General features: G+C 31.7%; 7 protein-coding genes across 7 annotated transcripts; 2 read left to right on the top strand and 5 right to left on the bottom strand.

Annotated features, from left to right (window-relative positions):
• LOC109359357 (ATP-dependent Clp protease adapter protein CLPS1, chloroplastic-like) lies at window positions 2,126-4,923 on the bottom strand. The gene is made up of 3 exons (XM_019603989.1): window positions 4,784-4,923; window positions 2,761-2,911; window positions 2,126-2,643 (listed from the first exon to the last, which is right to left on the bottom strand). Exons 1-3 carry the CDS (start codon window positions 4,845-4,847, stop codon window positions 2,382-2,384), a joined length of 477 nt encoding a protein of 158 aa, XP_019459534.1. The 5' UTR covers window positions 4,848-4,923; the 3' UTR covers window positions 2,126-2,381.
• LOC109359002 (protein mak16-like) lies at window positions 6,091-11,422 on the top strand. The gene is made up of 9 exons (XM_019603489.1): window positions 6,091-6,332; window positions 6,447-6,556; window positions 7,017-7,135; window positions 7,237-7,334; window positions 9,027-9,114; window positions 9,201-9,338; window positions 9,449-9,566; window positions 10,275-10,405; window positions 11,031-11,422. Exons 1-9 carry the CDS (start codon window positions 6,271-6,273, stop codon window positions 11,073-11,075), a joined length of 909 nt encoding a protein of 302 aa, XP_019459034.1. The 5' UTR covers window positions 6,091-6,270; the 3' UTR covers window positions 11,076-11,422.
• LOC109360937 (splicing factor 3A subunit 2-like) lies at window positions 14,194-18,277 on the bottom strand. Its single transcript, XM_019606164.1, has 7 exons — window positions 18,097-18,277; window positions 17,848-18,017; window positions 15,693-15,769; window positions 15,488-15,553; window positions 15,269-15,343; window positions 15,084-15,158; window positions 14,194-14,822 (listed from the first exon to the last, which is right to left on the bottom strand). Exons 1-7 carry the CDS (start codon window positions 18,246-18,248, stop codon window positions 14,403-14,405), a joined length of 1,035 nt encoding a protein of 344 aa, XP_019461709.1. The 5' UTR covers window positions 18,249-18,277; the 3' UTR covers window positions 14,194-14,402.
• LOC109360936 (lysine histidine transporter-like 6) lies at window positions 19,006-22,143 on the bottom strand. Its single transcript, XM_019606163.1, has 8 exons — window positions 22,056-22,143; window positions 21,789-21,928; window positions 21,269-21,652; window positions 20,019-20,412; window positions 19,834-19,939; window positions 19,643-19,734; window positions 19,487-19,555; window positions 19,006-19,211 (listed from the first exon to the last, which is right to left on the bottom strand). Exons 1-8 carry the CDS (start codon window positions 22,083-22,085, stop codon window positions 19,113-19,115), a joined length of 1,314 nt encoding a protein of 437 aa, XP_019461708.1. The 5' UTR covers window positions 22,086-22,143; the 3' UTR covers window positions 19,006-19,112.
• On the bottom strand, window positions 25,557-34,824 carry LOC109360935 (mediator of RNA polymerase II transcription subunit 25-like). Its single transcript, XM_019606162.1, has 15 exons — window positions 34,692-34,824; window positions 34,434-34,464; window positions 33,605-33,668; window positions 32,860-32,990; window positions 31,173-31,382; window positions 30,995-31,060; window positions 30,190-30,397; window positions 29,564-29,631; window positions 28,605-29,444; window positions 28,020-28,073; window positions 27,792-27,820; window positions 27,209-27,277; window positions 27,009-27,093; window positions 26,734-26,820; window positions 25,557-26,647 (listed from the first exon to the last, which is right to left on the bottom strand). Exons 1-15 carry the CDS (start codon window positions 34,787-34,789, stop codon window positions 26,198-26,200), a joined length of 2,490 nt encoding a protein of 829 aa, XP_019461707.1. The 5' UTR covers window positions 34,790-34,824; the 3' UTR covers window positions 25,557-26,197.
• Window positions 38,790-42,051, top strand: LOC109359466 (pH-response regulator protein palA/RIM20). Its single transcript, XM_019604140.1, has 6 exons — window positions 38,790-39,228; window positions 39,968-40,135; window positions 40,483-40,744; window positions 40,824-40,990; window positions 41,173-41,322; window positions 41,552-42,051. Exons 1-6 carry the CDS (start codon window positions 39,184-39,186, stop codon window positions 41,897-41,899), a joined length of 1,140 nt encoding a protein of 379 aa, XP_019459685.1. The 5' UTR covers window positions 38,790-39,183; the 3' UTR covers window positions 41,900-42,051.
• On the bottom strand, window positions 44,594-47,178 carry LOC109359106 (myb family transcription factor EFM-like). Its single transcript, XM_019603630.1, has 5 exons — window positions 46,736-47,178; window positions 46,290-46,561; window positions 45,728-46,019; window positions 45,555-45,631; window positions 44,594-45,300 (listed from the first exon to the last, which is right to left on the bottom strand). Exons 1-5 carry the CDS (start codon window positions 46,869-46,871, stop codon window positions 44,926-44,928), a joined length of 1,152 nt encoding a protein of 383 aa, XP_019459175.1. The 5' UTR covers window positions 46,872-47,178; the 3' UTR covers window positions 44,594-44,925.

Here is a 60,107-nt window from a genome sequence, read left to right as displayed (position 1 = left end):
GTATTTTTATCCAGAATTTGGTCTTAACTTATAAGGTTGTTTAGCATGAATGTTTATGTTGGTATGAAAAATTTATTGATGAATAATCATTAAATATATTTGTAAACATTCTGATAGGGCTCAAGTAAATGGAAAAGCTAAAAGATATCCCAACTTGTTTAAATGATTATGTTTAATGAATTGAGTTGTTAGGATTTAGGATAGTTGTCTCTTACTATTTTGATCTACCCTGTTGGAACACAAAACCGAAAAACAGAGAAGATAGAAGTTGGCTTTGATAGAAAGAAAAGAATGATAGTGAAAACGGAAAGAAAATGTTCAGAATCAAGGTGTGAGAATTAGAGAGGAGATTATGCAAGAAAAGAGAATTCAATCTTCTTCATTATTGATCAAGTTATGCAAGTTGCTATTTATAGTAAGCTAGTATCCAACTAACATAACAGATTTTTGAAATATTACTATTTTTAACATACCCAAATATATGATGTAGATCAATATTATCTTAGATATTTTCAATATTCCTTCTTTATATTGTAAGGAGATGGTATGTGCAAAACAAAATTCTTATAGTTTATGTACAAAATATTTTGTTTAACAAATGTCTTTGGACTTTTATATAATTAGCGGATTATCATCAATTGAAAATGAAAATACAAAATATTATTTCAAAACATTAAATATCTCATGTTTTTTCAGCATACAAACTCTGAAAGGAGAAGGAAATTAATTGGACTGGCTAGGCAGGGAAGGTTAATTAAAGCTAAATGCTTTGCTTGAAAGAAACCTAATTGATATTTTATTTTCTGTCTCGAACCAATCAAATATTAACACATGAATAAAATAAAATTTTAAAAAGCAAAAAGAAAATATTCTTATTAGTCTAGGAGAGAGAATGAAACACTTTTTAAGGTGAAGTGATTTTCGTCCTTTGTATTGGATACATGCCAGAAACTGAGGAGTGTGGTAAATAGTAATGTTTACTTATGTGTTCTCTTTGAATAACAGAATCGAGTGTCAGAAATAGTGTATGCTTGTTTTACGCTAACGTTAGCTAAGCTGGGGAGGCCCAATTTGTAGAGTTATGACACATTTTGTAAGGCATTCCTACATTTGATGGTGTGTCAATGTCTCTCTTAGACAATTGTGTGGTACTTGTTTTGGCATTATTGCATGCTGAATATTACACATTCCCTTTTCTTAGCAGCACACCCTTCTTGATGTTATTAACAATTATTAAATTACTATTATGTTGTATATTCAAACTTTGTCTTTCTTTTATGAAATGGTATATACCAACCTTAATGGCTATCATTCGAAGCCAACAACCACCCTTACTCTGATTTTTTTGGGTGTAATTTTGGACAATGGACCTTGAATCCATCACAATCAACCCATAAACCCATTATAATTATGTATGGTGGCTTAAACAGTAAAACCACTAATGCAATGTTAAAGGCTATATCTAGAGGGCGTGCACTTCTGCTAGATGCAGATGTGAAATGGAGGATGGTATTGTATTGTCCACTTTTATTATTATTATTATTACCATAGGAAACAACAAAAGGATGCTCCCAGTGGACTATTACTGAGTGTTTTAAACTACATTAGTTATGAGTTAAAATGTTCCGAATGAAGGTAATAAAGGCAACAACGTTTCATTGAAATTTCTAGCTGGTTAAAGTTGAAGAAAATGTATTATGAATTTCCGTATGAGATGTAATCTTAATGGGTTTAAACTAGCACTATAAAAGCTAATTTGTACTGTTTAGCTTAGCTTGTGGTTGCTTTTAATTACAATATTTAATTTTCATAACATCACGTTGGTTTTAGTATAATATAAATAGAGTTTAATATTTATCTTATCAAAGTTTTTACACCTCGTCAATGCATCATCTACTTAACTATCATGGTATTAATAGAATTAATACACATAAATGATAGATGATAAACCCACAATGTAAAATAGACCACCAATACTATTCAAAAAGTAGATGAAAATGCACTATACATTATTGTCTTTATTTATAAGACATTATATTTCTCATACAATATTCAATAAAATTATTAAATAAGAAATAATATTAAATAAAAGATAACATTATAAGCTTATGATATTTAAAAATTAAGAAAAAAAATGACTCATAGATTTAGCTAGAAACTCGTGGACAACTCAAACTCATACATAATAATGTAATCTGACAGTGCCATACTTATATGTACCAACTACTAACATTCAGCCTCTAAAATTTTCAACAAATCAAACTGTTTTCATCTTTTTCTTATCTTTCATATTTTATTTCTACACTCATCTCAAAAAACTCATCTATAAATCAAAGGACAACAGAAAGTTATCACAGATTGTAAAAAAAACTCATCTGTCATCAGCAACCTCCACTAGCAGGTTCAATTGAACTGAGTAACCCATTGCCTCTAAGTTGCATACAATGATCTTCAGCATCAGCTTGGGCACATATGAGCACCACTGATAATCCATTGTAGTGTGCTTCTTGCATTATGTTAACTGCATTATCAACTGTCATTCCAGGAATAACCTTCATCAATACTTGTACAACATATTCTCGTTTATTGTAGTTGTCATTGTGTAACATTACTCGGTATGGTGGTGCTGTTTTCCTAGATTTCCTGCACATCTTAGAAAAGCCAGAATAAATATTTTCTTTCTTTCAATTTGTTCTAATAGGATTTTTGTCCTATTATAAAATGTTAATTTGAAGATCAATAGTTAAAAGCTTAGCTTACTTCAAATCAAATTCAGATTCACGGCCCGGGGTAACTTTTTCAATAACTGGCTTTTCCAGCAGCCCTCCCCCTTTACCAGATCCTGTGGATACTAAAGCCATGGGAATACAAAGATTAGAGCATGGTCCTTTACAAAGAGGATATCTGTCCCCTGCAATGAAAATTTTCAATAAGTATAAATGAAGTCAACAAGGTCTTACGGACCCGAAAAATAGCATAATAAAAAAGGGAAACAGATGAGATATACTATCATTCTAATGCCTCCTACCACACATTCAGAACAATAATTAGGAACGAAAATATAAAGGCATCATGAAATGTGCATAAATAAGAACTGATACATGGATTTCTCCACACACATAAAAGTAGAATTGAAGTGATCAAAAGGGAATGAAACCAATGACATAAGGAAAATGTGTAATTCACTATGCTCTCAAATAACCTCAATGAACCTTCGCATTTTTAAACTACACTAATTTTGAGAAATGAATAGTTCCTATCATCCAGATCTAACAATCTGTCCTTTTTCTCAGTCACAAAAGAATGACAGGAGGTGCAAGAACTTGCATGTGGGGGCGGGGGGATGCGGCTTGGTAAATGAAAAACCTTCGACTTTAACATTACACCCAAATCAAAGATATGAGCCAGTGCCTATTGATACAAGCTCATTGGCAGATCTACAACTTTTAATCACTTCATCACTAATATGCATGTCATGAGATGATGTGTCATGAGAGATTAGTATTTTTTAGCTAATTTTAATATTTATACTTACAAAATGAAAACTTCGAATACTATTAAATTTTTATTTTTAAGTAAATTATTGGATCAATATGAACAAATGAGACGGTTACAAGAGTATCAGCATAAACAAAATTTGTTAGAATAACAAACTAAATGACCTAGTATAGCATTTCTCAGATTGAGGGTTCAGTTAGCAACATGAAAGTTCATGTGATAGTAGCTACTTGCAATAGTCACAGACCTCCGAGTTTAGTGGATGAGTATATGTTTTTCCCTAAGATGATCAAATCAAATACACATGAAAGAGCAAGCAGAAAAATAGACAAAAAAAGCTAGATACATTCAGGCTGCAACATGTTAACAATTGAGTAGAATACAGGTTAAGAAAATAAAAGGCAGTATATAAGTCATTTAAGGGTCTCATTTAGTATATAACTCATTCTATATAAAAATAACTTGCAAACTTAAAAATCAAGATCAAAGAAAATTATAATCAACAAGATCTAACATAAAAATGAGTGTGAGCTTCGGCATATGAGGTTGTCTCTTAGTGACCAAGAGGTGACGAATTCAAATCCTAGAAATAGTTTTACCGTTTGTGGGGTAAAGTTGCATACATCTACTCTCTACATACTTCATTAGGTGAGAGCCTCATACATTGGACCGCCCTTATATGATTTAGCATAAAAATTGCATTAAGGAATTCTTCCTTACAAATTTATTAAAAAAAACCACATTACAAACATTAACTAACCCCCTTCGTCCATCGATTTGGATAAGCCACTAACACTACTCTTTTGGTAGGCAAATGATTCATGTGATCGATCCAAGTGAAACCTACTCATAACCATCATCACACAACTCTTGTTTTTCCAATAAGAAATTGGTGACTCTAGACAATCATATTTAATATAAGCTTGATGCAAATATATCACAAAATCATCAGAAACTTGTTTTTATTCCCTGGAATTCCAGAAAGACTGAGTGAACACAATTTTATTCTCAATCAATTATACCACTAAGGTTTTATTCACATGACAAAATTACATAAAAGACGACTAATGAGAAAAAGGCTTAAACCCTTATAATACTAATAATACAGACTTCAACTTCTGAACTACTACCGTTTTGCCAAAAAAACTCATAATAGTCAACTAATTCACCAACATAAAATAAAATATTAAATAATAAATCATAACAGAGGCAATTTATGTAATAAACATGAAATATTATGAAGAACGAAATGAATTAATGGAGAGTGGAAGAAGAATTGAAAAACCTTGGTTGGGGTTGAAGAATTGGCTGGGAGATAGAGCAATTCTCCCACAAATCGCACTCTTCATCTTTCTTCTTCTGTAGTCTGTACTAATATGTTATTATGCGAAGAACAATGAGCAAAACGAAAATGGAAAATTAGGATTGAAAGTGGTGGAATGTGAAAATGACACGTGTTGGTTTCAAACGACTCGTTTGCATTTCTGATAATTAGCCATTTGTCTCTCTCCAACTTCATTTCATTAGTATTTTTGTCTCTTCATCAACCGGTGCAATTATGTTTTCCAATAAGTTATGTCACTCCATGCTATGAGTTTGTAATTGGTCCGAAAAAATATATTTAAGTTAAATTTAATTATTAAGTATTTTTCTGACTAATCACAAATGCATGACATGATACAAACTATATGACACCCAATATGCTCCCGGTATCCACTTGAAATGGATGGATGATTTCGAGGTAGTTTTTCACATCATAATCTTAAAGGAGTCCAGTTCCTCTCCATTATATGGAGAGGACAATCCATATGTATGATTATTAAGACAATAATGATTCATATTTTTACTATTTTATAAATTAATAATTTTGAAAATTTGTCTTCTCTCACATTCCTAGTATTAAAGAATTGGAGATGAATCCATTTCATTTCAAAGATAATAGATATATTTTATTATGTGGAGACAAGTGACAAAAATATATGAGATTTTTCATATAAAATTATTCTATTATTGGATTGTATCTTTTCATTTATATTTTTATTATATAATCTTATCATCTATTTTTTGGTACTGTCAAAAATATCTTATAACTTTTTTGATAAAGAATTAATTCACTTTATGGTGTATGATTGTTTTTCCAATAGGGTAAGAACTAAGCTCTTAACTTTTTGCAGTTTTGCTCATCTTAAAAATCTAATAAAACATTGCACTGTTTGTCTTAGACCAATGCCATGTAATAAGTTGCATAAGATAAAATATATTACTCTGAATAAAATGGTTACACTAACCTCAAATTTAAACATACAGACTGAAATGTTGTAGCTAAGTCATCATATCTTTTGGGAGGAACTCTTTCAAAATATATCGAAATGGATGATGAATAATATAATCGCCTTATATAAAAACCGTATGAAACTCTTTGAATTATTATTAGGTAAACAAATAAGATTGTCCAATGCTCCAAGCACTTGATAAGTCATATCCAATACATGTATTATACTAATTTATTAAGAATTAAAAAATATTGAAAAACAAGAAAGATAGCGGGTGAGCCCAAGAAAACCCTAACCCGAATTCAGGCTCATATTGTTCTCATTATTCAGCCCAATCTCAACACTTTCAACCTCACTCTCTCCCCTCAACGGTTCTTCCTTTCTTCCTTGCTGCAACCTCATACGGTGACGGCTGTGGTGGTTCGATCGAACTTAATTGTCGTGAATTTGTGGCAGTTGCATAAGAAAGAGAAGAAGAACCCATAAACCTTATTCAAAGATGCAGCATGATGAGGTTATATGGCAAGTTATCAGGCACAACCATTGCAGTTTCATGGCCAAGTAAAACGCCACCGTTTCGTTTTTCCCATTCCTATCTTCAACGCAATCACTTTTTATTTCTTTTGATTCCAAGTTTAATGTTTTTAACTCATGTTTTTTTACTTGTTGTTGTAGAATCACGACGGGGAATTTTTGTAGAAACCCTTATAACGTCACTGGAATATGCAACCGGAGTTCGTGCCCTTTGGCTAATAGTCGATATGCTACCATTCGAGAAGACAATGGTACTTTTCATTGAGAAAAACTATTTCAAGGTTTTTTCTGCATTTGGGTCTCTAGTTTCTGTTAAAGTTGGTGACTTTTAGCTAGGAATTTATGTATTATAGTGAAAACTCTTGTGGGGCGTGAATAAAATTGCTTGCCTTAGTTGAGTTGAGGTTAAAGATTGTTTCTTTGAAGTGCCCACAAGAAGTAAATGGTTAATTGAGGCCCTGCTAGTCCATGTGGAAGATGACTTTAAACTGTGGTTGCGGTTACTTTATGTTTACATTATGATTGTGATGTAGTTGTAGAGACTATTAAAATCACAATATTGTGATCACAACTGTGGTTATGGACCGCAATAGAAAATAATGATTTGGAGTAATTTGGTCCTGTTGTGGGTAACATGCCAATGATTAAATGTCATCCTTATGACTTGTAAATGAAATGCGAATAACAACATTATTGCCTTGGGTACTGCAGGAGTGTTCTACCTTTACATGAAAACTATAGAAAGAGCTCATATGCCAAATAAGTTGTGGGAAAGAGTTAAGCTGCCTAGGAATTACGAAAAGGCACTTGAACTCATTGACAAACATCTGGTACTGCCGATCTATGTAAACTTTGTAATATGTAAATACCGGATATTTAACTGTACTTATCAAGACTGGTTGTTTCTCTGCCTGACTTTCTGCATTGACAGTTGTATTGGCCTAAGCTTCTTGTACACAAGACAAAGCAGCGTCTAACCAAAATGACCCAGATGCGGATACGTATGAGGAAACTTGCTTTGAAGACAAGGTTTGAAATTGAAATCTTATTTGCTTGTTGCCATGTATGTCAAATTGTCAAGGAATGCCTAGTTTATCTCTATTAAAGCTTGCACTTCAGATGCTCTAACTTTAAAATTGCTGATTTATGCATTTTAATTCAGAACATTTGAATTGCCAATCTGATAAATGCAGCTGAGAGTACAAATTACAAAACAATATATAATTTGCTTTGGAACAAATAAGGTCTGTGGCTGCTAACATGATGCTTAATGTGGTGCTAAAACATCGATAACAAGGGTATTAACACTTTGTTACTGGAAAGTGTTATTTATCCCGGCTTTTTAAATGCCTAGTTAGCATGAATTACCATTTTTTAGAATAAGTTTTTCATTTCTTTTTATTTCACTAAGAAAACTTAAAAGACATTTATAGAAACTAATAAGGCTCTACCATGCCTCGACAGCCAGGATGCTTAGCATGCCCCTTTTGTTACTTAAATTAGGGATGATTTAGCTCTCCCTTTTCTTAGATGTGATCTACAATCTTGTCCTCACTTTTGAATATTTATCCAATGTTTTAAAATCAATGTATACTGTTTTTTAAGACACCTAAGTAAATTCCTAAACACAGAACGAATACTTCCAAATATGCATCAAAATGCATACTCTTAGACATGTTTTTTAATGGCGTGGGTGATAAGTTGGAAAGGGCGTGCATATGTACCTTTAGGGATATTCTTCTTATGTGTGTTATTTTTACTTGTTTATTTATATTTTAAATATGATTGTATATTTGAGGTAGGATCTTACAGTTTGTGTTGCAATCTCACATTTTATGTGTGTCAATGCAAGTCTGGCATCTTCGTTCGTTGTAAATATAGATTTATATATAATATGTTTTGCTGGTAATATTTCTTTTAAATTTTGGAATTTTCAACATCATGTCATAAGGATATATTATATCTTATGTTTTCCCTGACAATATTGGCTTATTATTTTTGGGACTCATAAATTTTCTGCTTACTGATCTTTTTTCAATACTATTTTTAAATTTTCATTTATACCACAATACCTGTTATCTTCTATGTCTATATTTTCTGCTGTTGTCTTGGGCTCTGTTTGACACAACTAGCTGATAACCTTGTTGAAGGATTATAAGCTAGCTAGAACCTTATAAGTTCAGAGCTGATAAGCAATCTAATTGAAGTGGAACTCTTTGGTGAGATTAGCTACCATGCAAGAAGAGAAAAGATAGAAACTGTAAAATCTTAGAGAGAATATCTGAATTTGAAACTGTGATTTCTATTATTAAATTCTCAAATGATTACAGAAGAGGAGCTAGATATATACAGCTTAAGAGTTCAGCTGTCCTTTAACTTAATCATTAGCTGGCACCCCTGACTATCTCTAACCAAACATCTCAAGACTCAACAGATAAAAGATTACTCACTAGACCACTGGCTACTTAAGTTTATTCTCTAATAATAAGTTAGTCGATAGGTGTAAATTGATTGAAGTCCCTAGCATATAAGGCTATAAGCTACCTCAAGTAGCTTATCAAATACGGGCTATTAAAGTAAGCCTCTTTGCCAAACACCAATAGATAGCTTATTTTCTGTTACATAAATTAGTTGATGGTGTTACCATACACACTCTTAAATGGAAGTTCTTAACAGTATCTCCATAATATTAGTTTGATATACCATGTTGTCACTTTACAGGGAGAAAATAATGACAACTCCAAGAAAAGAGAAAAAGAGAGAGGCTAGAAGAGAAGAGAAAGCCGAGAAAGCAGCTTTGCTTGAAAAGGTTGTTGATAATCCTAATCTTACCTAAGAACATTGAATTGTATGTTGTCTTATGTTTCCTCACTGGTTCTTTTGAATTTTACTTAGTCCATTGAGAAAGAGCTATTGGAACGCCTTCAAAAAGGAGTTTATCCAGACAGTGACATCTATAATTATCCTTTCGAAGCATACAATAATGTTATTGACAAGGAGGGTGTGCAAGCCGCTGATGAAGAGGATGAAGAGGTTTGTATTTACTAATCTATTTTGTCTTGTGTATGTTTTATTCAAAATTGTTGAATTTTACTTATATTTCTACTATGATAATTTCTTAAATTAGTTTTTGATGTCAACAGGAAGCAGAGGTAGAGTATGTTGAAGGTTATGATGATCTTGAAGAGGAAGATGATATAGAAGATTTTGGTGCTTTTGGAATTGATGAGTCTCAGGGTGATTTCGAAGATGATGACAATGGTAACACTTAGTTCAGAAGTTCTGCAATATGCATATAATATTTTCACATGCTAGTAGTGTAGATTTCAAAGAACATTTTGCATAATTTTAAACCCAGATACGAAGATTTTGTTGAAAACATGCATGGTAGTTTAGTTTGGTGGGTCATGTGTCATCATGTCTTGCACTGAGCTGGATAGACATAACAAATAAGACAATGGTATTATCTTCAGTTTAGTTTCAACTTCCAACTTCAAAATGAGTGCCAAAAAAGTTTAGATGAATTAGTGGCTGCATAATTTCTCGTAGGTCTTCATTCCTCTACATTTGACCCTGCTGCAGTCAGATCTTCCATGCCTTGTACCTTCAATCATGAGATCACTGTTTTTCTTAGCTTTTGATGACAAAGGAAAAACATCTAAAACAACATTCACATATTTACAATCATCTGCATTCTGATAACTTTCAAGTTAGGATGATGCATTCTTGCATTACATACAAACAACTTCACAGATGAATACAAGTGCTACCCAAAAAAATTGCATTTCCAGTCACGCACAATGCTGATTGTTGTATGACTAGTAATTCAAATGCACAGTTGTGCATCATTTCATTATTTGTTGGAGGTGAAAGTCTGTCATACAAAGGAGCTAGGTGTTTGAGTTTGTAAAAAAAGTATGAAACTTAAATATTGGAAAAGCAAAAGCATAATCGAGCTTACAAATGCAGATGGAAACTCCGACGATGAAGAGGCAGAAGCAGTTGCCAATAGAGTGAAGAGGAAAACAGACTCAATTGCAAAGAGACTTGATAAGGATGCCAGTGATTCTAAATTGAAGAAGGCCAAAGTCCTTGTTGAGGTAATTAAACACTTCTGTTCTGTTAAGAAAATATTAGTTCTTTAAAATGCCATTGGATCTGTACACTTCTATTAATTAGTTTATGTGAAAATGAACTTCACTGGTTCTTTGGGGAACTTTAGCATTTCATTGTTCCAATATTTATTATCATTGATATCTAGTTATAATTTGAAGGCCTTATCTCTACTGATTTCTAATAAATGATTCCCTGGACTAGAATTTCATTTCTCCGAACTCAAAAGATGGATGATATTGATAGAATGCAGAAATGTTTAATGTTGTCCTCATTGAAAATAAAGCTGATGTTTCGAACTTTTTGGAAGTTATTGACTTAGACAATCATTTGTTGCTTTCAATAATGAGAGGGCATCTTTTGGCCCATGAGTATGACGATTGGAGAAGTTGGACCCGAACTCAGATACCAATTAATTGGCAATGAGATTGGTTCAACACATATTTAAACCATACGAAGGGTAATGAGATGGGCGATGTGAGACTTCCCAACAGGAATCTGTGCCCATTTAAATGTGTTCCTTATTGAAGTAATGTTGAGATTTCCGAGATGCTTGAAATTTCTTTTAGATTCCAAACCTGATATGGCAACCTTGATTTTCATCATTTTCAGGTGGAGCGTGAAGATGCTGATGAAAAACAAAGGGTGGTACAGTAGTTGCTGCATTTTCTTCTATAAAAGCTTCTACTGGAGAAACTGAATTTTGATTGTTGAGTTTTCTAAATTAGTTTGTATCCTAGAAGAAAAAAGAAATTTAGATTTTTCTATTATTTTCAGTATTTTAGATCAATCTACTTTTTATTTATTTTTCTTTTCAATTTATTTCCTGTTTGTTTTGAGGAGGGGCACTTTTGGGAAATGCCATAATATATGGTCTAGGTTGGTTTGATGGAGTCTGAGCATCTCTCTCCAACATTAAGCAATGTGACTGATAGATTTGTAATTTTCATGTTTTATTTTACATTTATGTTGAGTTATATATAATATCGCTTATTTTTATAAGATAAACTGATACTTAGGCACGTAGTAAAAATCAAGGCGTGATTTTACTGAAGTTAATGACTTAATTTGAATGAGGCAAGGCTTTGAATCTGGGCATAAAAGTTCTGTATCTAACAAGTGACAAACCCTTATTACATTTATAATCTAATGCTTTATGTTTACTACTTATAAATATTGACAATTTTGATTTTAGTCCTCAAAATGTTTTTTAGTTTTTGTTTTACTTTTGTTAATTGCTTGGTTTTACTCTCTATTAAGTACTAACTATTGATGATGCGCCAAGATCATAATTGGTTATATAATCAGTAGTGTGCTCCTTACCTTACACGGTTTTGATGAATACACTAACATCACCAAAAAGAACAAAATGAAAAAATACTTATAAAGACAATGAAGATTCAAGTTTCAAGGTATTCAAGACTAAATATGTACTTCTATCTTATAATGCTCAAAATATTTTTTACGAAAATTGAAACACCTTAAAATACTGTGTAACAAGTTACTTTATCTAAGTAACAGATTACTAAGTGTGAGAAAATAATTATCCAACTTAAAACTGATTAGAGTAATCCCTTACTGTCCTTGAGTAACAGATTACTAGTGTTATTAAAGTTGAGTAACCGATTACTCAACTTGCTGTAATCGATTACTTTAATTTGAAAATAAATAATCAATGGACAGAATACTTGAGTAATCGATTACTTAATGCTGTAATCGATTACTGAGAGCTGTTGCATCAAATTTTCAAAATCAAAGTGAATGAGTTTCATTCCAAAAGACATGTTTTCATTCCAATCAATTCCTAGCCTTTCAAAGAGACGTTTTGGCTGATTGAAAAGCCTATATAAAGTCATTAAAACTCACAATTACAACACACAACATATACACAACTCTTATACAAATTTCAAAAACTCTTACGCATATTCTGAAATTATTTTATGTACATTTTTGCAACAAGTTCTTAAACTTTCAAAGTTGGTTTTTCTGAAGTTGCTAAAGTGAAAGTGTTTCAAGTTTACAAACTTATAAAGAGCATTATTACTAAGTATACTAAATAGTTGTTTGGATTACAAGTTACACCACTTTCATACTTGTAAAGACAATTCCGTCATAGTTGAACATTCTTCATTATTATTGCAGAATGCTTTCTTTCCCGGGTGTGATAAGAAAAGGGATTAGAATCACTTGGAAATATGTTTTCCAAAAGTGAATAAAGATTAATGAGTGTGTAAGGTATAGAGAAATCTCGGGGTGAGATATTGTAATTGCAACTCATAATCTTTAGTGGAAAAATCTCTTGTGTAGCAAGAGTACTGGACGTAGCCTTCGCTGGACAAGAAAGTGAACCAGTATAAAATCCTTGTGTACTCTCTTCTCCCTTATCTCTTCGATTTTACTTATTAATTTTCTGCATATATTTTCCGTTGCACTTTAACTCTTTAATTTGCAGAAAAAAGTGGTCATTATTTTAAGTCAACTAATTCACTCACTCTTAGTTGCAATCTCAATCTTACATGTATTTCATAGTCTTGCTATGAGAAATGTTTTATTGTATCTCTTGTTGATCTCCATGCTGCAACATCATGAATACATGATCGAGGAGAGATTGACCACAATCACCACATTTTTGCTTCCACATCTAGGGGGTAAGGAAAACTTCAAAGATGATATTAAAAATAACAGTGTCATAGTCTATCGAGAAAGTTTGTTAATTAGTATGTACTTGACTAGTATTGACACAAATATGTTGTTTTAAACTAATGAAAACATATTATGTTAATTAAAAAATTAAATATTTTTTATTTTTTATTTTTCCTTTATTATTATTGGTTTGTGACCTACCTTGAAATAACAAATTTTTGTCCTTACCATATGACTATCTTTGTCCTTACCATATGACATTGATGGCATGAAAACCCAGTTTGCAGAGTACCATCAGAGAATTTATACAGCTACAGTAACAATACTAAGGATGAAGCTTAGTGCAATAATAAAGATCTATCCTCTAAAGACAATCTCGTGCATGGAGCAGCCTTTTTCCAGTCAAAAATTGGCAACTGTAATTAACTCAGCAAGTAACTAACTCAGTAAACTTGCACAGCAGTGATGAAGCTGTGATGGACTGATCTGTAGTAGTATCCATATACCCATTAAGTGCTAGTATTAAATTGAGCCAAGAAGGAAATCTTCCATCCATTATCTTTTTCAGGAAAGTTTGTGTGCTGCTTGTGAGAAACTGGATGATAACACGTCTATTATCATTACCACATGAAAGATGGTGAACTTGGATTGCTGCTATCATTTTATCAACTTACGGCAAGACAATACATTAATGACTTTTGATGCATCAATAATTAAGTATTCATTTGTTCTTAATTATTCAGTTCAAACTCAGTGCTCTAGTAGTTGCAATTACTCAGGATACTCTTGCTTCTTTTCTAAAATCATTTCCTTTTCAAAATAGTTGTTTTTTGCACAATGACTACAAGAACTATTATATACCCAGCTTTAAAAATATATATTTATGATTTTTAAATTATCCTTTAAAATAAAATACTACAAAATATTATTATTCCATTCAAAACAATAGATATACTCTTAAAGCACAAATAATTCAAAACACTATTTATGTCTCCAGTGATAGTACAAGAAAGTGACCTGATCAAGCAGAAACGGCACTCTCACAAATTAAAATAAAATTTTCCAATGATGTAAAAAGATTTGAAACACTCATTATGAGGAACATGGTCAACACTCGAAAGGCACAGATAATAAAATCAAATGGCCTAATATTGAAGCATCTTAATTTGTAATTTAAAAAGAGGCACAATGAAAAGTGCACATATAATTTGATGTATTGCTTAAGAAACATAGCCCTCTTTAACATAACAAAGCTGGTGGTCCTTAACGTCAATGGACACCCTGCTACAATTGTTTACCGCTTTTAATGATGGTCAGCATACATCCCCAAGGCCTGAGGACCTATTGACCCATGTTAGGGGGTGGTGGAGGCGGGCGAACACCGTGACCCTGCATTTGTTGGCCCGGAAAACCTTGTGGAGGAGGAGGCATTGATGGAGGCCTGTTACCCATGTTGAAACTGGCTGCTGAGGGGGGTGGGGGTGGGATAGATGGCATTCCACCAGGAGGTGCTGGTCTAGGACCATTTGCTGCCATTGGAGGCGGAGGTGGAAATGATCCCGACATCGGAGGTGGAGGAGCTCTGGGAGGATTTCCCATAGGTGCACCAGGAGGAAGCCCTTGTGGAGGTGGTGGTGGTGGAGCTTGGGGTGGTGGGGCCAAAGGCCTTGGCGGAACACCAGGTGCTTCTGTGCCATTGGCTATGGTGGGAGGCTGTGGTTTGTTTGCCTCTGGTGGCTTGGTTTTAAAATACAACTGAAGCTGCACACAAGTAGAAGGTGTATCATCAGTGACGGGGGAAATTAAATATCAATAGTGCACACTATGCAAACAAAATGAGGCACATTAATTTATATTTCATAGTTCTCTGATCATATTTGTTTCTCTTTTGAAAGAACCTTTTTTGTTTTTACTTGGATTAAGCACATATCAACTTATTCCCAATCACAAAAAACATGTACTTGCATTGATCAGCTTTTACATCACACACATGAAAGATTAAAGGGGAGTAAATGTACTAACTGTGAACATCTTTGAGTCTGGGTCCCAGTGCGAGAAGAATTTTGGAGTGGACTTATCAATCTCTGTGCTAGGAACCTAAAAATATAGATTAATCAGCACAGACAGTAAATTTCTACAAATCAAAACATAAGGAATCAAGATAAAAACCATAAAAACTAGAAGAATATACAAAAGCAATAATTTACCTTGAAAGCAACAATTTCATATGGTTCAGCTGCAAATAAAAGATACTGGTAACTTTTATCAAATGGTTGCACCCTCTGTCCGGAAAAAAAATGTGACCAGAAAGAAAAACAGAAATATTAAAATATGGCTATAATGATTAACGACAACAAATATATGTGGTGCAACTTTGACTTCATAACAAAGAGAGGGAGAGGTAAGCCAGTAAAATCAGAGTTCACCTGCTCATAAGAAGACATAAATCGGTGCCTTGGCTTTGAGAGGTCTTCAATCTCAGGATATTCAATCTATATTAATAGAAAATGAAACAAAAATGAAATATCATATATAATGCTATATTATCATATAATGTTAAAAGAATACAAATTGACAGTGTCATGGGGGAAGGAAAACTGAGCAAGCGAAGAAGACAACGCAAAAGAAAACCTGGAATAGAAGAGATCTTTGCTTTGTCTCTGGATCATATTGCTTAGTCACACGATACCCAGGCCGACCAATTTTGACTGGCAACACAGAATATTTATGAATTAAATTTTTTATTTTTATTTATGCTTAAAGCAACAAAAAAGTAAAATAATCATTTGCATCTTATATTTGTTTGGGGTACAAAACCAGCATCTTATTCGGAGTACAATAGAGCAAAAAAAATTGATCACCAGAATTCATGAATCATGACTAAGACATTGTTAATGGATTCAGGTGATTAAACTCAATGAAGTAGAAAATAGAGACGCATTCTACTATTTTGGACATAGAATGTAAATTATTCAGCATTTCATATTTCAGATACGTCATCCAAGGTTTTTGGGTCTTCCTGGGTTCAAATTTGAGGTTCTTTTCCTCCTTGAGGTTTCCACATGTTGTTTATGATGAATTTGGATAAGTCAAAGCCTTTTTGTGTATGATTACATGCCCCATATAATATACAGCCAAAACTTTTTTATTAGAAAAATAAAACTTTAGTAAAGAGGAAGAGAAGTTAAGTAGATAATGTATCCTGATAAGAAGACAACAAAAGAAACACCTAGAAGCTAATAGATCTAAAAAGGCATGCCAATATCTTTGTATGTCTAACAAAGTAATGCCTCTAAATAGACAAATGGCAGAACACCACAAACAAGCTTAAAAATAACCCTATTCCAAACATTATCTAAAGACATATAAGTTCTCCTAAAGATTCTAGCATTCCTTCTAGCCAATAGCACCACATAACAGCAAAATAAGCACACTGCCACAGAATTTTAGCATCTTTACAAAAGCCATAAACTCTTAATTAATAACGAGAAAGTGTCAAAGTGATGCAGATCCTAAGGGCAGAACCATTTCTCCAAGGACCCAACATACCGAGGAGGCGAGGACACTTGAGATTGTCCATCCTTCTAACCATCGTACTTGCCAATGTTAGTTTTCATCTTTCCAAGCACTGCCCATTTTTCTGTATCGTCTCTCCAGCAGTGTTTAAGATGTCTTTTAGAACAGTTTATAGATCACATTATATCTTCAAGTTATTTTCTTTGTCAAGTGTAATGGCTGGACTGGAAGATTAGTAAGAATTAATTTGGGGGAATGTTAAAATATTAATATCCTTTTTTAAACTCCAATTGAGTTAGGAGTCCTATTGTAGGAGTGTTAATAAACTGAGCATAGCTTGTATTCTATTACTATACTAGTAGTCTAGTACAGCATGTAGAACACTGGTAATAAAAAATAAGTATTTTAGGTTGATGTTTTTATATCATTTCTCATACACTGTTAAAATCACACAATTATTTTGAGCCATATTATCTGTTCCTTATATCTTTTGCCTATAATTTCAAACACATCTTATTCAAAACTTGAAGTTAAAGTCGAATTAGTAGTAACCTCTTCTTTTTCATAGACAATTGTTATAATATGAAGAGGCTTCCACATTAATTAACACAAAACAATACCATCAAGCAAGCAGAGCTATAAAGAAAATCCTAATTCATCAAGCAATTCATTATCAAGTAATCCAAGCACCCAACATCAAAAATAAATAAATAAATCATTTGTTTGAAATGCAATATGAACAAATAACCTGCATCACTTTCACATCACAATTGTCATTAGTGTTTCCCATGAGAGATAAAACTGTTGGGCTCATTTAATATTTTAATTAAAATTTTACAATGCAGATAAACAATATGACTGACTGAGATGATGCTACACGCCATTTGAAAATTAATATTTCACATGAGAGCCTACACCTCTCTCAACTTAGACATTTGCAAGAGCTTCTTATAAGGAGCTTTTTAGGCTTACAACTTATGAAAACAGCTTATAATCTTCTTAAAATCACTGTTTAATTTATTTCAAACATGCTTATGAAAATAAGATCTTAAAGAATTTTTCTTAAAATAAAATATTAAACACACCATTTAGTTAAGTTGATTACCGAAAAAGCCCTAAATACGAAAAGATACAAACCTCTTTATGTCCAAATTATTGTTATAATCGATATAGAATGGTTCATATATCATTCCAAATTTCAAAGGTTTAACCAAACAACTTCCAATTAACACAAAACCAGTTACAAAACTATTGAAAGAGAGAAACAAACCTGTCCTGCGAACAGATACATTGCGCTTGTGAGGTTGAGGATTAGCTGGTGCATCTTTGGCCTCACGAGCAGCACGCTTCGCCAAATTAGTCTGATGACGCTTTCCCTGAGTGTGAGCCAAGTAGTTTCCCTCATTGTTATGCAGTGTCAGACAAAGCTTGCATTCATAGCTATATGCAATTGAATTAAACAGTGATTAATCGATGGAAGCAGAAAGATTAAGAGAAGATAGAAAGAGTAAATAGCTACCTTCCAAGATGATTGCGCATGAAATAGGGATCTTTCGCGAGATCAATGGTCTCCAGGGCTAGACGCCGGAGACGCTCTCGACGGTCGATGGCTTCGTTCTGGGCGGTGGCGGCGCCACCGCTCCCAGGCTTTGAACCCCATTCTCGATCCATTATTACTCACACTACTCTTCCTTGCTTGGGTTGGGTTTGGACTGCTTTACTTTCTCCATTTTATTTGGTTCCCCTTTAAAAATAAAAGAAAATAATTGATTTAGTCATCTAACAAAATATAAAAAATATATCAATTTAGTTTTCAATATTTATAATGTTTGTGGACTATATTCTTCCATTATAATAATGTTAATTCCATTGAAATATATCAAAATCTTCTTAGAGATTTTTTAGTAGTAGAAATCTAGGTTTTTGTTGATGGAATTTTCCTTTATGTTGTTTTTCCCTTTTGTCTCTTAAATTATCTCAATCTATTTTGATTTGAATATTCTGTCAGATTAGATAAAATTCGATTAAACTAAGTGAATGCTAATCACATATTTTTAAATATAAGTAAAAGAGTAAAACTTAAAATGATAGAAGTGAAGAAAAATATAGATGAAATTTATAATTTTAAATGTGAATCACAATGAACTTGTTTAAATTTTTTGTTAGACTTTATAAAAAATATAATAATTTATTATGTTGAGTTTGTGTGTTAATCCTCAATTAGGGTTGTGATTAATAAAAAATATGATGATTATTTATTTAATTATTATTGTATCAGGCTTTAATCTTTTTTTGGTTTTGTTAGGATATGTTTATCCACTCCATCTCTGTTACATAAATTATAAACCACTAGGAATAGAATTACAAAAGCAGTTTTTTCTAGCAATAGGATAGCCTTGGCAATCAGATAAAACAAACTAGAAAAATGGTTGTTGTTCAAAGGAACAAGGACATTATTAACTTTATCATAAGTAGTCAAGTCTAATTAACAGGATTAATTACAATTGTCATATTCTTGCAATATTATCACATGGTTTATGTATAGAAACTATAAGTAGAGGCATCAGTCACAATATTCCTCAAGCCACCAACTGTGGATGCCAACATAATGCACACTCCAATGGATATTGAAGCCTGAAAAACAACCATATTGAGGGTCAGTTCCAAGATATACAAGAGTGAAATATTTATGCACTGATATTGTAAAGATTTATACACACTCTGTTTCATCTTTTCTTTGGATTTTTTTCAAGAATATTGAAAATGAATGATGGATGATGTAACAACAGTGTATAAAAACTTATACACTATCAATGTATTCATCTTTTCTCAATAAATAATTACAAAAAGACTGTTCAATTGATGCATTTCAAAGGAAAAAGTTGCTAATGTAAATTATTGATCATTACCCAATTGATGAACCAATTGATGCTGAATCTCTTTGGCTTCTTGATTATTAGCCACATTACACTAGGAAGCTGAAAACAATTGACAAACTTGATTATTGATTTTCTAGGCTTTTGAGACAATTCAATATAAGCATGAAGAAACTGTTAGAGGCTTACAAAATATGAAGTGGGGGCAAAGCCAAATCCACCAAAGAACCCAAGAAGATCACCAAAGAAAGGGAACGTAACTCCAACAAATAATGTAAAAGCTGTTACATTTTAACAAGCTCAGGTAACTTCAAAGTTTTCAAGGAAAGAAAAATATCATACCCCTTTACTCTATTATAAGTAAAATGTTTCGCACTCACCTACATAAGAAGTTCTAGCAACAAGTCTTAGTGCTAGTCCTGTTGGGAAATTCAATCTTTTGATCATCATCTTCTCAATCAAGTCAAAAACAGGCATAGCATAAACCTGAATTTCATATTTTCCCCATTAATGAAGTCAAAAAATTATATTTAAGGGTAGCATTTCTTATGTTTTATGGTCATACCTGGTAGCTACCAACAACATGAACAAAAACCATTAAGTTAGCTGAGGCAATGAGCCATGCAGGTTTCTCAAGTGCAAGAAGCACATTATCTGGAACATCTCTTCCAAAGGTCCAATATCCAATAAGTGCAACAGGGAAATAGCATATAGCATTGATGAAATAGGCACCAACAGCACCTTTCCACATAGATACCTTAGAAGGTTTCTGAGGGGTTGATGGAATAGTTGCTTGAATTTCAAGGACCACTGCATGGCCAGCAAATGCAAATGAAATGTCACCTAATGCATTGAATACTCTGAACATTAAGTCACTTGTTGTGGTTTTCTTGTATGCATAGCTAACATTGTCAACCCTGCCTCTAGCCAAACATGCACCCCATGAGATTGTTGAATAGCTGCAATCAGAACATCATGAGAGTAAGGCAATGTTTCTGAAACAATTAATCACTTTTTACCATTTTCTTTTTACTCCATGTTCTTGTTTGTACTTATATCAAAAATCCAGAATGGTAAAAAAAAAAGACAGATTATCTGTAGTTAATGCTAGGGAAGTGGTGGGTGATTGGGTTGTCTATGTAACACTGATACTTCAAGATAGTTATTGTATTGATATCAAATATGTTCCATGCTTCCACATTTTTAGATACTTTTTAGTCTATATATGTTTTTAATTACTTTAAGAATTTTTCATGTTAATATAATTGCTTACTAGAAATAGTACAATTTGGAACTATATATAATCAGGAAATATATAATGTCACTAGCCTGATTAAACTATGGTAGGAGGGCTTGTGAGTGTTGAATTCCAACTTAAATGGGTGCAACTGGATTCACAGAAAACAATGAGCACAATATAATTCTATAATCTATTTTAGTACTTTAATTAATTCAGTTCATGTTCAAGCACAAAATGTTTTCCAAAAGTAGGCTATTGTCTACATGCTGAGTTTTAAAGGTAACATGACTCTGCTCCTCCACCAATATAATCAAAATGGTAAAATAATTGATATTTGTCTACCTAAATTTAGCCTTTTCATCAAATCCTGAGTTTCTGAGTAAGGTCTTTATGCTTTTCTAATGGTAAATTATTTAGATAAGAGTCCAAATTATATCTTTCCCCAAGGTCTTCTTTTTAGTGATAATAAAATTGCAGGCTAGCTCAGCAAGCACTAGGACCTTATATAAAATATTAACCAAAGTTCAAAAGCAAGTGTTGAAGAAAAGTTTACACATGTGGGGATCAAGAAGTACCATAATGACATAACAGCTGCAGCTAAAGAAACACCAGCAACAGAATTGAAATTAGGAAGCTGAGACAAAAAGAAATGGATTGCACCAAACATTAGAATCCAGTAAGATTGCTTGATTGGTGTGCAATTGGTGCATGCAATCTCCATGAACTTCTTTAGGCATTTCCCTCCAGTGACCATATACACAATATCACACCCAACTTGGACAATTAGTTGCTGAGGCAGCACTATCCATGGTCCTAGTTTTGGTCCAAAAGCATGTCTACCAAGATCGATATATCGATCGAATCGAGTTCCAGGAACACACTCATGGAGTTGGATCATTTGCCACATTGTGTTTAAGGTCAGGCACCAAGATAATAACAACATCAAAGTCCCTGGACCCCTTAATAAAATAACAAAAGAGAGTTAGTTAACTTTCAGTTACATATTGCTCAAGTTGCCAATTGTGGAGGGTTAAAAGTTAAAACTTAAAAAGCCTTATAGTTATGCACTAAATACACATGTTGTGTAGTATTTACCATCCTAGATATGCCATTGCATAGGGAAGGCTTAGAACACCTGCACCTATCATGGCTGTGACAGTGTGGAAAGTTGAGTACCACCATTTCGCATTCCGGGGGAGGCCATTGTCCACCCATTTTTGGTCTGATTGAACTTCCTGCTAGTGTAGAAGATCCAATAAGAGTAAGAAATGTTATGTAATAGAATTTTGGAAGAGACATGCTAGTCCAGGAGTATGTAGATATATAGATTATATTTCTAGTAGACTACATGGAAATTGTTACCTTAGAAGGGGGAGAAGAAGCTGAGACCATTTTGGTTAACTTGCTTAGCAGAGAAAATAGTAAAGACCCCTAGATTTTGGGAGTTATATGTGACTGTTGGTGTATATAAAATGTCACATATTACATCTATACCCTAGGCCTATAAAGCCACTCCAAAAAATGGGAAAGCATGAGTGTGTAGTTTATCCCAATACATGTTTGATACTTATTGATACACTTCCAAGAATAATAATCTTGTGTTATTTTTTGTTAATTTTATTTAATTGATATATTTTAATAATGGTTTAGATATTGCTCAAAATGTCGAGCATTGTCGCAATGGTAAAATTATTTGTGTTATAATATGAAGGTTATATGTTTATATCCTATAAATAGTTTATTAACTCTCAACTAGGTTAGAGCATTATCTATGATGAAATGTTGGACCTTTTCTTTAACTTATTTTTCATCCCTATACATAGTACCCTAAATATTATAGAGTAATTTTAATAAAGATGTTTGTGAACAATAAAGTTTTTCTATAATCAAAACTTCTTTTTAATTGTGATAAAACTTGACAGTACTTATATTCCTTACTAGTAATATTTTTGCTGCTCAATAAGAGCCAGACTAAGTAAGTTGGTGAGCTTATGAACTAGTTTGGTTGACACAGCAAAGCCCTCAAGACATATATGGCAAAGTGAGGTAAACCCACTAACATCCAAGGTTGCAAGGAGCCATTGATCTAAGGTTTTTTCTAATCATATATATACTAATATTTTTCATATGTACCTAGTTCAGATTCTGACCACCTTCAACGAAGAAAACTTGAAGAGTAACCATTTTCTTCACAGATTTCTTTTGCTAAAAGATAACTTAGACAAACAATTTTTATAAAGGAGCATCATTTGATTTGATCAGTGCTGTTAGGACGCACCATAGACACTTCCCACTTTATAAGTGGGGACTGTAATGTGAAATTTGAAGTTTTCCACTGAGTTAAGGATTCCATGCTTAAAAAAATGTTTATTTTTAGAAGTTGACCAATGATGGAACGTTTTTCAGGTGAGTGAAAGGGATCTAAAACTTTTATCATTACACTTTTGGACTATGGCCTAGTAAAAGAAGCCATTTGTTTCTGGGTTAATCATCAAAGTTTATGGCAGGATGTTTATTCGTTTTTTAGATTAATGTGACCCTATTAAATAAGAGTTTTGTGCATTGTTAAAAGAAAGTTAATGTTATTAGAAACCTGAAAATTTTGATAAGAAAACCTGAAAAAATTGGTAAGAAAACATTCTACCAGGGAAACAGGCTTGGAGTTGGTGACACGTGCATGATGCATGCATCTGAATATAGACAAGTTAGATTTATATTGATGCCATGTACTTTGATACAGTCATAACCTTTTATTAGAAAATTTAAAGATAATAGGCTTTTTTGAAGTGAGACTATTATTGGTTCAATGAGGGTCACATTGTGCCTCATAAGTCATAACTAACAAGGAGTGGGAGAACAAGATAAATGCGTTGTGGGGGACTAAACTTGCATGCTAATAATTCATATGCGTGAAATTGATAAATAATTCAATGTAATGTAGTATGACTGGGCTAACAGAAAAAAGTAGTATGAGTAGAATTTTTCAATGACTAATCAGTAATCATCATATCAATAAAACTCCAATTTTCTTTTCAAAGCGCACTTTAATTACCACTCGTCTAATCCTGAATAGGAATAGGCATAAGATTATGAGGAAAAAAATCTCACTTAATTATCCACCATTCTAATTTAATCATTTTTTATTCTTAAAAAAAAATTCAAATAAATAATGGATGATGTAATGATTATGTAAAAATATTTATACTAACAGTATATAAATATTTCGTTCTAAGATTATTGTTTAAACACTTGAGCCTTACAGGGTCTGGTACCGGTAGAAGTCTATCATGGTTATTATTACTACACTTTTTATTGTTAAAAGATGGAGGCTATTCAATTAATCTTTGAAGAATAAAAAGCTTTTGTTCGAAAATAAATGACGGAGACTTCTACTTGAAGAGAATTGGAATAACATGTAAAGTCATATTCACATAAACTATGACAAAGGATATGTGATTATTAATTGATTGATTATGTCTTTTTATATGGAATAAGATCCTTTAAATATTTTATCATCATGTTAGAATATTGCAAGGTGTATTATATATAATAGAAAATATAGTACTTAATTAAATTTTATAACAAAATGTAATACTAATTTATGGACTTCAGAACTTACAAGTTTGTGGGGTCTTCACTTTTCAGTTAAAATACTAATTCACAGCCCTTCATAAATTAAACAAGTTGCACATTCTCCTGCAAATGAAATCCGTCAGAAAAAACGAATTGTTGCAAAGTCTTCCAACAAGCTTAAGCTGTCAATCAGTAGTGCAAAGCCTCGTTATTACATGACCATCGATTAATGGATTTCCAACTAACGTTGCTCTTTTTAGGTAGGTAACTTCAAACGGTTATTAGGGTTGTACCCGTGTCCAATTGACTGGCTAGATAAATGGTCTCCGGTAAGGTTTAGGTTTAGCCCAAGCATAGAAAACCCATTCGACCCGCTTGATATTAAGGTTGTAAATGAATTGAGTCAAACTAGAGCTCATCTCAATAAGATTTTAATTGGCTCGAAACTTAAATAGAGTTTGAAATGAGTTATGTTAAAGTTCGAATTCGGCTCAATCGAAGTTCATGAAATGTTCAATCAACTTATTAGCTCAAATTTATTTGGTTTATCAAGAGTTGACGAACTATTTAGTTTAACTCATTAGCTTGAATGATGATTATTTATTCAATATATAAAATTATTGAACACATGTATATATATATATATATAATTACATCAACCCATAAACATAGCGAGTCGTACTTGACTCAAGATCAACTTTATTTAACGAAGTTAATTTTTGGTTGAAGTTCGTCTCGTTTAGTTTATAAACTAATTTTATCGAGCTAAATATCAAATCGAGTTTTAAATAAATTTTGAGTTGATTCAATTCATTATCATCCCTACTTGACACAACCCATCTATGCACAAATTATAGCTAAGTATATGATGTGAGTGTTATTAATCTTATGGCAGTCATCAACTCGCTCATGATCCTGATTTAATTTGTAACTAATTAGACTGATAAGCAACTAGCTCGACTGATTGACTCAGATTACATTAAAAAATTATTTAATAAATTTTAACTACAAGTTTAAAACATTATCATTACAAAAGTATCCAATTAAACAAACAACAATAAATATTTTATTACAACAAAATGTTATAAATAAGTTAAAAGCATCATCAAACAATACTTATCTTAAAGCTTTAATCTGAACAAAAGCACACAAATATGTTTAAAACTTATTTAAATAAATGAGGTTTTGTTACTTAATAAGCTAACAAATAAGAATCATAATTACATACATTTCCATTTCATAATGACATAGTTTTAGTAAAAAAATTAAAATCCATTGACTCGGTTGGTTAAGGAGTCAAATTAGGTCATCCTAGCTTCAACACAGTAATGATCAGAATAGGCGCATGGATAGGAAGGAGGATGACACATGAGGCATGTCTCAAGGCATATAAAGGGACCTTTCTCATGAAAGAAGGCTTGCTATTCTTTCTAAACACATAACTCATTTGATTTTCTCTAACCCTACACTCGCATGGAAACCTTCAGCACCCAGACGATTGACTATCCTCGCCGGATCACACCCATATCCAAGTCCAATAGCAAGATGGAAATAGATCTCTCTTCTGTAACCATCATTACCACTAGGATTTCCCAGGGGTTTGGCAGAGCACATGTACACATTTTCAACATGACTTAATTAGTACATATCGTACTTCAGTAAAACATTTAGGTACTCTAAATGTATATAACCTCAGTTTATAATGGCTAAAGAAATCGGTACCAGACTACTATTTATATGGACCTATCACGGGTATAAATAGTTGCAATTGGATTCTAAGTGTACTATGACCCATGTTCACAATGATACCAAAGCATTATGAAAAATGTACCAAGAGATGAGCATTATGAAAACTGTACTAAAAGATGAGCATTATAAATAGCTTTTCCAAAATATAACCTAAGTTGTGGGGAAATCACATGAAAATTGAGCTAACTCGTGAAGCTCCCTTCACCAATGTCATTTGCCCCTTGTGATGAAATTTGGCCCTGCGAAACCAATTGTGACCATCCAGGCCCTTGGACATATCCTTCACCAATTCCGAATCCAACCATATGTTGTTGCTGAGACAGTTGCTGAAGTTGCTGTAATTGTGGAAGCTGTGAGAATTGTTGATGTTGTTGAAGTTGCTGATGTTGTTGCATTTGCGGAAGCTGCTGATGTTGCAGCTGAGAAAGCAGTTGTTGTTGAATATGAGGAAACTGTTCCCATTGCGAAAGTTGATGTTGCTGTTGGAGTTGCAGATGTTGCTGCAGCTGTGAGAGTTGTTGTTGCTGCAAATGAGGAACACACTGTTGTTGCAATTGTGGAAGATGCTGCTGTTGTGATTGCATCTGCTGGTGTTGCTGACTCGATAATTGTTGCTTAAATACAACCACGTCCTGTTTGCATTCAAAGCATCTGAGTGAGTGGGCAAGATATAATCAATCCACAACATTATAGTGAAGCATGCAAGCAAATGTATTACCCCGGGTAAAAGCATTCCAATCAAGCGACACTCTTTGTCAGAAACAGATAGTAGCAACGTCTGTGATGGTAATTGGATAACTGCACACTGAAAATACAATTTAAATTTAAGGCCAGATAAAAATGAAATCATCGGACCCCAAGTATGCAGATTGCAGACTTGAAAGTGTGCATGAGTATGATATGAATATCATTAGAACAAGATGAGATGGTCATAGTATCACACCAAAATTTATACATTCTTTCAGGGGAAGAAGCCTGAACTAGATAACTTACTAGCTTCTTTTCATGCAGCTGACTAAGAAAACCATGTGGATTCATAGCCCGAAAAACTAGGAAATCTGCCTTTTCAACATATTGTCTGTTGTCACAATTTTATAAAATTAGCATATCTACTAAAGAAAATGTCACAACCTATATACACAGAAACGGAAATATATAAGCATGATAAAATGAAACACAAAATAAGGTCTGACCTATTATTCATGTGGTCTTGTGGTATAAGTCGAACTATTTGCATGACAGGGGGCCAGTTTGCTGCAAGTCTGAAAACAATGAAATTGTATGTTAGATCCTCTAAAGTGACGGGTGCACTTGGATTGTAACCATTGACGAGAAAACCAAAGGTTAGTAATTTTTAAGACAAAATGACACAACACCTGCACCACCAATACATGTGTGATAATTTAGACAATCTAGACGTTTGATTTTCTCATAAACAGCTACAATCCCTCACTTTACTCTCTAAAATCCACTCCTTATCTAAATCCAAAACCTCACAAAAGAAATATCAAAGCAAAGTTATTTCTTAAAAGTAACCACTTCTAAAAGAATGGTCCTGTGAAAATTCACCAACGAAAGCTTTTGGAGAAAATAAAAAATATGGGTCGAGTCACTAACTTGTTTCAAACTTAAGTATAACGATCAAAATAAGCAAAACACGAAAAAGAAAATAACTCCAGGACAAAAGTGTTATAAACTTCAACCACTTATAGTATTCTCTATACATTCTGAGAAGAGATTCAGTTAACAAAAGTTGACACAATTTCCTGAACTTACGACTCAGAGGCAGAATAATTCCTGTAACCCTGCCACAAAGAAATTATGGATCAGGTTTACACATAAAAGAGCTTGCAAGTTTCTAAAGAAGTACAAATATTGCCATTGTTAAGAATGACACTAGAAAGTCCATATAGAGATACAACTGAGAACTGGTCCAGTGAAAAGCATAACGGGAATCAATTAAAAACAGTAAAAAATATTTTCATCATGCATTTGAGAACGTACTTCTATTTTAGTGATGAATACAGGTTGTCCTTGTCTTAGCCCAGATAAACTTCCCTGCATTAATTTCAAATATTGAACATAATTTCAATTATTGATGTATAGAATTGACACACAAGCTTGCTAGACAAATCGAAGAAATTGCCATCGTTTTACATGCTATCTAGCACCTCCAATTTTATTTGACAATTCAAAGTAATTTATGTATAGTTACAAACCAACAGACAGCATAAATATAACTATTCTGACCGAAAGCAAAAACAGAAATTGCAATCTATGAAATGAATTCAACCTTTCCAAATTGAAAAGCAAACAAATTTAAGTTAAAATTGATGAAAAGTGGTAAGTGGCAGTGATGCTTACTACATCTAATGTGAATGCTAAGAAAATGACTCATGTCCTGTTGATGCCAAACAAAATGCAATACTAGTAAAAATGGTGAAATGGTTTTTTTATCTCAATGAAATGAAATCCAATTATTCCACATGAAAAAAAGTTGAAACACTCTAGAAAAGAAAAGGACAAGGCAATAAAACCAAATTTTGAGGTGTGAAATTCTGTATAGACTAAATAAGGAGATGGACATACCTCCCAAACCTTCACATATTTGGATTGTTGTGTAGATTGCATACTACCTGGTCCTTGCTGTGGCAAAGTCATATTAGCTGTGTTGTTCACAAGTGGCTGCAAGCCTAATTGTGCTTGTTGAGACACTCCTGGAGTAGGAATCATTGTGCCATTTCTAGAAGAGGCATCTGATGGACCGAGACCATTCATTACATTTTGGTTCATGTTAACTCCATTTTTCACTGTTCGGGCTCCCGAAAGGTTTCCCTGGCTCATACCTTGCACATGTTGTCCCATACTAACATCCCCTTGCAGATTATACAATGGTTGTGAAATCCCAATGTTTGAACTTCCAGACAAATTAGAACTAGCTGGAGTTAATGAACCAATATCTGTGTTTTGTCCAGCCTGCAAAGGACCAGTAAGAGTCCGAGAACTAGTTATTGATGTTATTCCTGACTGTCCGGATGAAAACACATTTTGAGTCACAGGTACAGAAGATGTCATCCTGCTAGATATCATGTTTGACATGTGCATAGCAACAGGAGACTGTCCCATTGACTGGAATCCCATGGAGGTTCCACCACTTAAGGCAGCATAGTTCATTACCTGCCGCACTTGAGACAGATTGTTCAAAATGTTCACATTTGCAAGAGCAGGATTCACTGGGCGTATGGGCTGCACAATTGACACTATAGGCTCCTGCACATTTTCATTACTCGTAAAATTATCTTGGGAAGCAGAAGATGGAGAAGATGTCTGCAAGCTTGGAACTCCTTGATTAGTACTGGTAGCACATGAAACTGACGAACTATGAGGAAAAGCAGGTCCAGCTATCATGGAACTTACGGGAAGTGGCTCCTGAAGAATAAATGTATGTAAATCCAGGATGATTTGAAGAATTGAATCATAAAAAGTGAAACCATCCCCTATAACTTTGATGGAAGTTAATATTGTAGTCTGAAGGGTCTTGAGTTTACCACTTTTACAGTAGCAGGGGCCACATTCCCAGCAGAAATAGGTTGCCAGTTTGCAATAGATACATTACCTAAAAGTCCATATAAATAAATCATGTTGATTTAATGTATCTTCAAGCACAAGGTCAAAAGAATAAGTAAGCCACTTAAACTTGTTATCAACTGATAACATGATCCCTGAGAGTGACACTTTTTTAGATGGTCGGACATGCACTCCAAAAAAGGTTAGTTCCTTACCCATAGAGCGAGGAAATACCCTTGATCAACACCAAAAAACTGATGACAAACTAATGCTCTAATGCAACTACCTGACAATGATTTTTTTGAACTTTTTTCACTCAAACAGACAAGGCAGTACTTTCCATAGAGGCAGAAGAATGAATCCTATTTTTTTCCGTTAAGAAGTACAACGAAAGAAGTCTTTCCAGATCAATTACTTATAAACAATTCAGTTCTGCAACATATATGCTACCATGAAAATAGTTATAATAATATAAGTGCATACATGAAGTGAGAACAAACATGAAATATAAATAAAGCATGAAAATTAGTTTACTGCAGTACCATTACATGAAAATGATTAAACAATCATCTTTGATAAGGCATTCAATACTGAATCCATAAACAACCTGATGACATGGAAGTTGGTGGTGCTCCTATAACTGATGTAGCTGAAACAGAATCCACTTTAACAGGACTCTGGTTCGAAGGCAAGCTTGCGATCCCAGAACGACTTAAAGCAGCACGGGCTTCCTTGAAACTTTCTGATATTAAAATAAGGAAAGTACTGTTTTTAGCATCAACTGCTGGATCAGCTGCTCCACTGTTACATTTTCCCTACAATGCCAAAGTGATACAACCAATATAATGAAAAATTCAATAGCAGAAAAAAAATTAATTACTTTCAGTAGACTTACTCAATTCAAAAAAAGGAAGGGAAAAATAGACAAAACAATTCAAAACTCAGGCAATCTGTGAAGTGCAAAACATCTACTATTTTTACAACTCCTAATTCAGCAATTAATATCCAAAGCTAAAATTTGAAAGTTTATCAAACACATCATTAGTTGATTTCACATTGCTGCTCTGAACAGGTTTCGAATGCCACCTTTAAAAAAAATTTAAAAAATAAGAGTAAATACTCATTTCAATACCTTATATTTTTCAATTTTATCAGTTTGGTCCTTCAAAAATTAAAAAGCTTAAAATGGTCCATAAAAATGCCAAATTTGGATCAAATTAGTCATTTTTAGCATGTTTTATAATATTTGGTAGAGACTAATTTGACCATAAAAAATCTAATTTGATCCATATTTAAAATTTTTGAAGGATAAAACTGATAGCGTTAAAAAATATGAGTGACTATAATTGTTATTTACTCTAGAAATAAAAAGAGATTAACATTTTAGTAGAAGAATGATATGCCATCCATACCGCATCGTAGATGGCTTTAACTTTGGGAAGTTGTTTTGGACAGATGACTGATAGAGAGACAGAAAGCTGCACTCAGAAGATCAATTCCATTAACCATATAAACCAACAAAGACTTCGAAAAAACATACCAAGTTCAAAAAAATCATATGCAATTATAAATAAATAAAAGAAAGAGTACCAAAGGATATGCTTTAGCAACAGCTTCAGCATCATATAAACAGCTATTTGGATCAGAGTCAATGCTTTCAATCTGCTTTAGGTTCTGAAGTAGAGGTATATAAAATGGTGTCTGCAACGGATAAGGATTACTTGCAGAAACAAGAATACAATGGCTTTGCATGTCCAGATTCTGCTGATTTGGGTCTCCACATTGAGAATTTTGAAACATCTATGCATTTTGACATTGGGGTAGAATTAAAATCAATATTGGGGCCAAAGAGATGCCCATATAGTTTCTAAATAAAACTTACAATCACATACTTTAATATAGAAAAATCTATTATAACGTATGAAGGAGGCTTGACACTGGGATTGGTGAACTGCATAGTGTACGAGTAGTAGTACACGTTACTCTATCAAACACCGGTTACATTTCGGGTATATTCAGTAGAGTTTCTATAGTTCTCTACATAGTCGATTCTAGTACTGTTTTTTGTAGGTTTGAATCAATTTTTGTTTCATCATAAGAGAAATACAAACGATAAAATTCTTTCTTATTTGTTGTAACTCATTCATGTAAGTAAGTGTACATTACCAGTTCAGGAAAGAACCATGAATCGAGATAACCAATTCCCAATTTTCTACCGTAATGAGAGAATTGTGATTGAATCGTGGGGAAGAATATATGCATAAAAAAATCCATTGATGGCATCAAAAGATGTGGTCCAAAACAAGTGTTTAGATCTGGGTATTACTCAGATGAGTAGCAACACAAAGGAAGGCATATGGAATGATAAAAAGTGTAACTTGTTCAACAAAATAGCATCAAAGAATGAAATTTGAGCCCAAAGGTAAACTATTAATCAAGGCTGTTATACATTTGTTATAATTCATAAAGGCAATTTCATTATCTAATATGCCAAGAAATTGGGCACCACCAATGCATTTTTACCCTCATGAACTCACAATTTTCTTTAGTTTCTCAATTTTAGATGGATATCAAATAACTTAGTTAAATTGTGCAGTTTAAGGGAGGGAGAGTGCAATAGGGAAAGAAGATAGTTTGAAGAAAGTAGCATACTAATAAAAGAGACTGATTTCTTATTTCAATTCCATTTTTGCTAGGAAGTTAAAACATACTTGCATGCTCCCAAAACTTATAGGTACAACTAAAAAAAAAGGAGAGTCTAGCAGTTAAGGCTCCCAAGGGTCTAGAAGGATAAATATATAGATTATATGATAGGATGGCTCATATATGATAGAGTAATAACAAAAATAATTTATTTTTTAGCATCTATAAGTGTATTTTACATCAACAATCAAACTTTAATCTTATTAGGTGAGGTTGATTACATGGATCAAACGATAACATAATGATCTATCATAAATTATGTTCATTGGTAAAACATTGATTTTTAAGTTTTTCTTAATCATTTCACCTATAGTTTTTTTTATCTCTTTCTTCCTCTAGAAATTGGACTAGCATTTGCTTTACTATCCTTACAAAGGTTTCTACCAGTCATCTCCACATACGTCCAAACCAAGTAAAGTATGATTCTACCATCTTTTCCATAAAAGGAGTTACTCCAATTTTCTCCCTAATACATTCATTTCTAATCTTAACTTATCTACTATATCCACTCACCCCGTATAACATTCTCATCTCTACTACATCATTAAAACAAAATTATACAGAGCTTGCATACCATAAGAGCTTCAGCAAGGCCTTCAGCAATTGCTGCATCATTAAAACCACCACCAGTAAAGGGTATAGTTGATAGCCATCGGAAGAAAACATCAGGGTCTCTTGTCCAGCCAGTCCGTTGCACGAGGCAACCTGCATCCAATCAAAATTGAGATTTTAAGCACCACAAATAGGTTTAATTCCTGCCGGTGGAAGGGACAACACGAATTCTGAAAAATATTAGTTTCTTAATCATATGAAAATAAATACCCTTGGTAGTTTAAAAAACACACTGAGACAGATTGCTTCAATTTTGTATTTAGAAGATGTTATCATGTTTCCTTTTCTTTCTTTCTCAGTATGTAAGTTCATTTGAGAATGCAAACCAGGTGTAAAAAAATGAACTGACATAGTAAAGCTGTAGCGGCATTAGTTTTAAAAACATTTCGTAAAAACCACATTTTTGTTAATACAACAACAACCAAACCGTTTTTTTTACAAAAGAAGAAATTCATTGAGACTAGGACAATATTACAAAGAGTTAAGAACATGAAGGTGATCCTTAAGAAATTTAAAAAATAAAACATCAAGCAAAGCTATCTCTCTACATTTCTGTCAAAAAAAGCATGGGTCACACCAAATAGAATCCAAGTGCATAATCATATCCTAAAGGAGCTGCTCCTCCAAAAGAATCTCCTTAACCATACAAGAATTAAACTGACATGATTATACATAATTCAACAAAAGAAAACTACACAAGACTGTACCAGAATAACATCCATGAGTATTATATGTGACTAGGGCAAACTCAATGTTGGAAGCAGAAGACTTCTGCAAAAGAAGGAGAAAGGAAAAGTTAATAGATGAACCACAAGACTGTTATTAGGCAAGATGGAAATAATATGATATCAACTAGTATGGTTTAAACAATTCCTGTAGATAAATATAATATGATTGGATTCGGACCGATTTAGTTTTCTTCTTTTATAACTTTATCTTTACTGTCTACTGCAAATTCTTGTATTGACTTAATATCTTATGTTCGGTTTAATATTTTGCTTATAAAAAAAACAAACTCTCCCATCTGAACAACTCTAAACAATGAGCTAAAAATACTTATTTCTTTTAGTAAATAATTGATAAATCATATTTCAATATCTATGGAGCCAAAGACATGCACAACGTACGGGCGTACGGCTGTATAAACAACTACATTAAAAGAATAAATTTGATAAGAGAAAATAAATGGAAATCCAGTGCACACACATCAGATTTCCAATATTCCATTGCTTTTCTCTAAAGCAATGAAGCACACATATAGAACACGAGATACACATACTTAGGATTGGACAAAAGAGATATAAAATGTTATAGAAAATAGTTGAGTGTACAAAAGCGTCTAGCATAGATATGTGTTTGCGCTTCTTTGCTCTAAAGTCCATGAACATAACTAACAACTATTCACCAGATATGATATAATAACATAAATATTGCAATATTTTCACATAGCAAAGATTGAAATGACACTTCAGATAGCAATACTTTCGTTCACTTTTACCAAAGATTGTAAATTTTCATTAAAGAGAAAACGTATACCTGTCCAGTTGAGTTATTTCCAGCAAAACACCTGCGTGAATAGCACAATTAGGTTAAAATAGCTGCATTGTATCATCACATACGATAGGGTTTACTCAAAAAACAGCACTTAATTATATTATGAATCAATAATAATAATAACAAAAAAACACCTGAATTTGGGTAAATAACCAAATTGGAACCCTCGATCAAACAACAAAAACCGGAGTTTTGATTGAAGAAAAAATGGGTTAGAGATAGGTAAAAGAGAAGGTGAACCTGATAATCTTATCGAGATAACCCACGAGAAGGGTATCCCAATAGGGGGCCATAGCAGCGGTGCTTTCCACCGCCACGATGAGCTGTTTCTCCGCCATATCTAGATTTGAATTATCGTTGATGATGGTGAGAATGAAGAGTAGTATCAGTAATTCAGTATTATATATGATGAAAAGAGGTGTGAGTTTTGATGTTATATATGGAAAAGTGCATTGAAATTATTATTACCAAATCATCGTTACATTATTTTTATTCGTGTTTTTAGTACGGTGGCGTTGTGGTGGAGACCGACGAGGGTAACTTCGGCATGTTTATTTTACATCGTTCATTCAAGATTATGGGGTTCAAGGAACCTACTCATGTAGGAAGGAACAAATTCCTACTTGAAGTGGTTGTTGATGATAAAGTATTTCATGGGCTTTACTTACCATGGCATGGAGTGCGACTCTTTTCCTTTGTATTTTAATTATAAAAATATAATCTCATTTTAGATATAAAAATATAAATATAAATGTATATATAATTTTTTTTTACGACATTTCTCTCTCCATTAATGAAGAGGAGTTTCACTCATTGACATAAGGCGCTTTTGGGAAAATTATTAATCAACCACTTAAAAAAAAGTTTGGAAGGTTGTTGATTTTGTAATATTGTTTGATGAAATTAATAAAGTTTTATTAAAGTTGTCCGATCAACAACAACAAAAAACTTATAATTACAAGTAATTTTTCAAGAACAAAAAGAACTTTGGATAAATTATTAGTCAATTTTACTTTTTTAAATTTTATAAGATTGTATTGATTACAAAACACATTCAAATAGCTATTTATATTATAAATGACGAAAGAAGTAATTAATTATAAATTGCTAAAGAAGTAAATAATTATAAGTTCATAATTATTAAATAATTACTAATAATTTTACCATATAATTAAATATATATTTGTAAAACTAATAATAATTCTACCAAATTCCTAATATTTATTTAATTATAAAATTATAATAACTTTACCTAATTACTAATATTTATTTATTTACCTACATATTTAATTACTCTAATAAGTCATTAAAATTTAATTAATAAAAAATAATAAATAAATATTGTATGTTATTTTTAGTCATTTAACAAATTTAAACTAGTTTTATTGAATAGTTATAGTTTAATAAGTTAAGTATACAAAATATCTTTACAGCTATAAGCATATAACTAGAAACTAGCTTTGCACAATAAATACTTTCCATTTATAGTTTTGATGATATTATATTTTACCAAATTCCTAATATTTATTTAATTATAAAATTATAATAACTTTACCTAATTACTATTATTTATTTATTTACCCACATATTTAATTACTCAATTAAAATTTAATTAATAAAAATAATAAATAAATATTGTATGTCATTTTTAGTCATTTAACAAATTATACTAGTTTTATTGATTAGTTATAGTTTAATGAGTTAAATATACAAAATATCTTTACAGCTATAAGCATATAACTAGAAACTAGCTTTCCACAATAAATACTTTCCAATTATAGTTTTGATGATATTATATTTTAAAATCCAACTACAATTTGATGATTATACATGTAAAATCAAACTATAATCTATAGGATTAGTAATAAAAGGTGTGTAATGATATTTGACTACCAGAAATCCCACATAACACAAAATATTAATAAGCAACCATTAATAAGTAAACTACTAATTTGTGGCACATCTATATTTCGTAAGGTATATGTTAATTGTATGAGAATTTTTCGTTTGTTAATATTTTATATGTGATTTAAGTTTTAGAGGGGAATGACGAAATTGGAGGTTTTACAATTATCTCATTTCATGACTCATAAATATATTTTCATTTTTTTTCTTCTAAATTTAACTCATAAACTAACCTTTTACAAAGTCTTATAAATTTTGTCAAATTTCTATGCAATTGATAAGGTTCCTAAAAGCAATTGATAAGGTGTCTAAAACAAAATAAAGGTCAATAAATAAAGAATAGAGAAATCTTTGTTAATAATGTTTGTCAAATTATACCTATATTTCCGAAAAATATATCAATAGAATACTAGAAGATTAAGATTATAAACTATGACCAACACTATGGATTACCTAGCATATATATTTATTGCCTTCTTATACGTGAACCTAATACTTAACCCTAAAATGATATAATCAATTTCTAAAAATTGTCTCAATAATACCAATTATTGAAGATGCTGTGTTCCAGAGTGTGCACACCTTGAAATTTTAAAGAATAAATGTATTTATCTCTTATCATTTTATAAGTCTAAATTTTATTTGTTTAGTAAACAACCTGATATAACTTGTGAAAACAAATAATTACTGGTGTGTAATATTTGTACACTTTGTAAAGATTTATATACAATCAATACTTCATTCATTTGTATTATTTATTTGAGAAGTTAATGATTATAAAACATAAATGATAAATTTACGGTGTATAAAACTCATACACCGTAGTGTCTACAATTTTTCTCTAATCATTATTGTGTCGAATTATTTTACAAGATTATGGATATGTAACTTAAGAAACTTCATGATCGTTTATCGGAGACAATTACTCAGTTACTTCTTTGTAAGTCTTGCTTGAGTCTAGTAGATTTCTTCTCTAGTTTTGGTATGACAAAACTGGTTGAATCTACAAAGTTTTATCCACATGATTTTTGCTCAAATAATTTGGTAATGTTTGATAATAAACTTGAGATTTAAATTATTAATATGCATAACAATATTTGTTTTCTGTTTTGGAATGATTCAATAATCTTTATGATAAGTTGGTTGAAAGTGGAAGACACATTATTTATTTATTAATTTATCTTCTTTCAAAGTTAGAAATACAATTGTAGAAAGAGTTTCTTCAACTATGAAAAATTAAAAAATTAAGTTGCCTAATTGATGAGAGATGCATGAAAGAATGATTGTCTAATATCTTATATTTAATGAGAAGTGTTTCAACAATATTGTCAACGAATTGATCATTCAACAATTTCAAAATACAAAATTATAGAGAGATTAATTATGAAATATATTTATATTTTGTAATCATTAATATTTTCATCTTTTTATAATTGAAAATATTTATTATTCTAATTTTTAATATATATTGTATACTCTATATCTAGGTCTTAGATTCGTTACTGATACCAATTAATGTTTGTGGCGGTTATAATCCATTGTGGTTGGCCTATACACAACTTAGTGGTGTATTGCTACTTTAGCACCACTTATCGCACCACACATTTGATACACAATTATGGGTTACAGTACAGTACACCAAGTACACATTGTGGATCCCACAATACCCTAATCGTGGTCCTCTTTGTGATTTTGCATCTCCTGCTACTTTGAGAACAGTGTCTTTCCATGCTGCTTGGTCATCTTTCACTTGAATATAACTCATTTGCACAACACAACAATAAGTACATTTTTAGAAATATTTTTATAGAAAATAATTAAATATTATATATATTTAATTTTATTGACAGGATGAAATAATTTATCTCCTTATACTAGAATATATTTTATCCTCTTATTAATATAGTGTAATATTTATGCATTGTCAATATAAAAATTTATACACATTTACTACAGTATTTATCACTCATTTGTATTACCTTTTTGAACAGTCAATGATAAATGATGCAATAACAATATATAAAACTTACGCATAAATTAGTAGATACACTTTTTCTCTAATTAATATCCATGATTAGTTTTGGTGTTGTTTGTTTAATTCTCGTGAGTGATAAACTAATTCTTCTTCGGATGTGTAACTGCTTCTTTAACAAGTGTCTCTCTTAAAAATTTAACTTTTAATCTTTAATTATTCTAAAGATATAATATGGCTTACACAACTAGGCCAACTATTGTTTATAAAAAATAATATATTAATTGAAAAACACACATTACTAATAAAAATAAAATCGGAGAAAGTTAAATTATACTAACAAACTCACTAGTAAATATAAAATAAGAAATAAATAGTCAGATAATCCCTACTCTCCTTCATTAACGGCATAAAAATCTACAAATGAATTCATAGCTGGTGGCACGTGGTGGAGTTGCTCTTCCCTCAACCACATTTCTGCATTCTACACCATTCCTAATTTCTTATATGATATCTGGATTCTGGGTTTTGAAGTGGTTTGGTCCAAAGTTTCTGAATTTGTTAAAATCAAAGCAGAGTTTGGACTCTAATTATTCAGAGGCATTTTTGTTTTCCTTGCTTCTTTTTTTTATTTTCTTAATTTCCCTGTCTTTTCGGTTTTGTGCAATTTCTACGTTTACTATACACACAAGTGAGGATTGGAGGGTTGAGGAAAGCAAGGTGCTTGTGTAAAGTCAGCAACTTTGGAAAGTAAACAGCTTTTAAAAAGTCAACATATTTTGAAAAGTCAACAACTTTGTTGTTTTTATTGGATTGGATATTGGTGTGGTTTATAGACTTGAAAAAGTGCTGAAGATGATGCTGCATTATGCCCAACCATCAAAGCTGAAAACTAAGGAGGTATTAGCCTATGGTTTTTTCTAGAGTTTGGAGTGTCACATCACATGATTTTGATTTATGGGCCAGTAATGTTGATGTTTGGTTGTTTGTCTAATTAATGCATGGTTTACCAAGTACAATGGAATTGAAATTTTTAAAAATAGAAAGGAAGAAATTATGTTCTTAATCCTTTGATAAGTTTTCAAGTTTTCCTTTATTGTGTCTTCTGGTATGAGATGATCTTAGGAGCTTGATGAGTACTAGTAGGAGCAAATTGAGTATGCATGCTTTCACTAAGTGTATTGTTTGACTTTGTTTATCTTTTGACACTTACCTTTGATGTGAAATAGGTAGACTACCTTTTAAGTTATGAAGATTTTTCAACAGATTTCTTTTGTTCTTATTGAAATGCTTCCTTTACGGGAAAAATATATGCCTCAGCATATCTTTTTACTGTATATATAACTTTTTTATAGCCCATAAGTAATTATCCACCACCTATTGGGAAAAGACTTTGGTTTATGTCTATAGAACTAAATATATAGGAAAATTTTCAACTTTGGGTATGTCGATCAATGTAGCTCAATCCTTGCAGTAGTTCTGTTTCAGTTGGTCTATATATTCATTGGTTTAGGATTTGACAGTTTTAGGTTATTTGTTGGCCGAACCCATATTAAAAAGGTGATTTTCTCTTGCATCATAAATGATGGTTTTGTATTTATTTTGTAGTGGTTCTGATTACAGATTTTCACGTTTTTAGATAGTATTTGAAGCAATATATGCTGCAAGCGATTCAGCAACACTTGAGCAACTTAAGGAATTAAGCTCAAAGCGGAGAGCAGTTGAAGAGTTTATCAATGAAAGAAGATCCATTACAGAAGCAATTGCAAGAGAAATGACTGGAGGACTGGTATCTCACTATGAACAGGTAACTGCATATTGTGTTAGTATGAACCTATCTTGCTCAGTTGCTCTTGATATGCAAATGACAACAATCTTGATCCCTCAATTAAAACATATTTTTTGATAGTGTTTACGATGTCTTGTAAATCATTGTTAACATTATGTTAGGAGTGATTTATTTGTTAACATTCTCGTTCCGACTACAGCTCAGTTTGTAGTGATTTATTTATATGATGAATAATGGTTTAGAACCAAGAGTGATCATTAGTATTTGGTAAATCATCAAATTTCTAGCTATACTGTTGAATTGCTTTATTCTTTGTAAATTAATGAATTTGTTGTTCTATGTTCTATGAATTCATTCTTCATCAGGATACTCACAAAATAGAGCAGTATCTACCATTACTGGAAAATTTGTTGTTCTATGTTGATGCAAAAAGCACAAATAACCGAATGGCTCAACGGACTGCTGCTCTTAAGATACGCTGGAGTAGTGGTCTGACCTCATCTTCTTTCTTCAATCTTTCGGGTCTGAAATTTTTCCAAATTGACAATTTGCGATTTGAGCTTGCCATGACTCTTTTTCTCTATGGTGGAATCCTGCGTGAGAGGGCTTTAGAGGTTCTGTCCACTGGTATGTGTTGAACACATTTTCCAATATTAACTTATTTGCCCTGCTCAATATATTTATATATGCTTTATTTGTTTTGTAGATTTGGTCCAATCTTCCACCTTTTCTAGACAAGCTGCTGGAATTTATCATCACTTGGCATACGATGTTCTTCCCAGTTTACGGCCTGTGTTGCCACCAGAAAAGCCATCAGAAGCTCTGACTGAAGTATCCACCATTATGAGCCTTATTTGCTTGGCTGAGGCTCAGGTTTGTGTTTTGGTTTCATTTTTTTGGTTTTGTTTTTAAGTCATGAATTGCAGAGTCATATCTTGAAACTTGGTTACATTATTTTTGAAATATTTCATATCAAGTTTGTCTGATTATGAAGGTGAAGTTGACCGACTTTTCTATCAGTAATAACTGATGTGTATAATATAACTGTCTAATAGGCAGCAGCAGTGAGGAGGGCCGAAGAGAAAGACACTTCTCCAAGTCTACTTGCAAAGTTGCATCACGGCATTGCACTTTTTCTTGAAGAGGCTATCGGGATTTTATCTACAGTTGTCAAACAGTACAAAGACATTTCATCGCGCTTATTGGTATGCATACCGCCTTTTCACATCGGTAGAAATCACCATCATTGTCTGCTTCTTCTCTCGTTTTTGTGTTTTAGTTCTTGCAAATTTTGATTATCCTTTTCTGAATGTCAAAATAACCTGGGATCATTTAAAAATGCTCTGCTTTCCTTAATCCATTTTTATGTTTGGTTTTCCTATTTGGTTATTGTGTTGTTAAACTCTGACATGTACCCTTTTATCATGTAAATAGGAATTTATATCTTCCTGCAAATCATTACATGAGTTGAAAGGTAAGCAATATGTTGCAGAAAGCCTAAGGGCTTCTGATCAAATAGGAGCTGCTATTGCTGTTCTTCGTTCTGGATTGATCAATGCAAAAAAGAAGATACCAAGAGAAGAATCATGGAAATCTATTTACCAAAAGCAAATTCATGATGCTTCTGAAGTGCTCAGAAAGTTTGAACATGAGAATTATGTTGTTTGGTCTCAGAAGATCCCATCAGTAAATGAGTTACCATTGCCTCAAGGTAGTAAAATAGTGAATATTATTGACTATAGTCCAAAAAGATGGGAGAGACAACTTGTTTTCAAGACATAAGTATGGATGATAAATTATGTAAACCATAGCTGCTATGTCTGACCTAAAGTGTGGTCATGGCTTATGCAGTATATCTCGTTTCCATTTTCTTTTTCTCCTTTATTTTTTGGCATATGTGAAAGATGAGTTAAGATCAAACTTATACTCATCTTCCTCTTTGCCCCTCTCTTATTTTTTGGTGTAGAGATTGGCTGGCCTAAGGTTTTGCCAGAATTATGTTACATGAAAATGCAAATAAATTGCAACTATTAAATATTCTCTTACAAATTTTCTTACAGCATAAAAAAGTAACATATACATATAATAATACTTTGTTTATTAGTGATTGAGTTATAAGTGATGAATATCACTTTCATAATTCCGTAAAATATTTATTATTACTGTTATGAAGTATGAGCTTCATTAACTATGTCAGAAGCACTGAAACATTTTGGGAATTGGGATGCAAAACTATAAACCATGTGACACTGTAAACGAAAGTTCACTTATATTTTTCTTTAAGATCTTATATTGTTTAGATTCTCCCATCTCAACTTTAGATATAATTCACATGTAATGATAAGTGAGATGATCCCTAGTTATCATCATAAAACTGATGATAATCTTTTATATTTTTTACTTTTAAGATATATATGATAGATACCTAGTAGCTACTAACTAATTGTTTTAGAGGGACAAAACAACCCGAGCCAACGGACTTTAGGGCTTGTTTGAGAGTTGGATTTTGAAGAGGAAGGAGGGGAAAAGGAAGACTTGAGAGTCATGTCACAAGTGTATTTCATGGCTTTCAAGCCTTCCCTTTCTCTTCATTCCCCTCCAAAATTCAACTCCAAAACAAACCCTTAGACTTTGAGTGAGGTCTAGATAGAAAAAGAAAACGTATAGATTTGAATGAGGCTAGGGAGCTGAATCTTGGCTTTGAAATTTACCAAAGAAATTTAATAATTTCCTCTCTCAAGATTTTGATGTTACTTCACGCTAGTTCATTGCTTCTCTGAGTCAACCATGAAAATGAAACATGAACTCTTATTATTATGTGTTCTATTTTCTTAGCTTATTATTATTATTGTTATATTTTAAAACTGTAGAGGGGCTATCTATTTATGATGTCATTATTTTGTTGAAAAGTCCAACGAAGTTATGTCTTGACTCTTGAACGACATGGAATCTGAGAAGGTTAGGTTGGAGAAATGGGATTGAATAGTTTGGTTGCTGTTGGTCCTTAATTGCGTATAAGAATATAATATTAACAGAAGAGAATATACTAGCACATCCTTTATATGATTCATGCAATTAAAAAATAATATGCTAACTTATCCTGGAATATTCGGACGTGGACACCATTGGTGACTAATGCCAATGTTCGTGATTATTGTTTTGTTTTGTTTTCTTCAGCAGATAGAGTTATCTATATGCAAGCAATAAACTATTTGCACAAGGCTCTATCTGCAGCATCTGGCCATTGTTTTTGTTTTTTAATGTATATATATAACAATAATGTTTATACTTTGTAAAAGTTAGGAAGAGAAATGAGAGTAGAAAATAATAAAATGTCAATTGTGATATGACGTAAAAAAGAGATGAAAAATAATAAATTATAAAATATAAGAGGTTATTTTTTTAGAGATGATTTAATTTATTGTGAGGTGTAAAAATGACACTATTGTATATATACTCTTAATTTAATGATCCACACTAATAATCACCCTTCTAATAACATGCACATCCAGGTAGTATGAATTTTCATAAATTAATTTGTGGAACCTAAATAAGAATGAAATTGGAATTCGTTCTTATTAGTCTAAAAATTACAGAAGATAGTGCCATGCAAATAATTAAAGTAAGGGCTGAGGATTTTGTTGTTGTCCATAGCTTAATGGAGGGTCTCCCCTGAGATAAACACCAGTATAAAATCCCTACCCATTGCCAATAACATGTTTAATATGGGTTACAGAAAGTGCTTACAGAGAAAAACCAGAAAGTATATATTTAAAATGAGATAATTATACCTGCTACTAATATAATTTTCCCATCTTTGTGAACAAAATATAGCGTCCGTAGTAAAAATAAAGAACAGTTATCATGTTATGGATGATACTCATTGTTTCAGTGCTTTATTTGGCTTATTTGTGAAGGAGGAAGATTATATGTTTCAAATAGTGTCTTATTTCATGTCTCAAACAAATCAGAGTCTTTTACTTTATTATTTTTTGTTTTTAAATTTTTTATTTTATCCACGTATTAATATATTACTTGAGACGGGGAATAAGACACCAATCTACTCAACAACCTAGGTAACTTTGTCAAAGTTAAATCCGTTAATTAAGGAACCCCTCAAAGCTAAAAGGGATATTTTGTCTTTTAAAAATGACACTTCATGGAATTGTAAAATTACTCTAGCTAACATCACCTAAGAAATAATACTTAACAACTGTAGTTAATTACAAAGTTTCTTTCCATATCTTTTCACTTATCAACTTTCAACTCCAAATCTATCAATTTTCAACTTTGAACACCTTGTTGCTCTATATATACTATAAATATGTTGTGTGAGTGTCGACATTGTGCTCAATCATATTCTATTGGATATTCTCAAATTCTCTCCTTCATAATCACCAAGCCACTAGAATCCATTAACTCCATCACACTCACCAAGACAGTGTATTTATTGGACCACCCCTTCACCAAAGTCCAAATTACAAGCATGGATATTATTATGATTGTGATCAATGAGTTATGTCTGAGTCAGCATGGTAAAACTAGAGAATTAGTAGAATTTTGAAGTAATTTATCACAACATTCTTAAACAAAGTATAAGGGAAATTGAACATGCTTCCAAGTTCAAAAACTCAACAGTAAAATGGTGTAGTCAACCAAAAAGGATGACTTATTTAACAACAAAACTGTTACTTTCTGTATATTTCACCTCTATAACTTATATCCCAGACAACACACATAGGAGTATAAGAATTTATACTACAAATTGGTCACAAAACTTCTGTTTTATTTTACATTATCTTCAAAACTCAACATGCAGGTGAAGTTGTGGTTATATGGGTAGAGGATGATGAGGTAGGAGAGTTTGAATTACCAGCACCTTCACTATGATTAGCCCTTTCTTCTGAATTTGAATGTTCAGATAACTCTAATTGTTTAAACTGTAGCTTCTGAATTGAAGCTTCTGGTTTGTGTGTGACAATTGGAGGATGTGAAGCCACAGGTGCATAAATTCCAGTTGGTGCAGTAACTGTGGTCAATTCCCCTGATGATGTAGCTATAGCAGTAGCATATTCTTGTGGTTGAACAAAAATGTTACCAACAAGAAACAAAGGAGCTGCTTGTGAATTTGTATTGTTTTTGTGAATCATTAAGTTTGGTCTTCTGTTGTGCAAACGAAATTTCTGTCCAAACCCAAAATGGAAATAATTTAGACTGCATGATATACAACATTAAGCTCTATGAATATTATCTACTTTTCTGCATCATAGAAAGACTACTCAAATTCGTAATATGGTAATATATTTATCTATATCTCCTAAATGATAGCTCTGTCATGTTATACACACAAGTGAAATTCATTACAAAAGCATCAAATGTTATACCAGATCAAGAAAAAACTGAGCAAGTTTTTAAAATGACCAAAGACTATACTAACCTGTAAATGACTTTTGACTTCATCATTGGTGAGGCCATCAACCTTCATTAGCTCTCTAATCTGTTTTGGTGTGGCAGCTAAAACATAACACACACAAAATAAACATCAATATACACATTTATAATTGGATTTGGAAAACATGAAAACCTGAACTTATTCTATTTGATACTCACAATCTGCACCTCCAAGTTGGTGAAGGGCATGCAAGAAGCGTTTATGCAACTCTTGTGACCATGACCTTCTCTGTTTTCTCAGGCCTTTCTCCTCTTTATTACTACTTCCATCAACATGGTCTTTTGTGACTGGTCCTGTAGAACTTGTTGCAGGTACTTGTGGCGAAGAGGGTGCTTTATCATTTGATGCATCATTAGCCTTTCCATTAGTACTTTCCTCTCTATGAAATGGTTGAAAGGCACCACCACCATTCCTCTTCACTTCCACAACAGACGCTTTTCTAGGCACATCCTGAACACAAATTCACAATCTCTTTCTGATAAATTTTCCCATAAAAAAGACAGTAATGTAATAACATAACTTAAAAGCAATAATTCATATTCAATTTAACTTTTTTTTATAAACAACTTAACCAAACGCTTGCTTAATAAGCTTCTTAAAAAAGCTAAAAGCTGTAACCCTTTTCATGATTTTTTATTAGCTTATTGAAATTGACTAAAAACAGCTTATAAGTTTCATAAAATCGAAACGACCTATTCCAAACACAAATTAATTTTTTACCTCTTTTGTAGAAGGGGGATCAGGATTCCACAACTGAACAGATCTGAGCCAATCTGAATTAGTGCTATCCTTTGGAATCTTCTGCTTATGAGAATGTTGTTGTTCTTCATCATCATCGTCATAATCAGGGGATGATGCCCTTCTCTTTATAGGAATGAACTCCTCAAAAACAGGTCCTTCTTCTGTTGATGTCTGCTCCGAACACTCCGATAGCCCATTCAAATTATACTCAGTTGTTGTTCCAGATAATTGCTGCTTACACGCTTCAATGGCTGCATCATCAAATTCACCATACAGAATCAGAAACCCTTTAAAACCCAGATCAGAAAACATCAAAACAACATACCCCAGAAGCAAAAGGAATCATTTTTAGCTTCTCTTCTCAAAAGGGTATTTGAAAAAGTTAATTTTTTTTCCTTTGTTCTGTTTTGGTTTTATTTGTTTACCTCGCGTGACAAGCTCCAAGGACAAAGGAAGTTCTTTGTTGAAGACCTGAATTTTTTTTCTTTCTTCCTCCAATGCTTCGATATAGTCACGGAACTCCATATTCTGGGGGTGCATTGTCTCAGCGAATAATTGCATTGATTTTGAAATAAGACTCTGTGTTATTATGTTTATGGTGTATTTGTATTATACTATTATTGTAAGTAAGGGAAAACTGTTAAATAAGAGAAGTTGGGAAATGAATAGTATATAAGGTGAAGGAAAATTTGTGAAAGAGTGAAGAGAAAACGGATCCAGCAATGAAGAATAAAGGGATCTAAGCAGAATCAAAATTAGGAATAAACTCGGAAACCAAAACAGGAGAGAGAAAAACGATGGATCGTAAGGTGTAGATGAAATTAGGAAATATTCGAGTTCGGGGCGTCGCGTATAAAAACGAATCTTTTATGCATTTTGTATTCTTGCTTGTCTTTTTTTATTCTCTCGAAAATAGAAAGTGGACATGGTACAATATATATGAATTTTTTTGTACGCTTAAATTCATTTTTGGTTGTCTGGTTATGCTTCTCAGTTATATCAATCATATATGCTTCTATCATAAACTTTTTTTTACATCAATTTTATGTTGAGTTGTGACTCTAACTTGTATGTTATTTCTAGTTTAAAAAAGAAGTTAGAAAATTTTATTTTTTCCTCGAAATATATTTTGCTTCCGAGAATCAATTCTTAAAATATAACAATCCATAAAAATGAAATCTTGTTTTTTTTATTTTTAAAATGAAGTGAATATATCAAAAATATTAATTAAAGACAATATGAATAAAATGTGGTATATATCATATTTTTACTTATACTATGTATTATTTGAAATCACATATTTCACTTTCCTAATATATGATTTATTAAGAGGATATCCAATATTTATAAAATAATTTATTTCTTCCGGTAGAAGTTTGATATATGTTCTATTTTGTTTAATTTCAAAAATATTTTTATAAAAAATAATTAAATGTAACACATGTCATGACTTTAGTAATTATAAAGATATAATTTATCATCTTATACAAAAAGATATTTTATTCTAATAGTATAAATATAATAATCTAAAAATAGCAAACATAATCATTCACTGATTGTATAAACTATAAAGAAGGTGTTGTTCTGAATATTCCAATGTCTGAATGCTTTTCTTTTCATTGTGAGCTGGCTTTTCTGTTCTATTCCCTTCAGCTTGGGTTTAATCATTCACTGATTGGATAAGATCAAAGCCCCGCGTTCCTCTCACTCTCTCTATTAAATCATGAGAAAAATTCTGATGAATTCGATGAATGAATTTTTTCATGTATTTTTCTTTCATGTTGTCATCATATGATGAATTCAATGAATGGATAAATTAAAGTCAATTTTCTTCTTTTGTACACTTTGAACACTTACAAGATAATAATTTAATTGATCAGTGTAAAGTTTTTGAAATCTATGATAATCTTGTCATGAATCATATCCCCAACAACAGTAACTAATTCAAATAAATAGCATGTTTTTTACAAATATAGATTTAATTTATGCTGAATATATAACGGTTTTTAGACACATTTTAAGTTATTTAACAAGGTTAAGTTTGCGTTTTGAATTATTATATTTACAAAACTCATTTGGATAAATAAATTAGAATAAATGTATATTATTTTTTAGTTTTTAGAAATATTTTTATAGAAAAATATTAGACATTTATAATTTTATTAGTTGAAAAATATAATTAATCTCATGAATACTTTATTCTTTAAATAAATTTGTGTTTACTAATTTCTTAGTAAAAGTTATCCTTTTTCGATGACTTAAAATGTTTGTAAGCTATATAATTAGAAGAACGAAAAAACCAGTTATATGTAATGATGCATCACTCTCATATTTAATGAATTGACACCTACCATGATTAGATAATTATCAGTATATTGTAAAATTTAATAATCACTGTTATACTTTTATTCCTAATTTCAATATATATTTCATACCACCGTCCCTCATAACTCCTTATTTTTTTAAACAATATTTTCTCTTTTGCTAACCGTTAAGAATGCTAGAAACAGGATATTTATATTGAAAATCAATCACAAAAACTCTTATTTCATTAATACATCATTTTCAGGTAGTAATTATGAGGAAAACCAACATTTTACGTAAAATGTAGTATATGACCTACTAAAAAGTATGCTATATATTTTACTAAAAGTTTAAGTGAGCTAACAAGAGGATATACCTCACGAGTCACGACAAAGTCATTATATATGTGCTCAGTGCCGGCCCGCATATGGTCCATTATTTCTATATAATGTTTATCGTTTTTATTCTTTTTAAAGTTTGTTATTTGTTAATATGATGTATAATTGAAACAAGAGTTTGATTTGAAGTAAGAAAAGTATAAAATTATTTATTGCTTAAAATTGTGACATGGTAAAAATATATTAGAGTAAAGTACCAATTAGTTTAATGCAATTGATGTATGTGTTTAATTTACTTATTTTTGACTTTTTTATTCAAAAAAAACATAAATGTTTATTTTAGTTTTTAGTTTTTACAAACAAAAATATGTTACCATGACATGTCTGGAAGAATGTTTATAACGGAAAGAGATCCTTTCCAGTACTGAATAGAATGATGACATGTGGCCAAGAAAAATTTTTAATGACCATGATTACATGTTATTTTTTAACAAAAATAAATAAAAATTCTTTAAAAAATTCTCAACCTCATATTCCTGGAGAGGAGTTGAACTCGTTTATAACAGCCTTGCGGTGTTTGAAATGTTTAGGAATTTTGTGTGGAAAAATAAAAATTTTGAGAAAAAATATGACAGAAAAGAATGGTTTCATTTTAAATTATAGCATGGCACACTATCTGGTATGTTTATAATTCTTTCATTTTAAATGTTAGCCCCAAAAGAGGTTTTGAGTTGTTATAAATTTCTTATAAGAAAAAAAGAGGGGGAAAAAATGGTTGTTATTAACGGAATAAAGAAATTTTTATTCTGTTCTTCATTGTGTATTCTTATTCCTTGTGTTTTGTTCTTAAAAGAACAAAAGTGACTAAATAGTAACACTCATTGTTGAAGAGAGAAGAGCAATGAAAATACATAATTCATAAATAGATACAAGCACAAACATATCAAAAACATAAAAATATTCATCTACATTAAAAATTCTAAAATTATTACAAAAAAATAAAAAATTAAGAAACGAAAATTAAAAAAAAATTGAAGAACTCCAACTTATCTTCCTTGAATGAAAATTCTACCTATTGCATGTATGTTAACAAAAAAATTATATTTTTATTTATAATTGATTTCTAATATTTATAATAAATTATAACAATTTTTAACCTATTGATAAATAAATAAGTAATTATTCTTAAATTTTGTGTTGTAAAATATAAAAGTGTGAGTAGGTTGTTACACCCAAATAAAAATAAGAATGATGTTTGTCATTATGGGGAAAAATAAATATTGTTCTTATTTTATGAAGAGTTATAATAAATTATAAACTAATATGTGAGACTCAAATAAGAATGAAATGTTGTTCTTCATCGTAGATACTCTTAGTACATTATTTATCATTTATATTTAATTATTCCTGATTTTTCAAAAAATAAATAAATTATTATATTGACACCATGTAGATATTACTTGGAAGGGTCATTGATAATTGATTTACGATATAAGTGGTTGATGAATTGATTCAACTCTTTTTAATAGTGTCGTGTGTGACATATCCAGAGAATATACCTAGCGGTTCGAGAAGGAAAGGAATCTTGGGGAAGCACGCCCCTTATGATTAGGTACATTCATAATTTGTCTTAACTCTTAAAGATAAAGCTATCCAATGGCCAAACCTCCACCACATGTTTATTATCTGCCAACTACTTTCTCATCAATCCTCATGGTTTCTGTAACAATTCTTGCTACTCTTGTGATTATAATTTATGAACAAAATGGTATATTTTTATATAACTTTTTCTTACACGTTATAAGAAAAATAGCATATTATAAAGTGATATTTTGTTTCATTAATAATTAATTTGTAAATAACATGTGTCATTCTCTTGTGATATAAAAAGATTTCCATATGAATTTTGTAATCATAAGTTCTTCTTGTTCCAACAAAATCATCAATTTATAAATTTTCATACACTAATAAAAAAAGATATATCAATTTTCTTATAGTAAGATATATAGATTGACTATTAATGAATATATCATTACTCACATGCAAAACTAAAAAATGATATAACAAAATAGAGAGTAAAATTAGATTCCAAGTATGTGTGAAAGAGTAGTTTCTTCAAGAAATCATTAACATGCCATCCACCACTCATGTCATTCGTGTGTTAATATTCATAAGTTAGAATTTTTTCAAATTTCTGATAAATGTATAAAGAGAAAGTGGTTATTCAACTATATTTAAATTAACGGCTCATAACATCATTAAAAAAGTCTCACATGACATACTCTTCCATTGGCAAGCGTAAGTTTCTATTCCCGGATGTTGTAAAAGTCATACCATACATCAAATTAGAAGATTTCTAATATAAGGTTTAAATTAAATTAAATCCTTGACATTATATATAATTATATAAATATAAAATTATATACACATTGTGCCATTTTGACCTATATTGAGCCATTGTGGTTGTGACCCATATTTTATTACAAATGGTCTACGGGTCATTAACAATGCATGATCTGGTGGTATAAGGCTTTATTTGGGTCCCAAGATCAAATATTCGATTCCTATGAGCGATACTTGTTGGGAGAGACAATCAACTTTAAAAAGTTTCTTATCCAAAAAGATGAGAAAATAACATTGGTAGTACCAAAAAAATCATCTACAAGTCGCGACCACTGTAAGGACTACACTTCTAACATCATATTGTATCTTCTCTATAACTATTGCTGATGCCCTCAAGCTAATGCATCTCTCTCTATCTCCCCTCAACCATCTCTTCCTTATTTATTTGTTTGTTTTAGGTAAACGGTTTGCTTAACTAATGGAATTATTTATGATTATACATATTGTGGGCTAATGGTTGATTTTGACGCCTTTCAATCTTACAGGTCAAATTGAATATAGCTTCAGTTGGCCACAATTACTTAAACTTCAATTTTATTGACACAAACCATATAATTTTTCTAGTTACTTTAACAATGGAATAAGAGATGATCAGAGGTAATAATTTTCACCTAGACACTGCAAAAGCACCCAAACACTTACCAAAAGGAGTCTTTTGCGGCAATTTGTTACAAACCGCCACTAAATATGGACAACTGCTATGAAATAATGGTGGTTAATAAAACAACTTAAAAGGTGAGTGAAAACGTGGCATAAGAATCATCACAAAAGGTATTGGCAAAAACCATGTTGGATGAACAAATTATTATTTATCTTGATTTCCACAAAAAATACATATCATAATTTTAATTGCAGGATGAGATAATTTATCTGCTCATATAAAGAGATATTTTATTTTTAATTTATCAAGTTAGTAGTTATATCAACTTGAAGCTGGTAATTGGTGGTTTGATTTCGGCTTATCACAGCCCACATGATTCCAGCGGTGGATATAAAGGTGAGCACCAAGCAACGTGGCCCATTAAGTGGAAAAAAGCCCTCAAAATAAAAAAGAAAAAGAAAATGAGTTTGTTTCTAATGTTTGTGAGAAATTTCTAGCACTGGCCTTTGTAAAAATTTGAAGACTAGAACAAAGACATAAAACGAAGAAAAGTTTATTTTAAATTTTTACAAAAAGATTGTTTTTATTCTCAGTTTCATACTCAATAGATTTTGGTACCACGTTGATGATAATCTGCATTAAAATGTTTGTCGGATATTTTTTATTTTGGTGAAGTAACTTCACTACAAAGAAGAGGAAAGGAGTAGGGGTATGGGCCCTATGAAGATAATTTCTCATAGTGATTAATTCATTTGGTAACAGTCAATTAACACTATAGTCAATTAATTAGCAGTGTAAAAGTTAATCAATTAACATTGTATTTTTTGATTAACTGTGTAAGAATTAATCGATTAACATTATAGTTAATTGATTAACTGAGTAGTTGTTTCAGTTAGTTTGTGTATGATAATCGATTAATCAAAAGAGTTAATTGATTATCTGGTTAACAAATTTTGTTTTCTAATTGTTGTATATAAATGAATATTTCCATAATCTTTGTAAAAGGCAAGATTGAGAGATAGAATGCCAGGCTTGTCGCGAAGGGGTTCACTCTGAAAGAGGACATCGACTACACTGAGACCTTCTCCCCGCTTTTTGAGAATTCAATTCATCAATGAGAATATATATTATCACTATTTGTTTCTCATTATTCATTCATCATGAAACTTTCTTTTTCATGGCTCTTACCAAACTCTAATATGATATCAAAGCCTAACTATTCTTTGATAGCTTCCCGCATAACCTTCTATCATTCCAAAATGCAACAATCATCATAATTCTCATTCATGGTTCATTTTTTTGTCTTGCCGAAGATCAAGAGAAATATATGCTTATGCTTTGTATATTGCAGCGGTAAAAGCTAATGCAGTGGAAAATGTGCCTTCTTTGCAGCAAGTTTGTGCATTGGTTCCATTTCCTTTCTTGCATTATTGTTCATAGAAGACTTTGCTTCTTCCAGAGTTTGGAGTTCTCTTCTCAAAAATTTAGAAAATGTCATCAAGAATACCATTATTCATCAAGATCATGTAAGTATCAAAGTGCAACTAAGAGGGGGTGGGGTGAATTAGTTGTCTTAAAATAATGGCCGATTTTTCTGCAAAATCAAAGTTAAAGTGCAGCGGAATAATATGCAGAAAAATAATAGGAAATAAAATGAAAGAGATAAGGAGAAGAGAGTACACAAGGAGTTTTTATACTGGTTCACCTTCCTGTCCACCGAAGGTTACATCCAGTACTCTTGCCGCACAAGAGATTTTTCCACTAAGAATTATGAGTTGTAATTACAATATCTCACCCCGAGATCTCTATGTACCTTACACACTCCCTAATTCTTATACCCTTGGAAAACACCTTTCCAAGTGAATCTATTCCCCTTTCTTTTCACACCCCGTGAAAGAAAGAATTCTTTACAAGAATGAAGAATATTCAACTATGGCAGATTGCCTTTACAAGTATGAAACTTATGTAACTTGCAATCCAAACTCTGAATATATATAGAAGTATATAATGCTCTTTTGTAAAAGTCTTTGAAACACTTAAATCAACTTTGCAAAATTAACTTGAAAGTTTAAGAACAAGTTGCAAAGAGTTCAAAGATAAGTTCTAAGAAAAGTGTGAGAGCTTTTGAGAAAATAGTATGAAAGTTGTATGTATTCTCTTGTATATTATGTGTTGTTTGTGTGAGAGTTTAGAGCCTTTATATAGAGTTTACAAACACCCTTTGAAGGTTTCTGAAAGTGTATGAGTTGTTTGGAGTGAAGAGATTTCGTTTGGAGTGAAAACCTTTCACTTTGAAATCTGAAAAACACTTCCAACAGCTCTCAGTAATGGGTTACTCATTTGAGTAATGGGTTACTCAAACTTTCTGTCCACTTGAAATTCGAATTTTACATTGAGTAATCGGTTACTCACTTTGAGTAATCGGTTACTCAAACTCTCTGTCCAACAGATACTTAAAAATTATTTTGAGTAATCGGTTACTCACTTTGAGTAATCGGTTACTCAGCTTCAAAAATCAGTTTTTTCAGTTGGATAGCTCTTTTCTCACACATGTAACCTGTTACTTAATGAAGTAACCTGTTACACACTATTTTTAAAAAATGTTTTACGTCTTTTAAAAGTGTCTCACATTTTCTATAAAAAAAATAGTTTGAGCAATTACACTTATATATACTTAAGAGTTTAGGATAGAAGTACTTACAAAGACTTAATCTAATGTCTTGAAGCTTTATCTTCGTTTGTCTTCATAAGTCATCTTCATTTTCTTCTTTTTGGTGATGTTGGTGTCTTCATCAAAACCGTGCCAAGGTCAGAAGCAAGATCTTCTTCACAAATCATTCATCAAGAAGCTTTTGAAATATGAATCTCAACCTTTTCTTGTTTTTATCGTCCACTCAATCATCATTTTTTAATATTTTATTTTCTTTACCTCTCTTTTTCATTAAATACACTACATTAAAGTGTGTATTTTTATTCGTTGAAGCATCATCTTATGATCAATATTTAGATCCATTTTTCTCTTTTTCATTTATTATGGTTGGTTTTCTTCTGTCAAGTATATAGTTAAGCATTGGTTGGTTAAGCTTAGATAGTTAAGCGTGGAATGAAATTGTTTTTGCCAATGGTAGTTATGCGTCGTTATTTCTTCATTTTTTCTTTTCAAGGCTGGGAGATCGAGATTCGCTCAAGGGCAAGAGGAGATAATATATTATGTGTGGTGTTCAACACAATCATGTCAAACTTGGAATGTTTGATACATTCCAACTTGCGGGATATTAGAATAAGTGATCTTTTGTAAGAGTTGATCAATTAACACTATAATTTATTGAATAAAAGTGTAAGAGTTAATCAATTAACATTGTAGTTAATTGATTAACGGTGTAAGAATTAATAATTAACAATGTAGTTAATTGATTAACTGAGTAGTTGTTTCAGTTAGTTTGTGTACGATAATCGTTTAATCAAAAAAGTTAATCGATTATTTGGTTAACAGAATTCAATTCATTAATAAAAATATTATTACACTTTGTTTCTCATTCTTCTTTCTTTACGTCTTTTAAGTTTTTTTTTCATATACTTTCAATAAACTTTATTTTTTATGATTCTTACCGTCAATAAACTTTATTTTTTATGATTCTTACCGAACTCTAATAATGCCTTTGCACTTATTTCTATCTCATAATGACATGACATTGTTACGTGGAACAGTACACGTGAGCTAGTAAAATAGATATATAGTAAGTAAGGGTTCCCTTGTTGAGTGTCCAATAGAAGGGACACACTGAAGGACTGTAATTTAAATTTTGACTAGAAAAGCTATGGAATGGATATAATGCATGAGGATTATACAATATATTTTTCCATCAAGTAGATGGCAACATGACGAGAAAAATATCAGGAGATGAACCATTTTTTATATCTTTTTGCTCTATATAACATTATTTTCTGAAAAACTACATGAGATAATTCATGCCATGCAAATTTACACCACCTATATTATTTTAGTATAGAAGTGTTTTAGCAATTTCTACTAACAAATTTTTACAAAAATATCCAACCTTTCTTTCGCTTGCATAACTATGTTTTTTTAGCTAAGGCCTAAGGGTGTCCTCTAATAGACAACCGTGAGTAATATATATTTTTCTTACTACCAATAATATCTCATCATCTTATGAATAATGCACTAATCCATTTTAGAGTATATGACTGTATCTCCCAATAAGTGTGTCACTTACAAGAATTATACCCTACCTTTTAATCTTTGTAGTATCTAGTAGGGTTTTATATCACTAGATCAACTTCTTGTTGTTTAAGTGAATAGTTTGTTAATAAGCCACATGGTTGATACTAATATAATTTGAATTGGAGTCAAAGATGAAATGTTTGACTACATAGTTGAGGGTTGTGAGAAAGAAGATATAAGAACAAAGAACAAAAGCTGCAGTGGGGGGCACCTATGAACTATTTTGAAGTGAGAGATGTTGTTTATGACATATCATGATGTGCGGCTACCAAAGTCTCAGATGCCACTATTAGCTTGGTCCAAGTTTCCTTTCTCCTACAAGAACAACAATTTGCTAAACTTACCTTTGGACTCTCCCTCATTCAATTCCCATTTATACCAATTTCACAAACCAAACTCATTCATTAGCTACAATTCCCTTGGTACTTTTTTGGCTTATGTCATTCAATCAATGTGTTAGAATCCAAAGCCCTTATATCAATATAGACTCTTGAGTTGCTTAAATTTTAAGCCTTCTAAGGCCATAGTTTTTAAGTGATACTCACTTATATGCATAAGGATGTACTTATATATGATTTATCATTTCTTACCTTACAATTATAAGACATTTTTAATACTCTAGGTAACCTTTGTAAACATGTTAGGATATGAAGAAAAGGAACATGAATATATCACTTTTATCTTTTTGTTTTGTTTTTGTGTTGTGTGTTACTCATTAAATTCCTTCTTTTCACCAAGGTGAATCCTAAGCCATAAACCCTTTCCTTAATGAACAAGATGGAGCTAGTTAACTTACAAGGAAATTGTTTTATTTTCAAGTCTTGGTTATTCTAATTCTAGAGGATGTTCCACATTTAATTGTTGACGGTTGATCTGTCTTGGAAAATGTTATTTCCTCTGCAGGTTATGTAAGGACTAGTGCATTAGGGCCAGTTATGCTGCCACTGTGTCAAGCATAGTTCAGAGGCCCTGTAATATCTGCTTTCATGTGAATCCAGGACACTTTTGTTTGACACTTTAATGTTTATGTTGGTACAGTGTGAAGAGCCAATTTGACTGGTGCATTAGTAAGGTGACTCTTGTCTTTTGAATGAAATGTTACATGCACATCTCTTGTGCTTTACATGTTTTACATGTACAGGTGTGTATATATATATATATAGCAAATACAGTGAGATTATCTATATTACTATGTATAATCAGATGATCAAATTATACAAATATAAAATGATAAGTGTATTGCTAAGTATATAACACTGTTGATGAGTTCACATGATTGAATATCTTCTGTTTTCTTTTCTAATAGTTTTGATGATAATATTTAGCACAAATTTAGATTTCCTGTGTTTATGATGTTAGTCTCCAATATAATAAGTGCAATGACAACAATTTCACAAATTATATTTCATTCACAAATTTGCTACACATAAGTTCTTCATAAACACCTAAAAAATCACTTGTAAAATTTGTCTCTCACAGAAACCTCCGGTCCATCACAATAATATTGTGTTCCAATATTAGTTCACATGAATAGTTTTTTCTCATCATTTTTCAGTCTGTCTCAAACAGTAACCATAAGTAACGATTGCAACATGCATCTAAATATTTAACCTTAAAGTGAGATTAAGTCAATATATTGTGAATGTATATATATTATTTTATATATAAAACCCAAGACATTAAAATTTTATCATATGGACTAAGATATAGTGTTGTCTACCTCAAGTGGATAAAGACTTGGCCAATTATGATTATTATGGAATAAGATATAATGTACAATCTACTTATATGATAATTCTTTGACCCATCAATCACAAATTTCCTCAACTATAATAGGGGTCCCTAGGGATAACAAAGTGTACTGTATATCTCTCTTTGTTTCTATCAGTTTAGCAAGCTTAAACTAATTTGATATGGTTGAGTTTGACTGAAAATTAAAGTTGTTTCTAACTGTCATTAAAAAACTGAAACAGTGGTGAATGAAAATTTCAAAGTAACATCAAATCAGCTAGTTGCAAAAATAGCAACCAAACAGTGACAATTGTTATATCCAAAATTTGACAACTATAAATATATATCCACGTTTCGATAGTCGTGTGTTTAGCACTCCGTGTATTGGTAAATTATGTTATCGAGTTTCTTCTTCTTATTAAGCAACTAGAAAGTATATGAGAGTGGAAACTGAATATAAGGCATTGATAAAATAGCCTAGAGCCCTAGCAAGCAAGCTAGGCATAATTGAAACTAGGGTTTCTCAAAATGGAAGTTCTACCAGACCTTTTACTAGCCCTTTTGGTGCGACTATCTGAATGGGAGCTTAGACAAAAAAAAGATGCTGGTTGATAAGATGGATGTGTGAGTGGAACATAAATATGTTATCCAAGATCGCGTTCCATATGTTGTCTTGTGTCAATGATAATGAAACAAAGATAATAATAATAAAAAAAATTAAAATTTGTAATTGAAATATCATATTTTCATTAGTGCGGGACAACTTATAAGACATGATTTATAATAATATATCTTTTGTTTGTGTAAATCAAAGTTACAAGTTTTAATTCGGGCTACGTCTAATCAAAGATATGGCCTACTCTAAACTTTGCTTCATCGGCCCATTAATGTTGTCTCCCATTCTTTTTGGTCTAAGGTGAAAACTGAAAAGTGCTAAGCTGTTCACGCAGTGTTCGTGCATTAATGAGAGTGAGTAGGCAAGACAAAGAATTATCCCATTTTTCTCTGACTTTTTTTCCCAACACTGAGAATTTCCCCATTTATGTCCCATGATGGTACCTATGCAAAGGTTCTGAGTGGTTTCAAAGATTACAATGTATATCCAAAGTAGGGTTACATGTACTTAGCTAGATGTGAAAGAAAAGTTAACTATGCAGATGTGCTCACACGTGAACTATTCACAAGAAACAATTATCAAAACAGGTTTTTTCCAAATAATACAAATATTAAATTTATATAGGTAAAACATAAAGAGATCACTAAATATGGGAGAAAAAACATAAAGGGGCAACTCTCATTTTTTTTAAATCAATTCAAAAATATGTTTAATGATATGGGTATTTTTTTTTCTTCATATAAAAGCATACACGTGATGTAACAATTTGTAACATAACATGTCTACTTGTACACAATTATATCAATAATATTCTTTTTGGTCGAAAACTAAAAGCCCCACCAAGTTACCAACCCATATAAGCTACACAGCCAACAGATAAAAGCTGCAACAACCCATCCAAAAGGTAACTGATATTTAAGTCTTAAAATATTTTATTAAAGGAAAAAGATAAAGATACAAACAAAACCAATATACAAAATAATTAATAAGAGAGGACTATAAAGAGCCTTAACAATAAATCTCATCCAACAAAAGTCAAAACAGAGTAAAACGGAAGCCCACCCAAAAAGGAAAAATTCAACAATTACATTCCAAATTGAATATCAAATTTGAAGTCTACCAAAACCAAGACAATCCTGATAGATTTGTGTCTTCCTTTAATCTACAATCATGATTTGAACTTGATATCATCCACCAACTCCTCCAAACATGCTCCCTTGATATAAAAAACCAAAGCATTCTTGCAATTCCATAAAGACAACCAAATAAATTTCCTTCAAGATCCTACATTTAACGGGGAGGAAATGTTGTAGAATGATTAAGACAAATAAGTGAGACAAGAACGGTAGTTTGAAACCCAAGTAGAGTAAGACAATGTAGACATGGTACGCCTTTCGTTGATCCAAAGCTAAGATTTCACATTCACAAAACCTACAATGTGTTGCATAGCTGACTTGTTTGAGTTGAGGATGATGTCATTCCACACTTTTCAAATGAATCACATAGTTGCTAGCCAAATTATGTTCCAAAACTTTTGGATTTCCCTATAAATACAACAAAT

Source organism: Lupinus angustifolius, chromosome LG11 (assembly GCF_001865875.1).
Source record: "Lupinus angustifolius cultivar Tanjil chromosome LG11, LupAngTanjil_v1.0, whole genome shotgun sequence".
NCBI classification, from domain to species: Eukaryota; Viridiplantae; Streptophyta; class Magnoliopsida; order Fabales; family Fabaceae; genus Lupinus; species Lupinus angustifolius.
This window is presented reverse-complemented; position numbering and strand designations above follow the sequence as displayed.

Bases quoted from the DNA above. Each gene is read 5' to 3' on its own strand.
- LOC109359106 (XM_019603630.1), bottom strand. From the start codon at position 46,871: ATGCAATTATTCGCTGAGACAATGCACCCCCAGAATATGGAGTTCCGT. The intron at 45,632-45,727 runs GTGAGTATCAAA...GTTATGTTTTAG, and splicing joins CCAACTTGGAGGTGCAGATT to CTGCCACACCAAAACAGATT. The intron at 45,301-45,554 runs GTTAGTATAGTC...GGGTTTGGACAG, and splicing joins AAGTCAAAAGTCATTTACAG to AAATTTCGTTTGCACAACAG.
- LOC109359357 (XM_019603989.1), bottom strand. From the start codon at position 4,847: ATGAAGAGTGCGATTTGTGGGAGAATTGCTCTATCTCCCAGCCAATTC. The intron at 2,912-4,783 runs GTTTTTCAATTC...TTTTCATTGCAG, and splicing joins ATTCTTCAACCCCAACCAAG to GGGACAGATATCCTCTTTGT. The intron at 2,644-2,760 runs GTAAGCTAAGCT...TAAGATGTGCAG, and splicing joins GAATCTGAATTTGATTTGAA to GAAATCTAGGAAAACAGCAC.
- LOC109360937 (XM_019606164.1), bottom strand. From the start codon at position 18,248: ATGGATCGAGAATGGGGTTCAAAGCCTGGGAGCGGTGGCGCCGCCACC. The intron at 15,344-15,487 runs GTGAACTCTGAT...TTTTCCGGACAG, and splicing joins TTATGTCTTCTTATGAGCAG to AGGGTGCAACCATTTGATAA. The intron at 15,159-15,268 runs GTAAATTATTGC...CTATATTTTTAG, and splicing joins ATGAAATTGTTGCTTTCAAG to GTTCCTAGCACAGAGATTGA.
- LOC109360936 (XM_019606163.1), bottom strand. From the start codon at position 22,085: ATGGTCTCAGCTTCTTCTCCCCCTTCTAAG. The intron at 19,940-20,018 runs GTATGACCATAA...TATGAAATTCAG, and splicing joins ATGTTGTTGGTAGCTACCAG to GTTTATGCTATGCCTGTTTT. The intron at 19,212-19,486 runs GTAATGATCAAT...GTTGTTTTTCAG, and splicing joins TCAATTGGTTCATCAATTGG to GCTTCAATATCCATTGGAGT.
- LOC109360935 (XM_019606162.1), bottom strand. From the start codon at position 34,789: ATGGCGGAGAAACAGCTCATCGTGGCGGTGGAAAGCACCGCTGCTATG. The intron at 29,445-29,563 runs GTAAACTCAAGA...TTTATTCTTCAG, and splicing joins CCCCTGCTACTGTAAAAGTG to GAGCCACTTCCCGTAAGTTC. The intron at 27,278-27,791 runs GTAAGTTCAGGA...CATTGTTTTCAG, and splicing joins AATTATTCTGCCTCTGAGTC to ACTTGCAGCAAACTGGCCCC.
- LOC109359466 (XM_019604140.1), top strand. From the start codon at position 39,184: ATGATGCTGCATTATGCCCAACCATCAAAGCTGAAAACTAAGGAG. The intron at 40,136-40,482 runs GTAACTGCATAT...ATTCTTCATCAG, and splicing joins TGGTATCTCACTATGAACAG to GATACTCACAAAATAGAGCA. The intron at 40,991-41,172 runs GTTTGTGTTTTG...ACTGTCTAATAG, and splicing joins TTTGCTTGGCTGAGGCTCAG to GCAGCAGCAGTGAGGAGGGC.
- LOC109359002 (XM_019603489.1), top strand. From the start codon at position 6,271: ATGCAGCATGATGAGGTTATATGGCAAGTTATCAGGCACAACCATTGC. The intron at 6,557-7,016 runs GTACTTTTCATT...TGGGTACTGCAG, and splicing joins TACCATTCGAGAAGACAATG to GAGTGTTCTACCTTTACATG. The intron at 7,335-9,026 runs GTTTGAAATTGA...GTCACTTTACAG, and splicing joins AAACTTGCTTTGAAGACAAG to GGAGAAAATAATGACAACTC.